The sequence below is a fragment of the Rattus norvegicus genome, chromosome 3, assembly GCF_036323735.1.
Source record: "Rattus norvegicus strain BN/NHsdMcwi chromosome 3, GRCr8, whole genome shotgun sequence".
Classification (NCBI taxonomy): Eukaryota; Metazoa; Chordata; class Mammalia; order Rodentia; family Muridae; genus Rattus; species Rattus norvegicus.
The window spans coordinates 62,774,147-62,846,235 of NC_086021.1; the positions used below are offsets into that span (position 1 = coordinate 62,774,147).

The 72,089-nt window shown below is 39.1% G+C and overlaps 1 long non-coding RNA gene across 2 annotated transcripts; it reads left to right on the forward strand.

Moving 5' to 3' along the window:
- Positions 1-52,842: 52,842 nt before the first annotated feature.
- LOC134486363 (uncharacterized) lies at positions 52,843-55,529 on the forward strand. Of its 2 annotated transcripts, none has more exons than XR_010065190.1 (2): positions 52,843-52,944; positions 55,063-55,529. It is a non-coding gene; the product is annotated as an uncharacterized LOC134486363 (long non-coding RNA). The 2 variants fall into 2 exon arrangements; XR_010065189.1 differs by having other exon boundaries at positions 52,852-53,163.
- Positions 55,530-72,089: the final 16,560 nt, after the last annotated feature.

Consider the following 72,089-nt stretch of genomic DNA (forward strand, 5'->3'; position numbering starts at 1 on the left):
ACAGATGAAGGAATTAAAAATGGAAATAGAAGCAATCAAGAAAGAACACATGGAAACAACCCTGGATATAGAAAACCAAAAGAAGAGACAAGGAGCTGTAGATACAAGCTTCACCAACAGAATACAAGAGATGGAAGAGAGAATCTCAGGAGCAGAAGATTCCATAGAAATCATTGACTCAACTGTCAAAGATAATGTAAAGCGGAAAAAGCTACTGGTCCAAAACATACAGGAAATCCAGGACTCAATGAGAAGATCAAACCTAAGGATAATAGGTATAGAAGAGAGTGAAGACTCCCAGCTCAAAGGACCAGTAAATATCTTCAACAAAATCATAGAAGAAAACTTCCCTAACCTAAAAAAAGAGATACCCATAGGCATACAAGAAGCCTACAGAACTCCAAATAGATTGGACCAGAAAAGAAACACCTCCCGTCACATAATTGTCAAAACACCAAACGCACAAAATAAAGAAAGAATATTAAAAGCAGTAAGGGAAAAAGGTCAAGTAACATATAAAGGGAGACCTATCAGAATCACACCAGACTTCTCGCCAGAAACTATGAAGGCCAGAAGATCCTGGACTGATGTCATACAGACCCTAAGAGAACACAAATGCCAGCCCAGGTTACTGTATCCAGCAAAACTCTCAATTAACATTGATGGAGAAACCAAGATATTCCATGACAAAACCAAATTTACACAATATCTTTCTACAAATCCAGCACTACAAAGGATAATAAATGGTAAAGCCCAACATAAGGAGGCAAGCTATACCCTAGAAGAAGCAAGAAACTAATCGTCTTGGCAACAAAACAAAGAGAATGAAAGCACACAAACATAACCTCACATCCAAATATGAATATAAAGGGAAACAATAATCACTATTCCTTAATATCTCTCAATATCAATGGCCTCAACTCCCCAATAAAAAGACATAGATTAACAAACTGGATACGCAACGAGGACCCTGCATTCTGCTGCCTACAGGAAACACACCTCAGAGACAAAGACAGACACTACCTCAGAGTGAAAGGCTGGAAAACAACTTTCCAAGCAAATGGTCAGAAGAAGCAAGCTGGAGTAGCCATTCTAATATCAAATAAAATCAATTTCCAACTAAAAGTCATCAAAAAAGATAAGGAAGGACACTTCATATTCATCAAAGGAAAAATCCACCAAGATGAACTCTCAATCCTAAATATCTATGCCCCAAATACAAGGGCACCTACATACGTAAAAGAAACCTTACTAAAGCTCAAAACACACATTACACCTCACACAATAGTAGTGGGAGATTTCAACACCCCACTCTCATCAATGGACAGATCATGGAAACAGAAATTAAACAGTGATGTCGACAGACTAAGAGAAGTCATGAGCCAAATGGACTTAACGGATATTTATAGAACATTCTATCCTAAAGCAAAAGGATATACCTTCTTCTCAGCTCCTCATGGTACTTTCTCCAAAATTGACCATATAATTGGTCAAAAAACGGGCCTCAACAGGTACAGAAAGATAGAAATAATCCCATGCGTGCTATCGGACCACCACGGCCTAAAACTGGTCTTCAATAACAATAAGGGAAGAATGCCCACATATACGTGGAAATTGAACAATGCTCTACTCAATGATAACCTGGTCAAGGAAGAAATAAAGAAAGAAATTAAAAACTTTTTAGAATTTAATGAAAATGAAGATACAACATACTCAAACTTATGGGACACAATGAAAGCTGTGCTAAGAGGAAAACTCATAGCGCTGAGTGCCTGCAGAAAGAAACAGGAAAGAGCATATGTCAGCAGCTTGACAGCACACCTAAAAGCTCTAGAACAAAAAGAAGCAAATACACCCAGGAGGAGTAGAAGGCAGGAAATAATCAAACTCAGAGCTGAAATCAACCAAGTAGAAACAAAAAGGACCATAGAAAGAATCAACAGGACCAAAAGTTGGTTCTTTGAGAAAATCAACAAGATAGATAAACCCTTAGCCAGACTAACGAGAGGACACAGAGAGTGCGTCCAAATTAACAAAATCAGAAATGAAAAGGGAGACATAACTACAGATTCAGAGGAAATTCAAAAAATCATCAGATCTTACTATAAAAACCTATATTCAACAAAATTTGAAAATCTTCAGGAAATGGACAATTTCCTAGACAGATACCAGGTATCGAAGTTAAATCAGGAACAGATAAACCAGTTAAACAACCCCATAACTCCTAAGGAAATAGAAGCAGTCATTAAAGGTCTCCCAACCAAAAAGAGCCCAGGTCCAGATGGGTTTAGTGCAGAATTCTATCAAACCTTCATAGAAGACCTCATACCAATATTATCCAAACTATTCCACAAAATTGAAACAGATGGAGCCCTACCGAATTCCTTCTACGAATCTACAATTACTCTTATACCTAAACCACACAAAGACACAACAAAGAAAGAGAACTTCAGACCAATTTCCCTTATGAATATCGACGCAAAAATACTCAATAAAATTCTGGCAAACCGAATTCAAGAGCACATCAAAACAATCATCCACCATGATCAAGTAGGCTTCATCCCAGGCATGCAGGGATGGTTTAATATACGGAAAACCATCAACGTGATCCATCATATAAACAAACTGAAAGAACAGAACCACATGATCATTTCATTAGATGCTGAGAAAGCATTTGACAAAATTCAACACCCCTTCATGATAAAAGTCCTGGAAAGAATAGGAATTCAAGGCCCATACCTAAACATAGTAAAAGCCATATACAGCAAACCAGTTGCTAACATTAAACTAAATGGAGAGAAACTTGAAGCAATCCCACTAAAATCAGGGACTAGACAAGGCTGCCCACTCTCTCCCTACTTATTCAATATAGTTCTTGAAGTTCTAGCCAGAGCAATCAGACAACAAAAGGAGATCAAAGGGATACAGATCGGAAAAGAAGAGGTCAAAATATCACTATTTGCAGATGACATGATAGTATATTTAAGTGATCCCAAAAGTTCCACCAGAGAACTACTAAAGCTGATAAACAACTTCAGCAAAGTGGCTGGGTATAAAATTAACTCAAATAAATCAGTTGCCTTCCTCTATACAAAAGAGAAACAAGCCGAGAAAGAAATTAGGGAAACGACACCCTTCATAATAGACCCAAATAATATAAAGTACCTCGGTGTGACTTTAACCAAGCAAGTAAAAGATCTGTACAATAAGAACTTCAAGACACTGAAGAAAGAAATTGAAGAAGACCTCAGAAGATGGAAAGATCTCCCATGCTCATGGATTGGCAGGATTAATATAGTAAAAATGGCCATTTTACCAAAAGCAATCTACAGATTCAATGCAATCCCCATCAAAATACCAATCCAATTCTTCAAAGAGTTAGACAGAACAATTTGCAAATTCATCTGGAATAACAAAAAACCCAGGATAGCTAAAGCTATCCTCAACAATAAAAGGACTTCAGGGGGAATCACTATCCCTGAACTCAAGCAGTATTACAGAGCAATAGTGATAAAAACTGCATGGTATTGGTACAGAGACAGACAGATAGACCAATGGAATAGAATTGAAGACCCAGAAATGAACCCACACACCTATGGTCACTTGATTTTTGACAAAGGAGCCAAAACCATCCAATGGAAAAAAGATAGCATTTTCAGCAAATGGTGCTGGTTCAACTGGAGGGCAACATGTAGAAGAATGCAGATCGATCCATGCTTATCACCCTGTACAAAGCTTAAGTCCAAGTGGATCAAGGACCTCCACATCAAACCAGACACACTCAAACTAATAGAAGAAAAACTAGGGAAGCATCTGGAACACATGGGCACTGGAAAAAATTTCCTGAACAAAACACCAATGGCTTATGCTCTAAGATCAAGAATTGACAAATGGGATCTCATAAAACTGCAAAGCTTCTGTAAGGCAAAGGACACTGTGGTTAGGACAAAACGGCAACCAACAGATTGGGAAAAGATCTTTACCAACCCTACAACAGATAGAGGCCTTATATCCAAAATATACAAAGAACTCAAGAAGTTAGACCGCAGGGAAACAAATAACCCTATTAAAAAATGGGGTTCAGAGCTAAACAAAGAATTCACAGCTGAGGAATGCCGAATGGCTGAGAAACACCTAAAGAAATGTTCAACATCTTTAGTCATAAGGGAAATGCAAATCAAAACAACCCTGAGATTTCACCTCACACCAGTGCGATTGGCTAAGATCAAAAACTCAGGTGACAGCAGATGCTGGCGAGGTTGTGGAGAAAGAGGAACACTCCTCCATTGTTGGTGGGATTGCAGACTGGTAAAACCATTCTGGAAATCAGTCTGGAGGTTCCTCAGAAAATTGGACATTGAACTGCCTGAGGATCCAGCTATACCTCTCTTGGGCATATACCCAAAAGATGCCTCAACGTATAAAAGAGACATGTGCTCCACTATGTTCATCGCAGCCTTATTTATAATAGCCAGAAAATGGAAAGAACCCAGATGCCCTTCAACAGAGGAATGGATACAGAAAATGTGGTACATCTACACAATGGAATACTACTCAGCTATCAAAAACAACGAGTTTATGAAATTCGTAGGCAAATGGTTGGAACTGGAAAATATCATCCTGAGTGAACTAACCCAATCACAGAAAGACATACATGGTATGCACTCATTGATAAGTGGCTATTAGCCCAAATGCTTGAATTACCCTAGATCCCTAGAACAAACGAAACTCAAGACGGATGATCAAAATGTGAATGCTTCACTCCTTCTTTAAATGAGGAAAAAGAATACCCTTGGCAGGGAAGGGAGAGGCAAAGATTAAAACAGAGACTGAAGGAACACCCATTCAGAGCCTGTCCCACATTTGGCCCATACATATACAGCCACCCAATTGGACTAGATGGATGAAGCAAAGAAGTGCAGACCGACAGGAGCCGGATGTAGATCGCTCCTGAGAGACACAGCCAGAATACAGCAAATACAGAGGCGAATGCCAGCAGCAAACCACTGAACTGAGAATAGGTCCCCTATTGAAGGAATCAGAGAAAGAACTGGAAGAGCTTGAAGGGGCTCGAGACCCCAAAAGTACAACAATGCCAAGCAACCAGAGCTTCCAGGGACTAAGCCACTACCTAAAGACTATACATGGACTGACCCTGGACTCTGACCCCATAGGCAGCAATGAATATCCTAGTAAGAGCACCAGTGGAAGGGGAAGCCCTGGGTCCTGCTAAGACTGAACCCCCAGTGAACTAGTCTATGGGGGGAGGGCGGCAATGGTGGGAGGGTTGGGAGGGGAACACCCATAAGGAAGGGGAGGGGGGAGGGGGATGTTTGCCCGGAAACCGGGAAAGGGAATAACACTCGAAATGTATATAAGAAATACTCAAGTTAATAAAAAAAAAAAAAAAAGAACTTCTGGGGCAATCACCATCCCTGACCTCAGGCTGTATTACAGAGCAATCGTGCTCTGCATGGTATTGGTACAGAGACAGGCAGGTAGATCAACGGAATAGAATTGAAGACCCAGAAATGAACCCACACAACTATAGTCACTTGGTCTTTGACAAAGAAGCTAAAATTATCCAATAGAAAAAGGACAGCATTTTCAACAAATAGTGCTAGTTGAACTGGTGATCACTATGTAGAAGAATGCAAATTGACCCATTCTTATCTCCTTGTACAAAGTTCAAATTCAAGTGGATCAAAGACCTCTGTATAAACCAGATACACTGAAACTAATAGAAGAGAAATTGTGGAAGAGTTTTGAACACATAGGCACAGGGGAAATTTTCCTGAACGGAACACCAATGGTTTATGTTCTAAGATCAAGAATCAACAAATGGGACCTCATAAAATTGCAAAGCTTCTGTAAGGCAAAAATGGCATTGTCATTAGGATAAAAGGGCAGCCAACAGATGGGGAAAAGGACTTTACCTATCCTACAACCAACAGAGGGCTAATATTTAATATATACAAGAACTCAAGAAGTTTGTCTCCAGACCATCAAATAACACTATCAAAAAATGGGGTATAGAACTGAACAAAGAATTCTCAACTGAGGAATACCAAATGGCTGAGAAGCAACTAAAGAAGTGTTGAACATCCTTCGTCATCAGGAAATGCAAATCAAAACAACCCTGTGATTCCACCGATACCAGTCACAATGGCTAAGATCAAAAACTCAGGTGTCAGTAGATGCTGGTGAGGATGTTGAGAAAGAGGAACACTCCTCCATTGTTTGTGGGATTCCAAGCTGGTACAACCATTCTGGAAATCAGTCTGGTGGTTCCTCAGACAATTGGACATTGAACTACCTGAGGACCCAGCTATACCTCTCTTGGGCATATACCCAAAAGATTCTCCAACATATAACAAAGACACATGCTCCACTATGTTCATAGCAGCCTTATTTATAATAGCCAGAAGCTGGAAAGAACCCAGATGTCCTTCAACAGAGGAATGGATTCAGAAAATGTGGTACATCTACACAATGGAATATTACTCAGTTTTAAAAACAATGAGTACATAAAATTCTTTGACAAAATTATGAAACTAGAAAATATCATCCTGGCCGAGGTACCCCAGTCACAAAAAAACACCCATATTATATACTCACTGATATGTAAATATTAACCCAAAAACTTAGAATATCTAAGAAAAAATTCACAGACAATATTAAGCTCAAAAAGATGGAAGACCAAATATGGATGCTGCATTTCATCTTAGAAGGGAGAACAAAATACTCATGGGAGGAAATACAGGGACAAAGAGTGAGCAGGCATCTAAAAGAGGTCATCCAGAGACTGCCCCACCTGGGATCCACTCCATATGCAGCCACCAAACCCAGTAACTATTGCTGATGCCAAGAAGTACTTGCTGACAGGAGCCAGATATGGGTGTCTCCTGAGAGGCTCTGCCAGAGCCATACTGATACAGATGAGGATGCTTGCAGCTAACCACTGGACTGAGCAAGGGGACCCCAATAGAGGAGTTAGAGAAAAGACTAAAGGAACTGAAGGAGGTTGCATCCCCATAGGAAGAACAACAATATTAACAAACCAGATCCCACCAGAGCTCCTAGGGACTAAACCACCAAGTAATGAGTACACATGCAAGGACCCATGACTCCAACCACATATGTAGCAGAGGATGGCATTGTCCAGCATCAATAGGAGGAAAAACCCTTGGTTCTGTGAAGGCTGTTTTCCCATTGATGTGGGAGTTGGTGAGTAAGAGTGGGAGTATCTTGATAGAAGCAGAGTAGGGGAAGGGGTTATGGGAGAGGGGATAAAGGGGATGACATTTGTAACATAAATACATAAAATATCCAAGAAAAATAAAATTGAAAGAATACCACTAGTTGTGATAAAGGTTTACAACAACAAACTGTCTACCCCTCAAAGAAATTTTTTTTAAAAAAACGATGAAGTAGGTTCAAGTATCTTTCTGTTTACATTTATTTATATTTTGGGAGGGCAGTCATGTGTCATAGTATGGGTGTGTGTGTGTGTGTGTGTGTGTGTGTGTGTGTGTGTGTGTGTGTGTGTGTGTGCGCGCGCACTCATAGGGTATTTGCAAGAGTCAATTCTCTTCTACCATGTGGATTTCTGGGATCAAACATAGGTTATCAGATTTGACAGCAGGTACCTTTGCGCACTGAATCATATCTCTTCTAGAAGAAGTTCAAGAATGCATTTAAAATCAACATGAGTAACTACGGGTAGCTTGTTTTTATGAGTATACACCAAGTACTCGTGTCTATCACAGCCATAAATGTCTTTGATCAGTAACAAGCCGTGAGCACTAAAGAGTATGCACTGTACCTGTACCTTTGGGTACACAAACCGTGATAAAAGCTGTTAAGGAGTGAACACATGAATGAGTCACTGCTCTGATGGCTCAAAGGAAGGATGGAATAGATTGAATATTATCAAATTTATATTTCATAGTGTCCGTTCTTATGTGAAGGTTCCTGTCCCTGGGAAGTACTTGTTATACATACCAGAATCTGGCCCTACTCAATATGTAATGAATAAAAATATTCTGGGATTCATACTAAGATTGGGAATATTTTGAATATAATATTGTATTAACTATTTGAGAATTTTGTACAATATACCTAGAACATATTTACCCCCAAGTCGTCTCAGATCCAGTGTCATCACCCTTACGTCCTACCCACCCATCATCTTCCAGTTTTCTTTTTCATTTTGGGGATTTTATCCAATCATATTTGTAATATCTAACTATTCTGGGCAGTAGGGCCTACACTGGGGTGTGGTTGACCACTAGGGATCACATCATTAAAACAAAACAAAAACAAAAACAAACTACAACAGCAAAACAACTCCTTTTCCCAGCAGCTGTCAAATGCCAGTAACGGCTCAGCTACAGAGTGGGATTTTATGACTTCCCCCTCACTCCATGCTGAGACTTTGTCCGGACTGAGCTTGTATATGTCTTGTGCATGCTACCATAACCACTGTGAGTTCTTATCTACAACTGCCCTATTATCTCCAGTAAACACATTTTCCATGAAGTTATCCACCTCTTTTGGCTCATACAGTCTTACCATCCCATATTATACAAAGATCGCCGAGTCTTGGATGGAAATGTGTGAGGTACGTGTTCTTTTTAAGTTGAGCATACCACAATCCCTTATTCTCTGTGCGATAACCAGTTTTGGCTCTGTCAATTGTCATCTCTAGCAAGAAAAGCTTCTCTGATGAGGGCTGAGATATCCAGTGATATTTATACGCGATTAAGAGTCATTTCAATACTATGCCCATTTAGCAGAATAATAGTTTTAGGTCCCCCAACTAGGTCCTAAGACCTATGCAGCCACGGGTTATTAACCCCATTAACCATGATAAGTATGGGTTTCATCTCATAGAGGGTGCCACAGAGCCAATTAGAAAGTGGTCGACTGCTTCCATAACATTTGTGACACATACCAGTGGGCACATCAGGTCAGTAGTTGTTATTCACAGCTGGGTGAAATTAATAATTACTTTTCTCCTCCATTTGTTGCACAGGACCTTCCAACACTATAAAAGCGAGCCAACAGGAATGGAAATTCCAGATCAGGACTGTATTGATTTCCTCATGTTGTACGATAAAACCTGTGTGGTGTTTTCACTAATAGGGCCTGACAACCAATTTCTAGAGAGTCAACCTAAAAACACTGGTAACCGATTGTAAGGCTTGGGGGTTCCATGGACCACGTTGACTAGCTATTCAGCAACAGCCATTCCAAAACTTTCTTTTTGCTACCATGTAGCATCTAGTCAGCTTATTGTTCTCTTATTATAGAATAATGCCATTCAAATTGTGTGTGGTGTGTGCTTGTGTGTGTGTGTGTGTGAGAGAGAGAGAGAGAGAGAGAGAGAGAGAGAGAGAGAGAGAGAGAGAGAGAGAGAAGCAGGCAGGCAGGCACACAGACAGAGAAACAGAGAGAGAGAGAGAGATTAGGAAGTTTCTACAGTACTAGGTTTCCATGTGGCTTTTTAAAAATGGTATTTAATATCAGCTATCTCTCCCTATATTTGTTCTACCCTGTCCTTCCATCTCCCACATCATGTAATTGCTCTTTACTGTTCCATTTATTACTCTTTACTCTTTTATATCTATGTATCTGTACATCTGTATTCTATTTCCCCTGCCTTGGATGATCATTTAGTAGAATTGCAGCTGAAATACACATATGTAAAGACGCAAAGCTAACATCTGCACATGAGAGAAAATCATGAGGAATCTCTACACTGATTTTCAGAGTGGTTACACCAGTTGGTGCTCTCCCTAGCAACAAAGGAGTACATAGGCTAACAAATTGAATCAGAAACTAGGATCCATCTCTTTGCTTTCTCCAAGAAACAGACTTCAATAATACCATCAGTACCATCGATTATAGACATCATCTTAGTGGAAAAAGCATAAGAGCTATTCCAAGCAAGTGTGAGAAATGAACTATCAGGCATAGCTATTTTAATATCTCACACACAGTCCAAAACTAAACTAACCATATAAAATGGATGAGAGGGGTTCTTATTAATTTAAAAAAATCCACAAAGAGAACATTATAATTCTAAACATTTACATATCAAACACAGAACGCTAAAATTCATAAAAGAAACACTAATAGATCTAAAGTACCAGATTGACAGAGTGACCACATCACAAGAATAGTGTATCATTTCAACACCCTGTTCTTACCACTAGATATGTCATCCAAACAAAAACTAACTATAAAACCTCTAGTGCTAAATAATATCAGAAATCAAATGGCTCTAACAGACATATGGAAAATATTCCACCCAAGCTCTAAAAAGCATACCATTTTGCAGGAGATCATGGACCTTTTACGATATCGACCACATATTAGGGCACAAAGCAAATTTCAACAAATTTAAGAAAATTGAAGTAATACCTCGCATTCTGATCACAAAGAATAAATGTAGAGGAGCTGGAGAGAGAGAGAGAGAGAGAGAGAGAGAGAGAGAGAGAGAGAGAGAGAGAGGGCTCAGTGGTTAAGAGAACTGACTGCTCTTCCAGAGGTCCCGATACCCTCTTCTGATATGTCTGAAGAGAGCAATAGTATACTCATATACAATAAATAAATAAATAAATAAATAAATAAATAAATAAATAAATCTTTAAAAATAAAAAAGAATTAATATAGATATCAACAACATAAATGACAGAAAGTATAGAAACTTCTGAAAGTTAAACAACTCACTACCGAATGAAAATTGGTCAGATGAGAAATAAAGAAAATTTAAAAATATCTTGAAATGATTGAGAATGAAAACACACTCTGCCCCTATATATGAAGCACAGTGAGAAAGCAGTCCTAAGATGAACGTTTGGAGTCCTAAGTTCCTCCGTAAAGAAACTACACAGATCTCATGTTAATAACTTACTGCTGCACCCAAGGCTTGAGGGAAAAAAACATAGAAGTTGGCAATACAAGAGTAGACCAGGAGAGATAATCAATATTAATAATCCTACCTTATCTTCTTACCCAAATTCATGTTCTCTAGCTGTCCATCTGTCTCTGTTCCAGTGGGTGTAAGCCAACTACTCCTGAGTGTGCTGACACATCAGGTGCTACACTGTTAATGAAAACGCATTTTCCCTTTTCTGAAGGCGACTAGGAGTGGAACTTCTTGCCAACTTTTCTTCTGCCATCTGGGATTCTTTTGGGGCTTGAGCCTGCATAGGCCCTGTACATACTGTCATAAGATACCACATTCTTGAAACACAGAGCATGTTCTGCTCTGGAGGTTTCTCCCCCATGGGCTGACTCTCATAATGATAGAGGACTATATATCTAGCAATGGGTGAGAAAACCTATCATCAATCTCACTCAGATGTGAGCTATGCGACAATCACTGCACACCTGGCAAGATGTGTCCACGGTGCGATAACTCCATAAATGTTACTGGAGTAACCAACCACATGTCTGGATGTAAGGCATATTCCATGAAGTGGAACCCATACCTTACACTGTGGTAAATCTATGACGCAGAGCATATCAAAATCACAGACAAGTCATCTCTATACATCTTTAAAATGACATTGTCTGTAAGCTTCCACATCAGGGCCTTTGGGGGTAGGGATTAGGGTGGGATCAAAAGGATGACTCTAACTAGGAAGTAATTTGAAAAAAAGTATTTGGTGTGATCAGAACTTACCAAAGGTCAGTGTAATAAGAGGTCGCTAAAACAGAAACATTGATTTATTTCTTTAAAACATTACTTGTCTTTTAGAGCCAGATTCTCCATAAGTAGCTCATAAAACAGACAAATCTGAGATTTGATAATATAAACACCTCCTTAAATAAAAACCGAGCAGCGAGGCCCTGCACTCAAAAGTGTAGAAAGCTGAGAGATGACAGTGAAGTCTTATCAGCAAATCCCAAGTGAACGAAGCAAAGTAGGTCCTGGGGTGCAAGATAGTAAGTAATTAGAAGATAACTGAAAGACCTGGGTGTGTGTTAGCTAGGAAAGTCCTTACTGTTAAAAAATTAAACCGTTTTTCCTTCTCAGTCCTGCTTCTGAATTTTCTCAGATACTAATCAAACATAAACATCCTTTTAAAAATATAATTTACAATCTTGATAATAAATTTACCTATCAAAAGCTTTTGGAGGCAAAAACAGTTCTCTGAGAAGCTATTAAAATTTTGATTCATGGCTCCATATATTGCCAATTTTATTACTTTATGAAATTCATAGGCAAATGGATGGAACTAGAAAATATCATCCTGAGTGTGGTAACCCAATCACAGAAAAACACACATGGTATGCACTCACCGATAAGTGGATAATAGCCCAAATGCTCGAATTACCCTAGATGCACAGAACACATGAAACTCAAGAAGGATGACCAAAATGCAAATGCTTCACTCCTTCTTTAAAAGGGGGACAAGAATACCCTTGAGAGGGAATAGGGAGGCAAAGTTTAGAACAGAGGCAGAAGGAACACCCATTCAGAGCCTGCCCCACATGTGGCCTATACATATACAGCCACCAAACTAGACAAGATGGATGAAGCAAAGAAATGCAGGCTGACAGGAACCAGATGTAGACCGCTCCTGAGAGACAGAGCCAGAATACAGCAAATACATAGGCAAATGTCATCATTAAACCACAGAACTGAGAATGGGACCCTAATTGAAGGAATCTTAGAAAGGACTGGAAGAGCTTGAAGGGGCTCGAGACCCCATATGTACAACAATGCCAAGCAACCAGAGCTTCCAGGGACTAAGCCACTACCTAAAGACTATACATGGACTGACCCTGGACTCTGACCTCATAGGTAGCAATGAATAGCCTAGTAAGAGCACCAGTGTAAGGGGAAGCCCTTGGTCCTCCAAGACTGAATTCCCAGTGAATGGGATTGTTGGGGGGAGGGCGGTAATGGGAGGAGGATGGGGAGGGGAACACCCACATAGAAGGGGAGGGGGAAGGGTTAGGGTTTCAAGGGTTTCCCTTGAAACCGGGAAAGTTAATAACAATTGAAATGTAAATAAGAAATACCCAATTTAATAAAGATGGAGGAAAAAAGTGTTCCTCTTTTATTGACATTAGAAGTCATTCATCTACTGTGGGGCACAATCTTATGTTTATAAGTAGGCTAAGTCTTGAAGATACTCAGATCTTTGAATTCCATTATTAGTTCTTTTTCCTGTGTTCTGTTGTATAGTATTAGGAGAGATAAGGCAAATTCTTCGCATCTGTCTCTTTCTCTCATTAATTTTTTCAGTCTTTCTCTGTATGCTTTGAAGCTTAGGAGTTGTATCAAAGCTTAGAATTGCTTGACCCCATTGGACGACTGCCATAGTTTTATTAAACCCAGGACTTTCCGACGGATGGCAAGTCTTCCAACAATGAGCCACGAGCCAACTCTGGATGGCTGCTCTTACCACTTTAAGATCTGTCTACCTTCCTGCATTGCCTATGTCCTTGCTCCTGCTCTCATGTTTGCTCTCTGTTTCCTCCTGGGTTGGCAAAAATAAAGTGACACTTTGCTGTTTTGATTTATCCTGAAGGTTTTTCTTTTGACTGTTGTGTCATTTGCTCTTCAGAGATTACTTTGACAGTCTCATCCATAAGACAGCACGCACACAGACAATTCTTATGTCTAAAACGCCTGGTCTCCTTTTCTACTTTCATTTAGTTATCTCTAACTTTCTTATGGGACCTGACTTGGCCTACCGAGGTAAAAGAACCTTTTATGGTTATTTTTGTAGTATTTTGTTCTTTCTCTTATGACTATATATTTTAGCTGTATTTCGTACATATGTAAGACTAATGTTTCTTCCTATATGCCTTAGTTTGATGAAGGGAAAGACCAATTGTTTTTTTTCTAATCATTAAATATTTGCAGCATTAATCTGTTAAGTACATTATATTATTTTATCATTATTATATTGTATTATATTATATTATATTATTATATTAGTACAGTCAAATTTTAAGTAAAGTTATACAAATAAAACTTACTGGAAGGCCCAGTTTATCTCATTTATCTTCAAGCACACACCTCACTGAGGGATGAGGACCATATTAGGCCTAACCAGTCCTACCCCATCCAGCCCAGTCCCTTTGTCTGCAGTTTCCAGTAACTGTGGGCTTATTATACAGAACAGTTTACTGAGACAATGCTATCTTTTGCCCACCCACACCAGGGACAAACAGAACTGACCAAGCCCTGATTTATTTCAAATATTTTCCAGATCATTTGATGCAAATTCCTTTTCTACAATATCCCATTGTCATGTTTAAGTGTATGAGGCGAAGAGAAGGGCTCTGACTCATGAATGTTCACTTTCTTCCTGGACTAAGTAGGCAGTTACAGGCAAAAATGTCCAATGATTCAAAGTCCCTGTGAGTGTATTCGAGTTTGTTTTCCCTTTTAGAAACTGTTCTGTATACAACCAGGAAAAATAATGACCTGCAGTGTGTTCTCCTGTCTCTCCAGCCCAGCACCAAAACGTCTAGGACTCCTATGTTTTCAAAATATTCAGACTTTTCAAGATTGCCTCATCTGTTCCTTTATTACATGAAAACAATCCAGTCTTTCGACTCACATACTCTTAGAAATGTTTACAGCAAGCAAATAAGACCAAGCAGAATAAATACCATGGAGTGTAAAGAAAACTTGGTGAAAAAAATGACCACAAGCTGTCATGAGGCTTGAACTGTCCTTGGATCGAATTGAGCAGCACTGTGATTCAGTCCCTGTGATGGGCAGCACATAGCTATAATCTACATAAGCACAGACCAATAGCATATTCTGTCCACTTATGTGAAGACTGGATCTTAGTTTATTTTCAATGCATCAAAGTTTAAAGTCTGTCAAAATAAATGTTTAAGAGAAGAATTCTGATATCAAATTCCTTTAAAACAAACACTTCTGGCTGTTATTCCCTTAAAAATGGTGACTGCCTCTGAATCCTATAGCCGTCCAATATATATATATATATATATATATATATATATATATATATATATATATATATTGCTTACTGTTCTTGGCTGGATAATGATTTTCCCCCAACCCTCATATACAGAAACTTATCTTCTACTGTGGTAGTTTTTAAGGAAAGGATGGATTCCTCATGTATAGAATTAATGTTCTTATTTTGAAAGAATACCTAAAGAGCTTCACTACTTCTCAGGTACATGCTGAAAATGGATGTGGATGAACCAGAAGGGACACCCTTATGACAGCATTTGACTTTACATTATATATATGTATGTATATTCCTACATATATATATGTATATTCCTACATATATATGTATATTCCTACATATATATTCCTGTATTATGACACATGTATGCCATATGTACATACATATATATAACCATACACACAAGTGCAAACTTCATATATATCAAGCTAAAGAATGGTTATAGCACAGGTATTGAACTATCATATTGTTAAATGATTCTGGATCAGTTTTCACATGAAAACATGGCAAAGTGGACCAGAAACAGTAATAATGGCAATAAAATAAAAAGCAGACAGCTAGCACAAAAGTGCATTGAAAGAAATGACAATTCTCCAAAACAAGCAAATCAATAAATCTCCACTAGATAACATAAACAAAAGACAAAAGACTGAAGCCACCTATGTCACAAATCAAGAATGGGATGCCACAGATTGTAGGGACACTAAGGGATCTAAGATAACTCAGAAAAAGTCTTTCGGCAACTTCACCAACATATATGAAATCAAAGGTATCTGTGAAGTAAAAAATGATGAAAACTGATGAGATCAAATAAAATATATATTCAACTTTATAGTAATTAAATAATTTAAATTCATAGTTTAAAATTTTTCTACCAAGAAGGGCCCCAGTGGTCTAAGTGGTAAATAAGTTCCATTATTTAATAACAAATAAATAGAAAAGGTTTGATTATTTCCAACTCAATTTTCAAGGTCAAAAGTCATTATAAGTAGAGGAAGCATAATAAAGATTAATATCTACAAACTCATGTGTATGCAACATCCTAGAGGATTTTCTTATTGAATATAAAAATAGATTATTTCATGACCAAGTAGAGGTCTCTTAAAATTATGATTGTTTCCATTCTAAGTTCAATTTCAAATTTCACTAAATTACTAAATGAATACAACTTCAATTATCTTTTTAAAATCTATTTACTTTTGCTCATTAAACACATGACCTATGGTTAGTTTTACATATCTGTATATTTTTGGTTTTGGACTTTGAAAAACTTTGAATATTTGTATATTTAATTATTATTGTATGTGTATGAATGTTTTGCCTGCCTTTATGTATGTGCACCACGTGTGTGTCAGATGTCTGAAAAGGTCAGAAGAGGGCTTCAGATCCTATAGGACTGGAGTTACACACACACACACACACACACACACACACACACACACACACACATACACGTATATGTAAAACGCTCTGAGTCTACTTGTGTTGTTTGTGTCTATGACTTCAAGAATGACCATGCTGCAATTGATAGCCAATAAGGAGGCTCATCTCCTTCCCCCAGAAGGTATTTGCTGGCTGCAGTTCTTTCTATAAGGATAGGACCCCATGAAATTTTCACTCTTCCAAGTTAACATTTTGATTATCTTAATAAATGAAGAAAAGGGATATTTAAAACTTGAAATATAGTTATGATATTTCTGTAAGTACATGTATGAAATAACCACTGTTAACATAATTCCTTGTGAAAGATCACTTCAGATTAGGCAGACATGAAAACTCAGCCTTCACCACTTCTAGCTTAACATTTTCTTGCAGATCTTGGCCCCAGCATCATTTTAGGCAATTCAAAATTCACACAGAGTATTTATGTTATCTATATAAAACTTCAAGTTACTTATCGTGACTACAGGCCAATAAACTGGAGTTCTAGATACAACAAAAACTATTTAAATATGAAAGAATAAGAATGTGAAACCCTAAATTATTAATAATTTTCTATTATATTTTTCAAATATTTATTTTCCTAAAAAAATCATGAAATGTTTAGGAAAAATTTTTAGAAACAACAAAAATGGCTTGTACAATGAAAACTACAATTTGTCAGAGAAGAAAATTAAAAACCAAGAAACTGTTGGTGGGTTGAAATATCAGTCTTGCTAACATTCCAGCTGAAATGACTCCATAAATAAAGGGTTTTGCTATGCAAACCTGGTGACCTGAGTTTTATCCTCAGAACCTAAATGGGTAAAAGGAGAAAGCCAATTTCTACATGCTGGCTACTGTTCTCCACATGTGCACCGTGGCGTGCACACACACACACACACACACACACACACACAATCTGAGTGCACACACACACAATCTGAATGCACACACACACACACAATCTGAGTGCACACACACACAATCTGAGTGCACATGCACACACACAATCTGAATGACACACACACATACACACACATACATCAAATTAGTATAAACAGTTTTTAAAAACTTTCCAGTTAATCTTAGGCTTTAGATTCCTAAAGCATCACAATTAAAAAATCTGTAATTTCTCTGTAGAATTTGTCATGATTATTTAGAAAAACTTATATAGAAACACAAAGAGCCTTGAGTGTAAGCAGAAGTTCTAGTGGCCTTTGATTACAGCTATGGACTGGAGATCATTATGTTGAGTGGAATGAGCCAGTCCAACGAAGACTCACCTCATCTGCTTGTCACATTTGTGGTATTTAGGGGATAAAATAACAAAAGAGCATGGAGGTAAAACAGGAACTACCAAGAAAGTTGAAAGACATGGGGAGAGAGGAAAGGGGTAACCTGGGAACAAAGGGAGAGTTGATGGAGTGGATGTTATCCAAAGTATGTCATATACACCTGCAGTGATGCTATGTGAAACACCTTCTATTTTATTAAGTATATTATATTATATGAAGTATATTATAAGAAAAGCTGCATACAAGAGTGCAAACGCTTTCTGGATTGCAGTTCAGAATAGACCCTGATACGTACAAAGGACAAGTCATTCTGTCATTTACATCCATGATACCAATAATTGTAATGCACTGTAGGAGTCTGGGCCTGCAGTGTTTCTGCAATTTGCTCTCAGGAAAGAAGGTGTAAATCATGAGACTTCTTTTTCAGCCTTGGAATGATGAAAATAAAGAAGCAAGTTTGAAGTTTATCTGTCAGTATCTCAGCAACTGAAATTTTGGGCAGAAAAGGATTTGACCTAGCGAATGTGCCTTGTGCAGTTCTGGGGGTGTTCCTCAAAAGCTACTATAGGCTCGCAGGAAGTGGTCAAAAGGAAGAATGGAGGTGTATACTCTTGAGGATGACAAACTGGAGGATGTTCCTTGGGGTTTTCACAATCTTTCACAACTGTCCTGGAAGCCACAGATCCCTTGGTGTCTTTTATTGGTGGAGTTCCTGGAGGGGCGGACTGACGGAAGTCGGCATTCTCAGAGCTGGCTCTAAGCAAGAACACTACTGAAGAGCTTCCAGATGCTGTGACAGAGGAAAGAGTAGTCACCCTGCCACTGAGCGATGCAAACTGTAAGACATTTTGTTCAACAAATAAATCATTGAGCACATACACTATGCAAGGCATGACCCTGGGTTGTGAGAGAGGTGTGAATGAATTGGCATCTGTCATCAAGAAAGCGGCAAAGGATAAAATTTGTACCCAAATAATGGGGTTTAGTGAGCAGAAAGCAAGCATTAGAAAGTAAGTAGAGTGTAAAGAAAATAGAAAGGGCGTCTATGACACCTTAAAATTTACATTGGTTAATTAGTTGCCTAGTATTTTAAATGTGTGATCCTTTTTGTTCCTGTATTTGCAAGAGGCATTTGCCCTAAAGTTTAAAAAACAAACCAAACCAAACCAACAAGAACCTGGTCAGTTCAGCAAAGCCCATTGCAAGCTAAATGTTTTCCTTGAGAGTTCAGGCATTGCTGGATATTGAGTTTGCAGACACAGGGTAACATGCTGGAGCTCTCAAATGTCAGAATCTAGATCTTCCTTATGCATACTGAGAAACTTACCTTTGTTATTTCACCCAAAGATAAACATGTCCCAGGGACCTGGACCCAATTGAGCGACAGCTGACATGATAGTTGTTTTAGTGAGCCCTGTCTTCATCAAATAGATAGGAGTATAACAGCTTCAACTCTGAAGAAGTGTGTTATATAGATCCTGAAAATCTTTACTTAGAAATAGATTTTGTCTGCATACACCTTATGTAGAATTGAAGTTTTCAACTGCTGTGTATATAGAATATTTATTGGTTCCTTTCCTTTGCTGTGTTAAAACCCCATCACCATGACAATACATAGATGGAAGGGTTTTGGGGGGAGGGTGTGGAGTGTAGAGTTATAGAAGAATAAGAATTCATCATGGCACCAAGTGCAGGCATAGTGGCAAACACAGAAACTGAGAGCTCAAATATTCAAGGGCAAGCATAGAACATAGAAAGTAGACTCAAAGTTGGGCAGGACTTAAAGTACATAAAGCCCACCCTAGTGACATACTTCTTACAACAGGGCCAGGCCTCCTAAACCTCTTCAACCAGTGCCACTACCTGGTGTTCAAATACAAATACCCGAGCCCATATGGAACAGTCTCAAGAAGACACTACAGAGCAGTCTAAAGGATTGGGGTTTTCTGCACTTTAGTCTTTTTTCATTCATTAATTAATTTATTCACTTCACGTGTTGATGAAGGCTTCCCCTCCCACCTATCCTACCTTTTCCCTCTCCCTCCCTTCACATTTATTTTTGCTGTCATCCATCTGAAGTTTTTGAAACCTTGATTTGTAGACAGATTCTCTTCTATTATAGGTTAGCTTAGTAGATAGCTTACCGTATTCTGATGGTTCTCCCTAGTCACTATTCTAGCTACTGGAATCCGGATGTTAGACATTTGCCTTCTCCATCATTTGGACAAATGGATATAGTAATTGCAGTTAATACCAGCAGTTAGTAGTAATAATAAGAATATATTTTGGGATTATTTGTAATAAAGATCATGAAATGTTTCAATGCTACTCTATATTACTTTACAGAGAGAACACACATTGTTTTGTATTAGTCATACAGATGTGGAAATTTACACTCATTACTCAGAACTGACACCATATTGCAAAATGTTATTTTTATCTCAGCAAAGATTTAAAAACAGTTTCATTCTGATTCTCAGCCTCTTATTCTACTTAGGCTCGTCTTTCATATGCAATGAGGTAGATTGCTATTTTAAGTTACTAACAGTTTGTGATTTTTGTCCTGTTCCCTATTTGCAATGATAATTGGCTAATTAGTGAGTTGATCATTCACAAAAAACACAGCCCTGTAGAGAAGCAGGCTTTGGATATGCAAATGTTCTCATATATCAAAAGAAATTATTTTGAATATTTCCCCCAAACTCAAGTGCCACTGCCTACTTCACTGCTTTCTTCAATACCAAAAGGTCATCAGTGACATTTTTAAAAACACACCATACAATAAACTGTGATTAATCTGTTTTAGGAACCTTGTGCTTTAATGTTTATACACAGTCTCACATTGTGCTACTATCATTTATGCATAGAATCCCATCTCAAGCAAGCATGGAGACTGTTTCATGTTTATATGTGGTCAGGACCACATTAGGTTTAAGAAGACTATACAAGGATATCCTTTAGAAACGTTTATGGTAAAGGCAGCCACTCAAGGAGCACAGATTCAAATTAAACAGGATCCTGTTTTCGTTACCTTTCTATTCCTAGAATGAAATAATTGGAATGCCTAACTTACAAAGAAAAACATTTATTTCAGCTCTCGGCTTTGCAGATTCCTGCCCAGGACTGGTTTTGTTGTTGCTGGCCAGTGGTGAGGTAACCTATCCTGACAGGAGCTTTGGATGAAGCTATTCACTTAGCTCATTGCCAGGAAGCAAAAGAAGAAAGCACAGGAGTGAGGCTCACACAACCCACTTTGTGGACTCCCCAGTTCAACATAGTCCTAAGCATGTGCTTAGTGCTAAGTCCTTTAACTCTTCGGCTTGGCAGGGAAAGTCAACATAAAAAGTATGTTAGACTTTAAATAACACCATTCCTTCCTCTTAGTTCATGATTCAATCACTGGATAAAAATAATAAAGACACCTTGTTCAATTATTTTCTTATAAAGAAATATCTACAGCAAACTGAAAGTTTTTAAATATAGTTATTTTACATATAATTCCTCTGGTTTAATTCCCTTGCATTAACTTTTATACATGGGCGTCTATTCATCTTAACGTATTATCAAATTATTTTAAGACCAATATATCATTTATTATATGATTACATTTTTGCAAACATTATTTAATTTGATCTTTACATAAATCTCATTAAATATTGACAGCAATTCTACAGATGAAGAAAAGGAAGCATAGAATATTTGAATAATTTATTAAAGTCATATAGATAACTAGTGACCGAGGTAGGAATTGAGCCTGTGTTTGCTCAATTTGTAAGTTTATGTTTTTAATCACTGTTATAATGAAACACTGGCGTGCATACCTCCTGGATTGGAAAACAAAAATAATATATGTAACAGTACTGCTTTTGACAATGTACTTTCCTTTCATAAGCTAAAACATTTTTCAGGTTTTATTTCAGTGAGTCAAGATCAATGTATCATTGATTTTTAGAGCCCAAGTCTATAATGTCTTTTAGCTTTTTCATCTTCTGTGGAAATGGAGTCTCTATTCAGATATTAAAGAATCATTACACAAATGACAACCCAATCATCTACACACAACAGCATTTTGAACATTTCCAATCAAAGTGGGCAGTCTCACCCAACATTTCCTTCATAGTCATGACGATGATGGGCCAATCTCTCTCTCTCTCTCTCTCTCTCTCTCTCTCTCTCTCTCTCTCTCTCTCTCTCAGAGCTTGCACAGAGATAAAAAATAAACAACAACAACAACAACAACAACAACAAGAACAACAAAATCCCCAACATGCATTTAATATCCTGATCAGGGACACCTAACTATACATCAGAGACTACATGGTGACTAGGGAGTAGCAGAGAGGCCATGTAACTAACCAATACTTACTGGTGAACCTACTGAAAACATTCACAAATCCCTGCTCTAGAACGTATCTTAATCATGATACGTGCCCTAGTGTGCCTGCTGTTGCTGTGAAATATGCCATGCCCACAATAGTTTGCAAGGGAAGGAAAGGATTCATTTCATCTTATAGTTCATCATCAAGAGAAAACCAAGGTAGGGACCTGGAACAAAAACTGAGGAAGAATGTGGCTTACTGGCTTGCTTCCCCTTTTCCACAGGGAGCAGACCTGGCTGCCTAGGGATGGCATTTCTCACAGTGGACTGGGACCCCTTACATCAGTTAGGAGTTAAGAAGATGCTTCACGGACATAGCCTCAGGCCAGCTTGATGGAAGCAATTCCCTAAGGGATGCTCACACTTCATTGGTGACTCTGGTTTGCTACGAGTTGACAAAAACTACTGAGCATAGTAACTATCTGTTGTTGGGAGTTCAGACTATGCAGAAAACAGAGTAAGGAGAGCAAAGCTAACAAGAACGGAAGTCCACACGCACTCTCCCCGTCACATAAAATTCTCTTGCTGAAATTTTCTTGTCTTTCTAGTCAGCACAGCCAGTTTATTCCCTTGCCATGCTGGTCACTAGAACTATCAACTTGAACAAATCTACTCCCTGAGGACAACCTACTCGTGCATGAAATGTAAAGGACAGTGTTATGTGGCAGTCTCTGGGAAGTGGTAGCCCCTTTAGAAATGATGCTAGAATGTTGATGGAGAATGAAGTCCTCTTCCCTACTGTTGTCCTTCTTCCCTACGAGACTGTTTCTGTTTCTTCTGCCATCCTTCCTTCTCCATCATCTCTTTCCCCATGTCTCTGTTACAGTGAGCATAGAGATCTTGGCCCAACCGCCTTCTAAGCTTCCCTGATGAACTTTCATATTTTCATCCCAGATTATCCTTTCTAACCAAGTCTACAGAAAACACCAGTGAATCTGGTTTGTCCCACATCCTTGTATCACACCCAATTCCTCTTTTAAATTCATTTGCAAGTAGCATTTTCTGGCTACTGCCATCCACCAGTTTATCAGCTATAGAATGCAAGGTCCTATCTACCACAATTATAGGTGAGACACTTTTGTCACTTCACCAAGGTGACACTCTTTTTGTTTTTGACAGCCGAGACAACATATTACATATTTTGCTTCATGCGCAGCACCTGGTACATGGAAGCTATTCACCGAACACTTGAATTGAAACTCGACGTGCTGAGCCATGAGGAAAGCTGCTCCAACAGAAGTACTTACTAATTCAAAAGGTCAGGGAAGCACTTGAGCTGGTTTTGCTGATACCAGGCCTCCTGTCCTTTCTGCATGTGGGAAATTCGCACTTATTGTGCATGTGTGGCTGCCTTGCCACCACCCAGAAGTACAGGTGCAGACATTAGCATCGAGCAGATTTGCACAGGCAAGAACTCTTCCATTTGTCATGAAAGCCAGGATTCCAAGGAAGGAGGTGATAAGTTGAAAAATTAGGGGGAAATATGTTTTAAGAAGAATCTGGCACACCCCTTCCCCACCTCCACATTAATGAAAGGAAAGGGGGTGGGGGAAGGAAATGTTACGCTGTACATTGGCAGGAAAATTGTGCATGTCCTGTGAGCAGATGAACATGGGACTGTGAACAGGAAGCTGATTATTCCAACACATTATATTTCTCACTGGAAATATCATCCTGGAGGAAAAGTCCAACATCTCTGCTTTTGGAGCACCTACTCCTCCAGCTGTCTATACAGTCTTGGCTGGAAGAGAAGAACGAAGGTCATTTAAAAGGACGATCGACAGGATTTGCTACATGAGGATATTCAGTCCAGCTCTGACCCTTCCACCAATTTCTAGAAAATGCCTCTTTTTTTTCCCCTTTACCTTTTCTTCGATGCTAGTTGGAGCAGTGGATTTTTATTCGCATCTATGGCCGAACATCCCTTCTTCCTGTAACAACCTGCCCTCCACTTCTAGCCATATTGATTGTCCCAAAGTTACAAAGAAGTAGGAGCAGAAGCAGCTTAGGCTAAGAAAAGCATTTTTTTTCTTTTTTTGGGGGGGGTGAACTTGGAGAGAGAGAGGACTCTGTGTGTAACACAAAAATTGAGGGTTATCTGCATCAAAATTTCCATGTATTAGACTGTAGAAAATGAAGCTGGAATTTGAAGGATCAATGATTAAGAAAAGAATTACATAAGAAGGAGATGAAGGCAAAGGGAGATGTGATTTTACAACTCATGTTTACAAAATGATTTCTGAGGGATATTTGTTCCCACTATTTCCCTCAGGAGAGGGCACCATAACAGCTCTTTTCTGTCTCTCAAAGAGACTGCGATTTTTTTTTCTATTAAACACAATCAGATGTAAGCATTTCAGTATCAGATTATACCAGCATTAGCTGCCTGCGTTAGCATCAGTCTGAGAATGACTCAGGTAGCCCTCACCTCTCTACATGAAGCAGTTTCCTATTGGCCAGAGCCTAAAAACACAATCCCCATTAGCATTAGATGCAACCCTGAAAGGATTATTGGCTCTGAGCCACTAAGAAGTAAAAAGTCAAAGGTAATAGGTGCAAAGGTTTTTCAAGCAACAACATTTAATAAATCACAGAGGCAAAAAATAATAATAATCCAAACCCCCCCCCCAAAAAAACAAAAAAGCAAAAACACCCCCAAACCCAAACCAAAACCAAAAATCATGCAGTAACAACAGCCACCTTCATCAATCAGGACAACAATTTTATTTTTTAAATTCCACTACAGTAGCTCAAAAAAATATAAGGTTTGTGTTTAAGGCTCTGCTGTGCTGAAGTCTGCCCAGTTCCCACATGGAGGGTGATATTTTTGAAACAGGAAGGACACAGGTGTGCTTCATTTGAAACAGAATTCATTAACAGGCTCTATGATTTTTATTCTGCTCCCACCATGTCGAGATGGACTGATAAGCTCCCACACTTCAGGCAGAGAGGGAGGCACTTCCACAAGCGTTTTAAAATGAAAAGGCTGCAGAGGTAGGACCACACACAATACACTCCTTGCCTGCTGGTTTATTCAGGAGGACAAGGGTAACAATGATCTTGTCTTAATTTCAGTGCATTTTCAATGTGACAGAGCACTGAATCCAGTCGCTAACCCCATTAAACTTCTTGCCAAGGGCTGGACCCTATTTTTCTTTGGAAAATACGTGCCAGAGCAATAAGATAATTTGTAGTGCTGGGTTTCTAATATACAATAATTCTGACCATTTAAAACAGTTTTTGTAGGAAATATTTTATAGTTAGAGAAATAGTTTTTGACATTTTGTGGGGGGGGGCGAAGAACAATGGGCCGTTTACAGGTCTACACAGCAGATTAATGAATCTAATTGAGTCTGTAGGGAAATGTTTCAGTTTAACTACTGGAACTAATTTATACATTCACTACATCGTAATAAGTCAATTTAAGTTTCTGGAAATAAAACTGGATATCCTGGGTATAGATTTGAACTATAAATTTCTGCAAGAAAGGAGTCTGTGTGTTCATTATACATTGTAAAATTACCATATGGACCTGTCAACACTTCTTAGCACAGCTTTGTAATAATGTCATTTAGTTTAACATTGTAATGTGCCAACTGAATTAATGTGTATGACACAAAGTATGCCTCCCTCCCAACCTCTGCTTCTGGGGAACTGTGCAACTTTTAAAGATTTTTTTTCTCAAGGCAAGAGCCTCCTGCATTTGCATAGGAACTTCAAGAGGAAGACTGAGTGTAACCACATTTACCAAGAGCCTCTGAGAACCAAGCTCTGGGGCTTTGATGCCGAGACCTTGCAGACAGATGAGCTCTGTAGAAACAGAAATAAATCTTTACCTGAGAAACCTCACTTCGCACCCAGCACGAATCAGCGTGGAATGAAAAATAAGGTTCTCTAATGATTTTTAACCATGCGAAACTCTGAAGATGAAGAGGTAAGAGCGCATTCTGTACATATCAACACTTACTGTTCCTATAGAGCTCAAGAGACTTCCTTCAGTCTGAGGATTTGTTTTAGTACAGAAGGTAGCATATTCTACCTATATGTCCTTCAACTGTAACTTAACATAGTCAGATTAAATCGTCTAGCAAAATGGGAACCGAGGGGGGGGGGAATCACTAACGTTTACCTAGGTAAAGTCATTAACATGTACAATTTTATTCTCATAACACATTTTATAAATGAGGAAACTGAGTTGTATACTGAATTACATACATGGCCAAACATGGACTTGAACATAAATGTCTAATGCCAAGGCCAAGTTCTTCATCTATATATTGCACGATCTACCTAAAATAATGCTAACAGATAAAGCTCTCATGTTCCCAGATATGCAAATGATTTGACTCAGTCTAGCCTCACAGCAACCATGGAGGATAGTTGTTATTATTATACTAATCCTATGGATATAGACACTGAGAGTTATAATGTATAGCAGCTGAAAATGGCTCTGGTAAGTGGGAGACCCTGGCTTTCAATGAAGTCAAACCAATGAGTATGGACCAAGACCATGGAGTAATCAAGTCTCCTCAAGGTGTATCCTAGTAACAGAACAGGTGTTAGCTACCTCAAGAGTCTTGCATCTATGAAACTCTATCCCTGGGAAATGACTTTTACAAATTCATGTTCCCTTAGAAGCAATGCACTATGATACAGGTATTTATAAACAGACTAGCAGAGAAGAGCTTCTATGGTGACCATCTGTGAAGAGCTAGCTGTTGTCAGGCAGAGTTAAATGTCACAGGAGGAACTTGTTATTAAGTCTTTAAGAGATAAGAATTTCAGGAAAGACTGGAGCACTCTACAGAAAGTTACAGGTATGGAGTAAATGTGGGAAGTCACAAATACATAAGAAGTACTGTGTACGAGGACAAAGGGTTTTCCTGAAGAGAAGGGAACCTCTGGTTCACACATGGCATCTATGCTAGCATGACCCACATAAACACCAGACATGATACCTTTAACTATATGTAGGCACTCACATGCCAAAACTAGTGTATGGCAATCAGGAGACCAGTTCATGGCATTGGTTCTCCTTCCGCCTTTATCGTTTATATGGGCTAGAGGTTTGAACTCAGTCAAGCAAACCCACTACCACTGAGCTACTGTCCCACCTTAGCCTCCTCATGTAAAGCTTGGGTATTGCCTGGTTTGACTTATGACTCAGCTCAGACAACTTGACCTTGCTCTCACTTTGATAATCAGTGGTTTGAGACTACTTTCCTCATTTCTCTCTCTCTCTCTCTCTCTCTCTCTCATCTCTCTCTCATCTATCTCTATCTGTGTGCAGGGGAAGTAGGGAGGAGGATGGAGAGAGAGAGAGTGGGAGGAAGAGAGAAGGAGAGAGGGATTCAGTCTATGTCATGGCGCATGTGTGTAACTTAGAGACCAAGTTTGGGTGTTGATCCTTTCTACCTTGTCTGAGACAGAATCTGTTGTTTACTACAGTCTACGGTAGACTAGCTTGCTGGTGAACTTCGGGTGTTCTTCTGTTTATACCTCCTATCTCAGAGTCGGAAGGCTGAGGTTACAGATACATGTGACTGCTCCAGTTCCATGTGGCTTCCGGCCATACAAACTCAGGTCCTCACTCTTGCACAGCAAGCACATTGGCCACTGAGTCACTTTTCCCAGGCTCTCACTAGTTCTGTCGCCTAACGTCGTATGTGTAGCCTCTACAACCTAAATCATACTATGAAAACCAATGCCGTGAAAGGAATCATCTCAGGCCTTGAGAAGCTAGTCCAGAGGCCTCCAAGTCTTATGTGTGTGGTACTAATTTAAAGTCTTTGATCAGCACCCTTAAATATGACTGTTGGGAAAACTGAAAGAAAAATAAATAAATCAGCTATGCTCCCAGTCCCACCTCTATCCAAGCCCTTTAGATCAGCCCAGCTTCCTTGTCAGATTTTATAACACACTCGTTTAGCACTGGTAGACGTCTGTTTCCTTATGATATAAAGAGATGGAGCATACACATTATAACTACTAGTGTCCAAAATTGGGGAGTGTTTCACAGGACAAAACTTCTCATTACAAAAACCCTGTAATTAGGCAACCATTTTGGTCAAAAGCTTTAATTGATACCTTCCGTTCATGGTAGAGACTATAAAGAAATTCCACTGACTGTGTGGCGTAGGAATATTGGACAATGACATTTAATGTGTCTCAAGTGACAGAGAGAGAAATATGATTGTTTGGGAAGCCATCTTTTATGCCCCAAGCAAAGGAAGGACACATAGCACTCTACACTTGTAAGTAGTCACATGGCAAAGCCCGTCAGTCAAATGAGTTCAGTATATTATCTCACAGCATCCTCCTATACTCACACAGAAACTGCACCCAAAGTTACCTGAACACAGAAAACAATAGCTGAGTGAACACTGTGTAATTCTCTTTGCTTGGCTACTGGTCCATCTTCTGGTGGGTATCTTACTGGCTGTGAAAGTAAGAAAAGCAAGAAAAGGTTAGAACCTAACCTTTGAAACAAAAGTAAGTATAAACCCCAACAAAAATAAGGTATCCCCAACATTTATGCTGAAAAATCACATAAGTGTTAATAAGTTCTGAGTAACTGAAAGTCAGTAGATCAAAACACTCACCTAGGGGATGCATGTTAAGGTTTGGTTTTCTATTTTGTAAGGACTCTGACCAGCTCCAGTGTGGCAAAAATGTCTCTGACAGGCCTTCCCCTTCTCACCCATTCCTCTTGCCTCACCAAAAACCCTTAGATTAGATTCTTAAAGCTAGTCCCCAAGGTCTATTTCCTTATTTAGCCAATTCTTCCTCCTGAAGCTGACTACCAAGGTCCAGCTATCAAAGTATTAAATTCCAGTCATCAAAAGCTCCCTTAGGCTCAGACAATTAACATGCCCAATTAAAGTTAAACACCTCATCCTTTTACCTTCATAAACCCCATTTACCTATGGGCTATGTCTGTCTCCACTCTATCCAGAGGCAGTTCTTTGTGTCTCTCCTCTCCCCAGGACAAATACTCCATTTCCTTCTCTCTTGTTCAGTCCCATTTTCCCTCATCTTTACCTCCTGTCCTTGCCTCTTATTCTTTGCCCTTTGTCTCTCTGGGGCAAGTACATTAGAAAACTTATCTAGGACATACATGTTAAGGTTTGGGTTTTTTGTTTGTTTGTTTTTGTTTTTGATTTTTTTTTAGCTGTGTTCATTTTTTTTCTTTTCTTGTAGTAGATATTTTCTTTATTTGTATTTCAAATGTTATCCCCTTTCTTGGTTTCCCCTCTGGCCCAATTTCCACTCCGGGAAATGCCCCATCCCATCCCCCCACACCCTGCCTCCACAAGGGTACTTCCCCATCTACCAACCCACTCTCTCCCGCCTCCCCACTCTGGGCATTCCCCTACACTGGGCCATCAAGCCTGCACAGGACCAAGGTCCTCTCCTCCCATTGATGCCAGACAAGGTCCATCCTCTGCTACATAAGGGGCTGGAGCCATGGGTCACACCATGTGTACTCTTTGGTTGCTGGATTAGTCCCTGGGAGCTCTGGGGGTTCTGGTTGGTGGATATTGTTGTTCTTCCTATGGTGTTCCAAACCCCCTCAGCTACCTCAGTCCTTTCTCTAATTCCTCCATTGGGTACTCCGTTCTCAGCCCAATGGTTGGCTATGAGCATCTGCCTCTGTATACATCTTGCTCTGGCAGAGCCTCTCAGGAGACAGCTATATCGGGCTCCTGTCAGCATGCACTTCTTGGCATCCCCAATAGTGACTGGGTTTGGTCACTACATGTGGAATAAATGCCCATGTGTGGCAATTTCTGGATGGCATTTTCTCCAGTCTCTGCTCCACACTTTGTCTCTGTATTTCCTCCTGTGAGTATTTTGTTGCCCCTTCTAAGAAGTACTGAAGCATCCACACTTTTGTATTTCTTTTTGAGCTTCATATGATCTGTAAATTGTAGCTTTGGTATTCTGAGCTTTGGAGCTAATATGCACTTGTCAGTAAGTACATATCATGTTTGTTTGTTTACAATTGGATTACATCACTCAGGATGATATTTTCTAGTTCCATCCATTTGCCTATGAATTTCATGAAGTCATTGTTTTTAATAGCTGAGTAGTACTCCATTGTGTAGATGTACCACATTTTCAGGAACATTTGACTTCTTTCCACCTTCTGGTTATTATAAATAAGGCTGCTATGAACATAGTGGAGCATGTTATATATTGGAGCATCTTTTGGGTATGCCCAGGAATGGTATAGCTGGGTCCTCAGGTTGTACTATGTCTAATTTCCTGAGGGAGTTCCAGACTGATTTCCAGAGTGGTTATAGCAGCTTGCAATCCCACCAACAATGGAGGAGTGTTCCTCTTTCTCCACATCCTCACCAGCATCTGCTGTCACTTTGATCTTAGCCATTCTGACTGCTGTGAGGTGGGATCTCACTGTTACGTTGATCAGTGCAGGATATTGGCCCTAATGTCTCTCCCTTCAAGGCACTGGCACAGTGTTGGACCTTGAATACCTTGGGAAATGGAGTAGAGAATAATTATCTTACAAATTTAGGCAGAGCAGAGGTAGAGAATCATACCATGATGTTTTGACCTTGAACTTCTTGAGAGCACTATAAAATATATGAATGTTTTGGGATATTGTAACTTAATTATTTTATTAGTTTCATAAGTGAGAAATTATAGTATTACACTACTCTTATAAATTTGTATTCAGATTTCAGCAGTTATGCAAAAGTGCGCATATGCACTCTGTCTTCTGATGATGGTAACATGTGTACAGAAGGACTGTTCTCCTTTGGTTATAATTTTACACTTTCCCATTGAATTTCTGTTTCTGCACCCCCCTACCTCCAACATGTGTCTAGCTTTTTCATTGAGATGAAATGCAATGTTAAACCGTCCTTTCCAAACCCTAAAAAGAAAAGCATGCATGTTAAATTTGGTTTTCTATGTAAACACGGCTCTGACAGGCCTCGCTCTTCTTCCCATTCCCTATGCCTTGCTAAAAACCACCAGATTACATTCGTTCTCCAGAAGATGAGGCAAAACATGGCTTTAAAATACTTAGCATTTTATGCTGTTGCTCTTCTTCAATGTCCTTTACATATATTAGCTAATTAATTAATTAGTTCCTGATTACAAGGGGGTAGAAGTTCAAAGCAAAATTTGCAAATGTCTCTATATCATTATAAAGAAAAGCTTGCTTATATCAGAGAAGATTATTTTTCTTCTTGAGTAATATGTACTATCATAAAAATGTTATAAATGCCCTTTTCTGGAACTAGGTATAATAATCATTAAAAATGAAGAATAGTTGTAATAATACTTGTACAAATACAATAATATAAGGTGAGTACGTATTTGTTAGATTCTGTTGTTTGATACCAGAAGCTGTGTATATTTGCGTTATAAGACCTAACACAATTCCCGAAATGGAAATGGAAAGCACAATTTTATAGGTAGTGCTACCTAATTTGTAAACTCTCTTTCCCACAATGGTAAATAAACTGTGTGGAAGTGCATGAGAGAATCCATAAAAAAAGAAGCAAGGTTTCCAACAGTGTGGTTAATTTTCTGATCACAAAGTTACAACTGTGCGTCATTGAACAGAAAAAAGAGAGAGAGAGAGAAGAAAAAATATTAAATAGGAGCAGAAAATAGATTTAGTCTTTGATGCTATCTCATTCTAAGAAAAATGTAATTCACTGGAAGATTCTCTTAAATTTATTTTCTAGCACACTTACCCTGGAATTATGACAGTCAAATTGACTAAGAGTTTAATTCCTCCTTATCCATTTAATGTCAAACTGCTACATGTTTCAAACTGACCTTTTAATCTTACACATGAGTTCCCAGTTTGAGATAGGCACAAAGCTAGCCTGTCCATGCATATAAAATGATAATTTTGATAGTCAAATTACAGAGTTGGCAATAGATACAAATGGATTGGCATATTTTTGTTAACTTTAGAGATAACATCATGTAGTTGCACACTAGGTGATGATCTTGGAACATACTTCCCATCTGGGCAGGAAACTTTTGCTTATTTTTTTTATGACTGAGGAAAAAAAAATCATACAAAACTCACATAAGCTCACAAAGAAATAAAATAAGATGATTGTAAAATCAACTCAACACTTTGGATTTTTATACTTACTGTAAACTGTGTATATTTTAATTTCTGTCAAAATGCACAACGGAATTCCAATGGTCCTATGTGTCTGTGGATCCTGAGTCCCCAAATAGTTGATGGTGCAAAGAAGTGGAGACATCAAAGGAAAACTGTTCTGGGAGAGGAGATTGGTTCATATTTGGAAATCAGAGTAAGTAGGGACTAAAGGTATTTTTCCCACATATACGAAAATGATGGCCAAAGCCATGATAGTCAATGTAGTAAACCAGGAAGGAGGAAATGTAGGAATCGGGACGAAAATGATGAAGGAAAAGATGGTGTGTTGCTTGGTTGTAAGGACTGTGAGAAAGGTAATAGTGGAAAGTGAATTTGGAAGACCAAACCCTCCAACTCTGATGGGGAAAAGGCCATTGAAAGAGAACTTGAGCTACAAGAAAAACAAGGGAAGTGGTGGGGATGTCTGGGGAAAGGTGAGAGAGCTTGGATTTTTCTGACAGCATTGTACGATTGTTTCTAACAACCTAGTAGTAGTCGAGGATTAGAAAAGGCATGAACAAGAGCGTTTCAGTAATGTCATACCCAAGGCCGTAAGAACTTAAACCTAAGAAAACTGGGACCTACATTCTGACTCATATCACTATGTTGTCCTGGGTTCATCATGTCCCTCATGTTTGTCCTTTCCTATAAACTGAGTTGTTGGGCTGCATGATTTCAAGTATGGCTTCCAATAGGCAATATACACTATTTTCAAGGTGATGTACAGTAGCAGAGAAAGCAACATGGAGCTCTGCGTGCAATCCTACTCTTTTCTGTCACTTTCCTGCTTGTGATCATGAGAAAGTTTTGTATCTTAATCGTAAGCTTGTTTGACTCCAAGGGTAGTATATAGTCCTATAAACTGCTGTGATCTTGGAGAAGAGAAAACGTAATGCGTTTAACTCATTAAGTTATAGTGAATAGGCATTTAATGAACTGAGAGACAGAGAATGCATAGTTAGTTCCATTTAGAAGAAACATTGTCTTATGAATTCTGAGCTGAGGCCTACCACGTAGGACACTGCATAATTGAGGACCCATAAAAAGTGATAAACATCTGCCTCAAGCATAAATCCTGTAAGCATGCTGGGAGAGTATGCCGAAACCATGAGGAAGAGAGCTCACTAGCTCTAACACTCTGAATCTCATTGATGACTTCCGAAGACTTTCACTCTATTTTGAATGATGAGTAACTGTGCAAAACAGGTGTGACAATGGAGTCGAAGACGGGAATGGTTTAATTTTGTACAAATGGTTTTTGGTTCATGTCCTTAGTCGATGATTGACTCTGAGGATAATTTGATTTAGAAATAATTTTTGACTTAGTTCCTGAAAAAGTAAGGTAAGGAAAAGCTTAAAGAACTGATTCTGCTAGTCATTTCAGAACCAAATTCAGAGAGCCTTGCCGGTTAATAACAGGCAGCAAGTGGGCTGTATTTCTTTCTGTCCTCCCTTGTCCTATTGTATGGTTGTCCCTCGCCTATTCTCAAGCTGAGGGAGGTTTCAAATGCTAAGCTACATAGCAAAGAAGGTTTAGACAGCTAATTGTTTCTTTTAGAAGGGAAGATACAAGTCTGTTCTGTTTATCTCATTAGGATTATGATGAATTGCTTAAAAAAATCCTCAACAATAGAAAAAGGAATCTTTCTAAGAGAACACTCGGCATCAGGAAGTCTTCAGTTGCCGAACTGAATGTGGATGACGGGTACTGACTTCTGCTGTTTATGGGCTGCTGAGATGCTGTGAGCGAGTGTCCCTGAAGATACAATCTTGAGTCAAGTGACATTACTACACCCCTGCCTCTCTGAATTACGGAGTAGGCTAATCCTCACAAATGGATGGGATTTTAAAATATGATTTTGGGATTTTTACCAATTGCATAAATCTATGTATATAGAGATGTAGGTTCAGATTTATAGACCCTGAATAAAACAGGAAAGCTGGGGACATTTTCAGCTAGCAATTTTTATGAACATTTTAAATCATTGTTTAGTATGGATTTCTCTCAATAAAAGTAGCCAAAATGAGGGAGTTTGTTGTGCTAAAATATAAAACCAGTCCATTATATTACTAGCTTAATAGCATAGTGCCTTAAATATTTAAATTTGTGCCATGAGTTAAATATGAAATTCCTTGGCTCATGGCACAGAATATGCAGTTCGGACACCAACTGAGTATGTGCAAAAACAAAAACAAAACTTGGACATTACTTAAAATCTTTTTAACAAAATATGCATACGAGAATTACAAAAGTTTTAGCTATTTTATTGTTATAGTAATATCAAAGGTATTATGTGACAAACATTGAAACACTTAGTCTCTTTTGGTTTTATTTTTATTGTCTTAATCTCTGAGAAAGTCTTGCTATATGGTTCAGGATAGCCCCAAATTCATGCCAATTCTCCTGCCTCAGGATCTTGAATGCTGGGATCATAAACATGCAATACTCCACCTGGCATGAAATATTTAATGTTTTAGATCATTTTCATAACTCTTTAATTACTCAGTATAACTGTAATACTTGCTATTCCCTTAGAGTCAAAGAGAATTGCTGTAGAATACACATGCTTAGATTAAAGCCGCAGAACATTTAAGAGCTATATGGAGATTTTATGGGTTGTTAGTATAATTCCAAGCTCAAGTCAGCAGATGAACTTGAGTCAGACTCATAGAAGGCAAGATCTTGTCTCCATTCTACAGTGTGCAAAGGCAGCTTGAACTTTCCCCTTTTGGTTCATGGTCAAACAGCTTACTCTCACAGCACCCTCTATACTTCATAACAGAACAGCTTTTTAAAAAATATGTAGCTTTTTGGGCTTGGTACTATGCTAATATGAATTTCTTTCTCTGTAGAGGGTCATGGTGATTTCTCATATTCCCTCCAACTCAACAAATATGCTAAACACATGAGTGCAGTTCACAGTGCCAGTAGAAGCCTTATCCTTTGAGATGATTCTCTTCACAAATGGAGATAACTTAATTGATTTCAGAATTCTGTAGCTTTATAAATGACCAAAAGACCGCCCCCCTTCACAATTCTTTGTAGTCTGTCTGTGTCTGTTATATTTCCAATGGATGCACAGAATGATTCAAAATGACATTCAAGGCTCTAATTTTGAGGTTTGGACAAAGGTTCTCACCTGAGACATTATTGATCGCACCATCACTGGCGTTCAGAACACCTGGTAGACTATGCCCCCAGACTTGCTTTCAATGCCTGGTGTGTCTTCTGCACGTTTTGGCAGCCCACTCAAATTGCTTTTGCAAAGCAGAGGTGAGAAGTACTGTGTCTCATCACATACACTCAGCCTAGGGCGGTGGGGGAGATCTGAACAAGGTATCATTCATGAAACCCCAATGGAAATATTGAAACAAACCACTCAATTTCATACTCCTAATTTGTTTTTGCTAAAGCAATAACATGACGCTGAGAGACTAAGGATCTCTTCTGAGGTAACACAAACTCTGTTAGCATAGTCATGTCCTTTATACTTCCAAAGGACTTCCAATGGGTGACTGTATTTAAAATAAATGAATTATGTGGTACCCATCTTCATGTCTAAGAAGTGTAGAAACTGAGGCCTGGATAGATTTTTCCAAGTTATGAATGCTCTTTTAAAAGACTGCTATCTTATTCTTGGCTCCTATTTGCAGTCTTAAATCACAAAGTATTATGCCTCACTGACAATTTCTAACCTACCTGGAAGTATTCACAACTAGACACTATTATTGCCTAAAGGAAATGACATTTTTCTTTAAACTCTGGAGTGGCCAACAGCTGATGAAAGTGCTTAGTCATGGCCTCTCTCCTGCATCAGAAACCTCTCTCCTAGTTATCCACGGGAACTTTAGGTGCTCAAATGTCTTCTAGAGTTACCTTATCTCAAGACCCCATTTACTGAATGACATAGAGGTGTGAGTGGTACCATTTTATGTCACTAAGTCCTGAAGAAAAATTGTGTTTACCTGTGTTAAGTGGAACTCTCCCTTCCCTAATGCCTTCCAGAATAACTCAAACTAAAGACTTGATAGGTCTGTCTGGGCCCATACTTACCCACAAACACAGGTAAGTGCCTGTTACCTCGCAATCACCAATGCTTGTGATTCATTTCTGTCCCGGTTATTTTGCTCTCCTACAGCCACAGAGGATATTAATACCCTTCTTCCTCCAAGAAAAGGGCGAGATATGGCTTCTATGCTAGCTTGTGCTTCTAAGAGAGATGTGAAGGAGTGGCATATGTCGTTGTGCTGTGAGGTACATGAAGTCTACAAGTTCTCTAGCAGGATTCTCACATTTGAGCGAACATGTTGCCTAACTTCCTGACCTGGAACTTATACCATTTCAGTTTAAGTAATGGCTCGTCAAGTATTCAACACATTTCTCACTAGGTCCTTGCTTCCCCCCCCCCTTGTCAAAGCAAGAAATGCTACAAATCTGGGTACGCTTTTTAGATTCACTTCTGTTTTACTGCCTCTGTTACATAATGCGATTCATTAATGCTACCAAGAGCTGAGTGTTTGTGTTAGTCCATTTTTTTTTGTGGACTCGGAGACAAATCATTCACAATTTCTATAAAATAACACTGGATGACATTAAGTTAGAGAAGGTGCAGATAAGAAAATTAACATTATGAAGCAACACCCTATTTTTCCTTCTTTATCCTATTCCTGGGGCATTTCCGTATGAAACTCTAATAGCAACTAATGATCCTAAAAATACCATTATGATTCAAACAATTCTGGAACTCTGACAAGAATTCGTAGTAGCTGTCAAAGCCCAGAATAAAACAAATCTGCTGGTGATTTCATTAAAAAAAATAATGTGAGTTTTTTTTAAATCATTTCTTCTCTTAAAAGTCATATTATATCAAACCACTGTACACACTCAGGCTCGGGGGATGAGTTTCCAGGCCTCTCGCATGTTCTAAAGATCTTTTAACGTCTCTCCCAGCGATATTACACAACTTGGAGAGTATGCAAAGAATCAGTTAACTGTCTCTTCACCATCGCCTCTGGGGCAGTACATTATCAGAGCTAATAACACCGAGACTAAAGAGGCATGAAATACTAGATGCAAAAGTTGTTTTACCTATGCAGAAATCTTGCTTGTGTTTTCAAAATCTGGAGTTTTTCTTTAGAACGTAATTTCATGCTCTGGTTTTTCTTTCTTGATGTTCAATAATAATAATAATAATAATAATAATAATAATAATAAAAGATCATTTAAAGGATTTAAAACCTCTGAATACCTGAACCTACAGTCAATTTAGTGGTTATAACGAATGCAAAGTTCAAGTGAAAATTACTACGTAAAGAAGCTGCAGAGTTCCTGGTTTTGCCATTCGTCCATTAGGGTAGCTGATCTTCAGGTTATAATAAAGGTTTGTTAAATGAGATAAGCCTCCAGTTAATAGGTTAGAACTCATATTATTGTCATGGTTATTGATTTTCTTCTTCATTTCGTGTTAGAAACAAATTATACGTGCTCAAAATCCCCATTTTTTAAAATTTCAGGGTGACGCGTATATAACTAAACATATTTCTGTGTAAATGCAACAGCACCCTCTGGAGGTCTGGAACATGAGGAACTTTCATAAATCAATGTCCTCTTTTGTTAACACCACAGATTTTTGTTGACTTGGACATTTAATATTTTGTATCCTGATAATTACATTTGTTTCTTAAAATGATTAAGCGTGTTTAATGCGTATCGGACATTTATTATGATTTGTGTGTGGTGTCTCTGATAATGCTTAGTGTTACCACTCAACCCACAGCTCAGCTGATCTTGGTGATGTTTCTAACTTTCCAATTTTCTATCCTGTCAAAATATTTTTCAGAAAAAGAAACGACAACTTTCATTTCCAAAAAGTCATTAATATGTGGTTATATGTAGGCAACGGAGAACTATTTTTGCCTCCTTTGAAGACTAGATGGAAACAGTGACTTTCATTCTTCCTTCCTGGTCAACAGACGCAGCTGTGGTTTTGAAGCTAAGTTAACGGAGATGAGAGAATATGGAAAGGATCAGAGGTCAAACACATCGGGAAAAATACCCATGAGTCACGGGAACACATTCAAGAACCAAAGTGACTCCTATTATGCTGTAGTAACGTAAATAAATGCTCCCACAGTCCATGGACTCCCTGTTACAGTTCCTCAAAACAAAGGTCTTTTTGAAGTTCAGAGAGATGCAAACAAAGTTGTCCACCCACTATAAAGAAGGGAACGAACATATGACTAATGCTGGGACCGTGGAAATATGCCATTCTTCTTTGAGTAAAGTCCAGAGGATCTTCTCCCAGATGAATTTTCAAGGGGTTGCATCTCAGATTAGTTACGGGCCTAGGAAATAACGCCTAGTGAAGCCCGAGCCTCAGACAAGATGGCCTCTCGGAGGACTAGCTACCATTGGCTGTTGTCAGCAAAGACTGACAACCACATTGCCAGTTTTACACTGAAGTTCTAAATTTGTCAAACAACTCCGTGCAGAGATTAAAGGTAAGAACATGAAACCTACAAAACCAAATGGGATTACAGTCCTGCTTTCCAACTACTTGAATGTGAGCACGTATGTTATTATATACACAGCCATATTAAAACTTGTAGGAGAATACTGAGGCCCAAATGACTAATAGGCAAATGAAGAGAGATGAGCGAAAACGATTTTGTTCTCTGCTTGCCGTCTTGCACTTTCTTCGATTTCTGATTCCTCACTTTAGCCATAAAATAATCTAGAGAAAGGAGCCCAGAACTCTGCCTGCAAACAAAACCGGAAGCTTTAGCTACATTCATTGTTATAGGAACTGAGGATTTTTCAGGCAAAGCATTTGGTTTTAAATCACTTTAGGTAATTTAATTTCCATAAACGGCTAAGAAGGTTTAATTCTGAGGTCTCTGTAAAACATTTGGAGGTATCTAGCACCCAGAAACAAAGACTAATGTCAACGTAATTTTAATTGCTTAACAGATCTTGCCTAGCATCTGTGAGGACTAAGTACTGGTTACCAGGTAAACATTGAGTGAGTCACTTCCTCTTCTAAGATGCTTATAAAGCAGAAATCTGCTCCTCCCTCTCCTCATCTCCCTCTTTATCACACTCTTCCTCGCCCTTTATCTCCATCTCCCCCCCTCCTCCTCCTCCTCCTCCTCCTCCTCCTCCTCCTCCTCCTCCTCCTCCTCCTCCTCCTCCGCAGCACCACCACCACCACCACCGCCGCCATGCCTCTGCTGCCACCATTTTGCAGAAACACGAGACAGATAAAATAGCTTTCTCAGCGTCACACAGCTAGTGAGTGCTGGAGTGATAATGCAAACCCAAGCAATCTAGATTAAAAACTTTGTAGTTAGCCACCGAACAGCTCTGTCACTGTGGGCTTACTTCTGTTACCACTGTCATTGGACAAACTTCACTTCATATTGAATTTCGAAATTTGTCAAATAAACCTATATACCATTAAAATGGTTGTGACAATTTTGCCTATGTAAGTGCAAAAAAGCATGATTTGAAAATTTCCATAAAAACCAAAAGTTGTCAAAAATGATGACTTTGACCACCATATGAATATATGTCTTGGAGTTTCTCAGATTGTTGTTAATATGTGTCTATTTGTATTCACTCTCCCTTCCCTTGGTGGCCATAGCTTCTGGAATAATCATCCTCTCAGTTTCTTGATTTACAGTAGAACGGGAAATTAAGTGAGACACACACACACACACACACATACACACACACACATTCACATACATTCACATGCACACATGCACCCATACACACAAACACACACACACACACACACACACACACATTCACACGCACACATGCGTACACAGACAGGTCACTGACCATTCCAGGATCCTTCACACTAGCTTTTCTATTTTGGATAAGCTCCACACAGCACATAAATCTTAGTGCTAAGATTTTCCCATCACAATCCTTCTCCAGAAAGTCTAGAGAAAGCTTGCAAATGCAGAACATCCCATCTTTTAAAATACTGGGCTCATGGCTAGTAACATGTATGTTCTCAGCTTACAGAAGAAAATCAGGAAATATTGAGTGGTCTTGATGGGTCACAGTAGTTCTCTATGGAAAATCTAGCTGCTCAGCTGAGTGCTAATGCTCAGAGGAGATATCTCGCTACATTTCTCTGACTTAAAGCTTCTCAGGCCTCAGTGTGCACCAAAATTACCTGGAGACTCATCCCACACATCTAGATTGGAACACAGGAACTGGAGTGCCAGATGATTCTGATGCAGTTACCCAAGGATGTACTTTGAAAACCACTTACAGGGAAGTTGTAAGGGATGAACCAGAGTTTCTTAGGATTTGCTTTAAACCTACATTCCTGATGTCTCTCCAGATACACAGAACCCATATATCTATGGAAATGGCTGAGCTTGCCCCTCTGATGCTAGTGAAGGTTTCTGCATATTTCTCACCTTGCTCTGTTCTGTAATTGTGGTTTAAGGCTCTGTGGATGAAACCATAGGAATCCAGGAAATACTTCAAGGCCCTTTTGATGTTTTAAATTCCCTTAAAGCCTCTTCCTAAAGCTCCTTGTGTTATCTGTTCACACATTTATTTAGGTACTTATTTATGCATCTGTGTATTTACTGTTGGGCTGTCTCTGAGTGTTCTCTTACCATCTTTTTAACATTGAAGACAATGGTGTGTGTCAGGAAGGAGGGGTGATTTGTGGGGGTTGGTATTTCATTCTGGAGAATCAATACTAGGGCTTCTCTAAGCCTTGTAGGCAGTTCTCTTTATTTTGACACCACCTTCTACCCAGTTCCGTGCTTCCTTGCTCTGACAAATGGAGGGCTATTGAGAAATATCTCTGCACCTATGTGCAGCCACAAGTGATTTTAAGGAAATTTACTCTTTAGACCAGAGGACAAAAGAGGAATGAGGCATCCTGGCCTTTCATTATTACCTAGCGAGAGCTCCATAGAGATGGTCCTGAAAACAATAAATTGACAGGTAGAGCCGTCAGTTACTCATAACTGATTTTCTGCCAGCCTTCCCTTTCTGCTCAACCATGAGCATGAAGCAAAGGGTTGATTTATTCTCTTTGGGGTTCATAATGAGCACGTGGGCTGAATTGAATGTTCTATTTACTCCCAGTTACACTCTGATGTCAGGGTTGCCGTTGGACCAAGAAAAATGTTTCTAGTGTTATTATTAATATCTGTTAAGAAACTAGGGTCTGGACCGTGACCACAAAATTCATAATATTAAATTTATAGTCTGTCAAACAACTGAAAGTCAAAAACTAGAAACAAGAAAGTACCTGTGAAAACAAAGATAGAGCAAAGAAACAGAGCGTGCTGTTCTGACAGGTGCCACTGCATGCTTTGTAAAGATATATTGGTTGTACTAAACCACCTTTAGGCTGAAGATCAGTTAATGATAAAAAATATTAATGACTCAAAATGCTAGCACTCGCCATCTCTCCTGATCAAAAGTGATGATTAGATAGGGATAGAGTTGAACTTGACTGCTCATTGGCTATCCCCTTTTAAAATTAGTGACTATTAATACAAGATGGGCAGCCTTGAAACCATAAATACTCAACAGCAAAAATGGACCCAGCCGGTTGTGTTTATAAATTCATGCACAGATACATGTAACAATAATAGGAAAATGATCTCATTAATTTGAGAGTAGGGATACATGGTGAGACTGGAGGAGAAAGAGAAGGAAGTAATATGATTCTATTTAAATTAAAAATGTAAAAAAAATATAAAAGCGAACATGTTTAAAACACTCCTCATCTTTATCTTTCTAAACAGACAAAAATAGAGATATTTGAAAGGTAAGCCAATATACACAAGAACAACACTGCACTATCCCATGCAAAATATTTTATAATTCTCAAAAGTATCACCTATTAGTGGTTATCAGTTTATGCAACGTTTATTGAATACTTTCTATGAGCTAGGCATTGGGGATGCAAAATGGTGGGGTGGGTTGTTAGACAGACAGGAGAGAATCGTTTCAAGATTTGTTTATTTTCATTCTGTGTCTATGAGCTTTCCGTCTATGTGTATGTCTGGGCTCCCTGTGTGTGTAGTGCCTGCCGAGACCAAAAGAGACCTAGGTCCTCTGGGTCTCTGCAGCTCCTAGAAGAGAAATTTTCACACTGGCAATAGCACTTTCACTGATATTGGCAATCAATTGAATCAGCTAGATTGCTTTCGTAAAGAAGAGGGATGGGATGAAACACAGTAAAGCACACTGAAGATAGTAAGTGAACTTCTGGTGTCACGTGGGTTACAGTGCAGTTTGTTTTGATGTGAACATGAGTACATGGATGTGGCTTCTGCATCACCCCTTAAAGACACATTTCACTCTAATGATTATTGTCTCAGGACAGCTTAAAAAGAATCCACCGGAGATGTGCAATCAAATGGAGACCCAGGACAATTCCGGACAAGCACCCTTACAGGCGATGAAAAGTCCCCAATATTAACACCAACTCGAGAATTTGAATGTCTACTTTTGGGGCTCTTAAATTAGTTAGAAAATGATGGATAGAAAGGTCAAGGGGAGGGGCCTGAAGAGGATGTAGGAGACAGAAGGAATCGTTTGTGTAGCATTGTGAACATTGTGTATAGGGCAGTGAGAAATCCTCTGCAGGTGAAGCAGGGGCTTATGAGACAATTAGAGTGAATGGCACATGAGAAGCTTTGGGAGTGATGTGTGCAACAGGCTGGCTCTTGACAGGAATGACAGCCACAATCCGGTTTTTGCTGCTGTGCTCCTCTCTTTTCATCTGAATGGTATTTATATCCTGGAAAGCAGTGCCTGTGAGGACCGAGGTTCTACATGGCATGGGCTATTTATTTTTTAAAGGGAAGAACTAGCATATTGGTCATATTGTCAAAATAGTAAGAAAGTTTCGCTCCTTAATTTTGTCACACCAAGACAAATGTGCTTATAACCCTCGTCTCCTTATCTTCCTGTAATGAGAAAGTGTCTTTAGGACACATTCTAGACCTTCATCTAAATGCCAGAGTCATTTTCTCCTCCAGGGGAGTGCATCTAGTTATTTGAATATTAAAAATGCAAACACCAGCAAGTGAACTTGGATTTCCAGGCTTGTGGCCTGAACACCTGTCTAGCTGCTTAGGATTGACTTCCAATGTATTTTTTCCACATACCAGTATTGATAACTGGAATGGTTTTAATGAAAATGACCCATTTATAGAAAGTGGCACTATTAGAAGGTATGGCCTTGTTGGAATAGGTGTGGTATTGTTGGAGGAAGTTTGTCACTGGGGGCTGGTGGGCCTTGAGGTTTCAGAATCTCGACCCAGGCCCAATGGCACACTTTCTTTTTCTGCTACCTGCCGATACAGATGTAGATCTCCCAGGTCCTTTCTAGCATCATGTCTGCCTGCATGACACCTTGCCAATGGAATTTTACCAACATCTGAATTTTAAGCCTGCTCCAGTTAAATGTTTTCTCTTATAAGAGTCTCTGTGATCATGGTGTCTCTTCACAGCAATAAAACCCTAAGACAATCACCATACTTGGGGGTGGGGGTGGTTCTGCTCTCTTAAAACCTTGAATGTACTATGGCTAAATAGTGCCCCATGTGCTATGATATGAAAAACTCCATAATTCAGCAATGCGGGATTCTTTGCTTCTTGGCAGAAAGAGCTTTACGATAACTCCATTCTGTGTGGATTCAGGGATGCAGTGCTGAGAAAGCAAACGGCCTTGACCGAGAGCATGGAGGCTGAGTGTAGGTTTTACTCCTTCTCCGGGTGACAGGTGGATGGCGATTCTTCCTTCTTATCTGGAATTTACTCACCCATAAAAAACAAAACAGAACAAAAACCACTTCGCTAATAAATAGTTAATAAAATAAATAAGTGCTCTAATAAACCCTTTCAGTCCCCGTAGCCTTTAAATTTATGCAAAGTTAATAAAATGAGGCAGAAGGTAGAGAGAAGTTTAAAAGCCCCGCCATTCTGAAAATTGAGTGCATCTGAACAGAAGAGAAAGAAGAAGGTCTCAAGCAAGACAATTCACACGCTATCCTCAGCCTCCCGGGTGGACTGGACAAGCAAAGGCAGTTACTAGGCTCTCTGTTCTAAAACAGTTGCTTGTACTTGGTGCTGAGAACAGCGGAAGGCTTTCTTTGGCCCACTTAAGGTGCAGGTTTTCATTTCACACAAGTGTCCTAAGAATGTCTCCGAACACTTAAGTGTGTACTCTACTGCACATAGATGGGAAACGCGGACCATGCAAAGACTTCTCTCTATTTTCCATATGTAGAATTTCTTAACTTTTGAAAATCACTAGGTTCTGTAAATAAACATGGTCTTTCTGACAGTTCATAGCGTTTTTTTCCATAACGAAAGTCTATACTCCACATGTGATAATACACTGCAATCGTATTTGTCAAGAGTCTCCTAAGGAGTATATCTACTCTGATTGAAATATAAAACTAAGTTCCCTATTGAAACATTATGAATCTTGAAGTGTTTATTCCTTTTATAACTTTTAAGTTGTGGAAAAATCTATGTAAAATAGAAGTTAGCAAGTAAATCAAGAAACCATCAGGGAACTGTGTGTATGGAAGAATTCTTGGTGAGCTCTGTAGGAGTCCTCCCATCTGAGGAGAGCTGTAGCTGGAGGGGCACTAAATCGTCCTGTGCCAATTATTTTTCAGGAATTTAGTGACAGAATCCAAAAACTGGTTGTTTGGAGGGGGGGTCTCCTCATCCTTTATTAATTCACGTGACTAATACCACTGCGAATTTAAAGCAACTGGGATCATTTTATCAGTTAACCTTCCTTGCTTTGCTCCAGGGAGAAGAACATTCTCTTGTTTGATAGATGAGGCTGTCTGTCTCAAGTAACCTGACAGAGGACACCCAAATGGGAGGAACTGACTTTAAATGGCCTTCTGTGGTTATATTTATATCAATGTGCTACTTATTATTATTGGCTTCCTAATCAAATAGTAGATGTTATAAGCAGTGCATACAAATTCAACATGTGCTATTCTTGTTTATATGTTGAGAATATATGTTTATATATTATTTATGTGTGTACTATTCTGTGGTTATTTGGTATAAGTTTCATATGTAGAATCCTAAGTATAGTTGTTTAAAGGTTTTTTTTTTAACTGATAATCATTACTTTACCAATGCTGTACAGTAGTTTGATTATTTGAATAACACCCATTGCTAGTTGGTATAGCTTTAGACAAAGACTTCCAAAGTATTCTCAGACCTGGGCCTATGGCCACCCAGACCCAGAATTGTTCCTAACTATCTACCACTCTCTGGCCTCTGAAAAGTGCTCTTTCTGTCTTGTGAAGTATAATTCAATGTCAAAGTGGCTTATGTAATATTTAGAATGGTATTACATGAAATTAATCTTAACATGAAAAATCTTTTGATTACAGAGTACACCCTGTCAGTGATTGATTGACTAACTCATTTATTCATGCACTAATGCTGCCGTTTACTTCCATTTATATTCTCGAGCTTTAACAGAAAGTTTCTATTTGTGCCATGTTAATAGGTGGATTGTGTGGTTATCATTGCTTTTCAACCTTTTTTTTTAATCAGACTCTCTGTAAACAACAACTTCCTTTCTTTCTTAACGCCTCTCTTTCAAAAAGCACTTTCTTCACAGAGAGTCTAACTTTAGGCATAACAAAGGCCATGGTTGACCATCCATAAGGAATTCTACTCTTTCCCCATTCTCCATCTCTGCTCTCATCTCATTGTCATGTAAAGGCAAAAGTCCATCTTTTCCTTAAGCCTTCTTAAGATTTCTTAAGCTGAGGACTGAACCCAGGGCATTGTGCTTCTTAGGCAAGTGCCCTCCCACTGAGCTAAATACCCAACCCATCTTAAGCCTTTTCCATGAACCTTTATGATGGGAAGAGAAGGAGAGTTCTCACAGATCTGATTAAGAAATGGGTGGGCAATGAGGAAAGACAGCAAGATGTACCAATAGAATCGTTTTCCAGAGATGCATTCTGGGTATTTGGGATTTCCTTACACATTGGCTTATGGATTTCACCAGTGTTGGGGGCTGTTTTTGTGTACTGTACATTCGAATGCTGACTTTCGTCCACAGAGATGGTCGCAGTTCAGATTTCAGTATTGTCATTATTATAAAGCATTTCCCTGCAGTACTTTGTAAACAGTGCTCTTCATCATCTTCTATTGGTTAAATAAAAAGCCGAGCAGACTACAGCTGGGCAGGAGAAGGAAACACAGGACTTTCAAGACCAGAGAGAGAGAGAGAGAGAGAGAGAGAGAGAGAGAGAGAGAGAGAGAGACTGACACAGGTGGGGCCTGGGTAGTCAACCATCTCTGGGGACAATGAAGAAGGAGGTAACACAGTGAGAGTGAGAAGTAGAGTAGGCCAGCACAGTTGGGTTAGAATAGGTCAGAATCTATAGTGGTATATTATGCCTGAAGCTTTTAATAAATATAAAGGTCTCTGTGCTATTATTTAGAGCAAAGGCAGGCATAGAAATCTGTACTTACACACAACAGAATGAACAAAACACGGCCTCAAAAGGCCTAATAGTAAATAATATCCAAGTTATTTTTAATTCCTATTTATACTTCCCCTATCCCTGTTATGTAATTAGCACAATCAGTCATCATTAATATGTGAAATTAAGTTACTTTGGTCATGAATGCAGAAACCAAGAATCCCAAAAAGAAGTACTGTAAATGTTGAGCAGGTTTTTAATCTTGCTTCTTACATGCGGGACCCACTTGTTCAACCATTAATACATAATCAACTGATATTTTGTTATTATTTGCTAAGTTTTTTAAAACACAAAACTTAAGGGCCCTACCACAAATATAATATTCACATACTAAACTATGTCAGACACATGCACCGTATACGATAAGTACGTGCCCAGAAGCCAACAATATGCAGATGACTGTGAATTGCCTACTGCTGTCACCACTTGTCAGTATGTCACCAAAACAGTGACTGTCTGAGAACATCAATCTCTCTGATGAATAAATTGGAGGATTGTGGAATTAGAAGAAGGTATATTTCTAATAGTAATAGTCATAACCAACTTATAAAATATACAATAACATGACAGAGTCTCTGCCTCCTGCTTCAAGAGAAAGCAAAGGGAATTCAAGAAAGTATGGCTGATAGGGAGGTAAAGTTTAGAACAGAGGCTGAAGGAACACCCATTCAGAGCCTGCCCCACATGTAGCCCATATATATACAGCCACCCAATTAGACAAGATGGATGAAGCAAAGAAGTGCAGGCTGACAGGAACCGGATGTAGATCTCTCCTGAGAGACACATCCAGAATACAGCAAATACATAGGCTAATGCCAGCAGCAAACCACTGAACTGAGAACAGGACCCCCGTTGAAGGATTCAGAGAAAGAACTGGAAGAGCTTGAAGGGGCTCGAGACCCCATATGAACAACAATGCCAAGCAACCAGAGCTTCCAGAGACTAAGCCACTACCTAAAGACTATACATGGACTGACCGTGGACTCTAACCTCATAGGTATCAATGAATAGCCTAGTAAGGGCATCAGTGGAAGGGGAAGCCCTTGGTCCTGCCAAGACTGGACCCGCAGTGAATGGGATTGTTGGGGGGAGGGCGGTAATGGAAGGAGGTTGGGGAGGGGAACACCCACATAGAAGGGAAGGGGGAGGGGTTTAGGGGGATGTTGGCCCAGAAACTGGGAAAGGGAATAACAATTGAAATGTAAATAAGAAATACCCAAGTTAAGATGGAGGAAATAAAAAAGAAAGTATGGCTGAGGCTCCAATTACGATTACTGTTAAGAATCACTTAATGTAAAGCTAAAACTTTAAAGAAGTCTCATTTATCTTCTCTACCACATTTTTATTCACCAGGCTTGAAAACTGAGAGGAAAGTCTGGGTGAAGCTCACTTGTGGAAAGTTTTTAGTTAGTTTTAGCTTCTAGCCTATCATTGTTTTTTACTTCTTCATTAACTTTTACTTAACTTTGGACATTTTTTTCTCTGTTTATGCTTATTATACGATTTGCTTGGGCCAGTTCTTTCCCTCATCTATACAAGAATTTATGACAGACTCTAAATAGAAAGCCTCAAATCTCAAGAGCTATGTGTAAGTGTAGACAACTGGAGTATGTGGCATCACACGTATGTTATGGGTATAAAAGCATGTAACTGTCTTCCTTTGTTACCATAAAGCCCATGAAGATTTATCCTTTCTACTGGGTCTTTTACAAGTTTACCGTCGGTCCTAAGTGAGCCTTCAGCTCTAGGAAAGAAAATGGGGTGTATGCCAATTTAGTAAATAATTTCCAGCCCTACATTCATTTGAGAGACATTTGTTTTTCAAATTTTAAGATTGCTGCTTTCTCAATAAACAAAATGCTTGATCTGGTTTCTTTGTTAATCAGCCACATTTTAGAGGATGTGTCTGGGCCAACATTGTGGATTGTGGTAGCAGTACAAAAATATCATTTTGCTTAAATTGAAAAATCCTGAGAAAATATTAGTCTTGTAATGCTGCAGTGGGCTTCCTTGGTGGAATTCGATATTAGGATTATTCTGTCATAAAACAGTTAGAAATATGTCAATAAAGTACCCTGGAGAAGACAGGGAATAAAGCAAAAGAAAATAGTTATTGTACTAATATTAATGATTTGGCCTTGACTTTTGAAATTGTTCATGGATTATGAATGCATTGGTGATGTTATAGCTTCACATGCTCTTTGGGTAATAATTAGATTATCTTGGGAATGAGTTTGCTTTGTATCACCTTCATCCTGTGAGGGCTCAGAAATACCCCACCAACCATGCTTTGGGATCTTCTGTATTCCTGAACCTTTGCTTGTACACCAGCTTCGGATATTCTTGAATTATGACAGTTTTGAGTTAAGAGTAAAATTACTGCAGGAGTGGTTTTACAACCTTTGCTCATTTTTTAAAAGTTTCTCATCATTTTATTTGGTAGAAGATGTGGACTAATCTAGTCAGCTTGAGGATTTCATTGTAAGGAATAACAGATTTAGATACAATTTATTTGCACAATACTGTATATCTTGTTAGGCTAGTGTTTCATAGCTATTTTGGAAGTCTATCTTTTGTTCCATTAATTTTCAGCCAGTGTTATGTAGTGGTTGTGTTTTAGGGTGTATAAAAAAGAAAAGTTCAGAGTTTCTCTTTGACATAACCAAGATGTAAGTGTGTGACAGGGTGCCTTGAGGAACCAAATGTTTTAGTCTTCTTTGTTGGCCTTGGGCATTGTTTTTACTTCCTTATGCTTACATCTGTATAAGATGCTAACTTCTCCCAAACCATTAAACATTGTAACAGTAGGACACACACACACACACACCGAGAGAGAGAGACAGAGACAGAGACATGGAAAGAGACAGAGACAGAGAGAAAGCACCTTTCCTACTTTCCCAGTCTCTCACTGCTGCCTCCTATTGGTCAAGCCCAACATGACATCTACAAGATAAGTAGTTTAACTGTAATATCTTAACTTCACGTGCACTGTGAGCCAAGCATTGAAAAGTGATAGATGGACTGTCGAGCAGGAGCCTCGGGGAACCTATGTCAGCACCTCTGAAAAGACAAAGACTGCCCGGATGCACTGCTGGGTTTCATCAGAATTAGCAAGCACAAAGGAACAACTTAGTCCTAGAAAACCAAACGAACGAACGAAACCATACTTTCTAGGTAGCAAGGAAGGTTTCTTACTGTAATGCAACTGTGCTGTGAAATAAAGCAAATGTGTGGTTCCATGGTGACGGAACAGAGCTCTGGAAGTTTCTAACCTCATCAGCTGAGCAGTAGTCCACAGTCGAGGAATAGTGAGTTCATGTCATCCGAGGTTAATAACATTTCCAGTGACATTCAAGGACACTATAAAGGAGCTGCCATTCATATTCCAAGCTAGAAGATTCCAACTGTGTAGATCCTCTCTCTTTATGCATGTGTGTGTGTGTGTGTGTGTGTGTGTGTGTGTGTGTGTGTTTGTGTGTGCAACATAAGGTTTTTAATTTTGGGAGTGTCCCTGTTGGTTGTCATATTGGGGTCCACTTCTGTCTTAGTTTAAGCTTCCATTGCTGTGAAGAGACACTATGACCAAGGCAACACTTATAAAGGACAACATTTAATTGGGGCTGGCTTACAGGTTGAAAGGTTTAGCCCATTATCATCAAGATAGGAAACATGGCAGTGTCCAGGCAGACTTGGTGCTGGAGTGGAAGCTGAAAGTTAGACATCTTGATTAGTAGGCTTCCAGGAGAAGACTGGCATCCTCAAACAGCTAGGAGGAAGCTCTCAAAGCCCACCCCAACAGTGACACACTTTCTTCAACAAGGCAAGCCTCTCTTTCCTGTGCTGTTCTCCTAAGAGTTGGGTGTATCCTATCTCTGACTCATTCTGCCAAATCTTTCTCTGATTCAACATTTTGTCTGCACCTCAATTAGAAGACATGTTCAAAGATAGCTGCTCCCTTCTACAAACTAATTTTGCCTTGAAGGTGTGTACTAAACGTATATTCTAGCCAGAGAGATTTAAGGTGTGTGGCCTGTCTCTCTTCCAGCCTGATCACACAGACACAGATCTTTGGATGTGATCCCTTGCCAGAGCAGCCATATTGCTGGATTAAAATTCCTCTCATAAAGTGCCTTAAGTTTTAATTTTTGGGTATCTTGGGATGTGAGGTCTCTACCCACAGCCAGAAGATTACAGTCTTTACCCCAATCATGTCTCAGCAGAATGTGTATTAAGTCCACTGTAGCATAGCAAATGTACTTGAATACAGCAATAATTTTAAAATTTGTCGTCTTTTATCCTAGACTACTTACTAGGTATATTTTTATAAAAATAATACTCAAAACAGGGCTGCTCTTAAAGGCAGTTTCAACCAAAATCACTAAAACAGAAAACCTTGAATAAGAGCGAAATGAAGTTCTATACATGTAGGCAGCTTGGGGGCCTATAGGCTAAAGGAAGCATTGTTCTTCATTAGAAAGGACTCACTAGGGTGACTTCAGGACAGATATTAAGCATTGCTTATGTTTAAAACAAATTAGCTGACATTTTAATTTATTTATCTCTGTATCATGGGGATTTATTTGGTGTGGGAAACTCCTGTCCAGGTCAGTTGATGAAGATGGAGAAATTCCAACTGTTGAAAGAAAATTAATAATGCTATAAAGATTTCCTATTCAGCACAGACATCCTCACTTTGGAAGTGTCTCCTGTCTCTAAGAAAATGTCCTGTTCCCCAAACCTCACTCCTTCATGTAACCAAAGGATGAAAGATTAAAGATTGCTGCCTGTTGCACTTAAGGCCCTCACCGACCTAGTAACTGACCGACTGCTATATTGCGGCGTTTGCCTCAGAGGGTAAATGTGGTAAGAGAGCAACCGTTACACTACGCTTCCTCGCACATTTCTGAACACGCAGAAGGTGTGCCAAAAGTTATGTAAGGCTTCCTCTGGCTCCGTAAAAATAAAGCCTGCATCCTTAGCTCTCAACACATAGAGATGATCCTGTTAATCAACACCTTCCGCCGGCGTGTACACCATTCCTTCATTTTTATGCGAACCCTTTCTGCACCCAGGCAGGCGCACTGTCTGCTTTGTATTCATCATCAAGAAATCCAATAACTTGGCTGTGTACCTACACGTGGTTAGGGTTTGACCCACTGTGTACTTGAATGCAAATTTCAAATATGTGAGGGTTGAGTCTATCAGTCCTACCAGCGACTGGAATGTCATGCACCCCTGCAAAGGCATGTGATTTGGGGGGAGGGGGGAGAAGTCAAAAAATATAAAATAAAATAAAGAGCAATTCAGTGTGGGGTGCCCACATTTGTCTGCAGGGGTGGGGGTGGGGGGTAGGGGCAGAGATTTGTGTACTGATGCCCAGTAAAATGGATCTGGAAACAATTCAGGACTTAAACAATGAAAAAGTTGAGTTTAATGTCAGAATCAAAGAAACGCACAGCCTGTGTTTACCGGCCTATTTTTCACAGTGTTTGCCTACAGAAGTGGCCTTCGCAGTTGAGCACGGAAGTCAGGAAACAGCTAGACTCTGGGGACGAAACAAGAAGTCATCCATAAAAAATGGCAGTGCTGCAGCTCTTCCCTCGCCACCCCTACCCCCACCCCTGCCTGCCCTGTGGACAGTGATGGCCGTCTGCAGAGACAGCTCTTAATCAAAGAGCCCCTTTTGGATCCTCACATGTTGAGAAGATTAGGCCTATTTTTAGTTTTCAGGGAACAGAACTGCTAACACAGAAGGTCACGACCAGCCGCTCTATGGCAATGATGGTTTACATTCCCTTAAGAGGGAGAAAGCGGAACATAAGAAAGGCCGGGGTAGGTTTAAAACTGCCTGCTGCCTCACGGTCATACGAACAGAAGAAAGACTTGGAGAAAATATTATAATTACTCAGATACTGCTGGCCAATTTATGCTCCTGTCTATGTGTCTTTGATTCCTAGGGCATTTATTAATTTACTTATTTATATAAGAATAGGGATTTAGAAGAAAATGAAAACTACATCGTACACAAAGGAAGAAGGGCCACTGGTGGAGTGCGATGACGCAAAGACTCGAAAATGACGTCATGAGCTCATTCTGAACACTAGGAAGGGGGAACGTTAGAAAAATACCAAGCAAAGAGAAACTGATTTGACATGTATTTCATAAATGGAGGAGAAGGTGGGTAAAGGAAAAGAAAGGAAGAAGAGAAGAAGGGGGAGAGAGGAAAAGGGAAGGGGAGGGAGATGAAATATAATTTGTCATTTCACAGAAAATGGGAAGTAGGCTGGGTGGGACATGGGTATTTTGTGTTTGGAAGTGACGTGGAAACTGCACTGTGGCTGAATAATACACGATCACCCTGAGATCAAAGGGATATGCAGCCCTTTCCACATTCAGGTAAGTCAAGAGTTTTCTTTCACGGGCAAAGCCTTCTAGGCTAAAACAAAGTCCCACCGAACAAGCATTCAAGCCAGAGTCTTGAATTAGAGTGGAGCCGACTTAGAGCGAATCTGGGAGAGCTGAGTGAATTTGTTCTCCAGTCAGCTCACTTCGTTTCACGCCTGAATTCCAAAGCTGTGGGAATGTACTACTGCAAACCTGGAAATCTGATTGCAAAAGATAGAGGTTAATTTGATTTCCAAGTTACTACCATAGGCATTTCAAGTCCGTGAATGCAGCCTAAGAGCTAAGCAGAGCAAATTCTACCCAAAGAGAAGTAGTTATAAATTAAGGCATCTGGACCATGAGCCTACAGGTATACTTGCTAAATTTTATTTTTTTATCAGCCGTAGTTTTACTCTATCACAAAGTCTATTTTTGCAAACGGCTCATACAGTTCTGATGTTTCTCGGCAACCTCGTGAACACAAAGTGTTAATGATGCTTTCAGTGCTGTCTAAATTGAACCTAGAGGGGATGCTGATTGGGTGGAGTAAAAGTCCTTTCAAATTATTGTCCTTATTGCTCTGTGGAGCCTCGCAGACATGCCCATGACATTATACGAGCATTTATGGGAAAGCGATTATGTCAACTATTTGCCCAAATGTGGGACTAAAGGGAATGTATGAAGTGATCCCCGTGAAGAGCTTGGAACAAGGCACAACTACAGAGAGCCCAATCCTAGTTTAATTAACCCATACTGTTTGAATTAAATAAAAACCACTCTCAGCATTATTTCCTGACTTATCCTAGGGGTGAGCTAAATGTTTACGTGTGTTGTAAAAGATCATATTCTCCTTGCTAGCTTTTTCTTTCACCTGAGAATTCCCATCAGCATTGAAATTAGAAACATATTTTGTGGTTTCTTAAAAATTTCACTGACTTCAGCATGTTAAAAAGAATACCCAGAAGGCAGGTTTGTTTTTCTTCTATACTACATCCCAACTCTTTCTTCCCCTCCTTCTTCATAGGAAAAACAAAATCTTCTAACTGTAAACTGGTCTCCTGCTTGGTTTAATTTTCTTTGCCAAAACAGTGACCATTGTCAAAAGCCTGCATCTCCATAGCAACTGTTTCCGTGGCCAGAGACAAAGGTCTGCCTATAACACAATGCCACGAGAGTGCCTGAGTTTGTAGATCCATGTTTAAAACCACAGTTCAAGGGTCTAATGTAGATTTTATATTATTTCTGCCTGTCTGCCGCAGCTGGTAGGCCTTCCTTCCAAAATGATATTTTTTCAAATGAAGGAGCAGAAAACAGCTTTACATTTTTGTTATCCCTTGGAGCACAAAATAAAAAATGTGTGTGCTGCCACTACCTGATTCAATCAAGTGGCGAGCATTGGATACCCACGGGCTAGCACCGCTGCACAGGCTGACTGGTATTTTAATTAATAATGTGCTACACCTTCTCAGAAGCTAGGCCGCTGGCAATCTGATTTGCTTTGTTCATTATTTGCTGTAAACAATTTTCAAACAACATGTGGGCAGCTCTATTTCTGAGTATCTCCTGCTAATTCATAACATTAGCAAAAATACAGGGTTTTTTTCCCCTCTCTCTTTGCTGAAAAAAGAGGACCTAATTAAACTTGAAGCCTCGTCAATGAAAATTTGCAGATGTGAATATTTCCTAAGAATAAGGACTAAAAGTAAACATAAAATTCCACATCTACATATGTGTATATATTTACATATGTAGCATAAATGTTTATATTGATGCACATGGATTCAGAAGGCTCAGTAAAGTACATATACACGGTGAGGCATGGCTGTCTGCTAGAAACTTGGTGGTATACCATGGGCTAATGCATGGCTGCTGCTTTGTGTGTTATCAAATACCGAATTCTTTCCTCCCCAGATGTATGTGTCTGAATATGGAAGAGTTAACCAAGATGAATGATGTTATCCAGGTACCACTCTGCCCCTAAAGAAACAGTGTCTCTCTAAGAGGAATCACACAGGGAAAGTTCATTTGCTTGCTCCCTCCTTGCTTCCTGACAGGAAGTCAGCTGTCAGCCAGCCAGCCAGGAAGACAACCCTCCTCCCGACCTGGCTACACTTGTACCCTCACCTTGCTTTCCACTCTCCAAAACTGTGAGAAATTTCACGATGACATCCTAAACTGAAAATTACACAGAGAAGAAAGAAAGTGTATTTATACAGCCTTGTATGGTAACAAGCCACTTTGAAAAGTATTGGATGTGTCTTATCCTTACAAAATGGGCAAGAACTGCTGCCTCTGTGTTTAAAATGAGATGCTCATAAAGAACACACAGATTACCACGAGCAGTACCGTACCAGATAATAAACCACACATGACAGAAAGAACAGCCTAAATCTTTACCTTCCATATCATGAAACTAAATAGTAATAGTAATAGAGAACTGTTCTCTATAGATTGATGTGAAAAATTGAAGTTTTAAATAATTTTCTCCTCATTTGGACAAAAGTAAATCGGGCTCCCGTTCTATGGACAGCATCTATTCACCAAAGTGTGTTGTAGGAGTTCAATAAAATGTTTTAGTGTAAAAAAAGTTTCAGTCCTAGGACACAGGGACTATAGCCAAAGCTGAGAGGAATGTGAACTTTTAGTGGTTTAACAAATTTTAAGGAGCACATATTTTGTTTCAATTTTATTTTGTGTTGATCATACAGTGGCGAAATAATGACATGAATACCACCTTTAAGGAGCCTATATTTTCTTATATTAGTTCCACTAAGCCAGTGTCAATATGCACCAAGGACTTACCCATAGCAACTGCTGGGTATATAAGTATCTAGATACACAAAACAAACATGACCCAGTGGCAACCTATAAAGAAAAAAAATACATGGATAAAGTATTTAAATGGAATATGCCCATAGAACTATGCCCTAAATATAATGGTGACATAGTCCAGAGATGACAAACTCTTCTGTATCAATGTGTACAAGGTAAACTGAGGAATGAGGCCATAAAAATTCAGGTTTACACATTTTCAGCTTCGTGTTTGCTGGGGCAGAAGCATCATGCATAATAGTGAGTATAATATGATGCATATTACAATGAAGAACAGTGAGGCTGGACATACAATTGGAGACTAAATCCCAAAGAGTTTACAGTGCCACACAAAAGAAATTTACTTTGTTCTGTCAGGAACCACAGTGAATTAAGGAACTGGACCCAGAGGTGACATCTACATGGATGTAGAAGACACAGTAGAGAATAAGGCACTGGGAACCATGGATAATTAGAACAGTGATGGTAAAATAAGTAAGGACCTAAATGAAGGCAGTTAAGACGAAAGCTTTCACCAATGCGACCGTTCCGAACGTGCTCACAGCTTGACCTCTTTGGTTGATGAAGAAGACATCAAAGTCAGGGAATGAGTGGCTTTTCCAATGGCTCACAGTGCCGGGGCTACAGCTTGGATCTCTCCAGCCCACTTCCCATAAGACCAAAATGCCTCACTTTCATCTGTATCCCATTTCACACAACGACAGAACTATAAAGCACCCGCGTTCCCATAGAACCCCCTCTCTGTGTCTTTTTATGGACTCCCACTCAAGCCTGATGACTTGCCGATCATTTAATCAAGTCAAAACAACTTAGGTGGAGAATCAAAGGATGCCCACGCAGCTGAAAGCTGCTTATGATTTCCTGGCACTGTGGGTCTTAAAACAACCCTTCAGCTACTGAGCTCAGCTTTGTAAAGCTGCTCTGTATGCAGCCAATCATGTGATGCCATCCAGACGACCAAGGCCGGAGGAAGAATGCTTCCTAAGGGCATCAGTAGCCTAAGTAGTCTGTTCCTTATGTTGCAGTTGGTGGAAAACAAACTCTTTGGAGTCCAGGGGTGTACCTTCCTTTGAGGCAAATAGCAGTCTTGGAAAATGACATATTTTAAATAGTTGAAGCGGTTTCCTGACATGAGCTTAGTCTCTGTTACATGCGAGGTTCCTAACGAAGCTCTTAGCAAAGGTTTAGTCTTAGACCCTTCATCCTAATTCTCATGGGGTCTCCACAGAGCAAAGCAGTGCGTCAGATACTCCCGTATTAGTGCCATGAAAGATCCAAACAGTAACTTGCCTCGAGCAGTTGCTCAGTCTCTCTGCTGGAGTTAAGATGGTTGTGAGCTCCAATTTACTGTGAATAAGCTGGCATTTCCAATTCTTGACAAACACCAACCTTTGGCATATAGGAATCAAAAGTTAGGATTCCTCCAAAACTTCTGGAATACCACACTCAAAAAATATGTTTTATTCTCATTTTTTCATGATGCTTTATAGGGTAGTAGTAACCATAGTAACAAGTTACCTTCCCCACCCCCTGTCATTGAGTTATGTTGAACTATTTAGTACTTGGCCTTCTCCAAAAACCTGACAATTCGCAAACATTTTATTTTGATTTGAGACATGTTTGAACATATTTATGTTTCCTTAATATTTTCAGCACTCTTCATTTTCTTTGTTGGTGTGAGGAATACAATCCTTTCATAAAAAAAAAAAAAAACCCATAGGTTGATCTCCATTTATAAATACCTCTAACTTATGTATTCAAAGCCAGGAAAATCCCAGTGAATAGAGTGCAGTATTTGAAAGAAATGTTGCCTCCTAGCAAGCGTTCATCCAGGGCATTGCATGTTACCCAGAACCAAATGTGGAAACTGTCAATTTAGAATTTTATTTTGCACCCAAATTTGTTTTATCTATCTATCTATCTATCTATCTATCTATCTATCTATCTATCTATCTATCTACTTATCTATTTATCAATCACGGGATTCATTTTAAGCATTCCATGCACATGAACTTATCAATATTTATTTCATTGGCAAGAATGATGAACCAGTAGCCCAGACAGGAGCACAAGTGTGCATTCATAACCCGGCAACCCTGTTACTAAGCAAAGCTTACTCGTCAGATCCTTTTCAGTCCTCTCCCACTTGTTCCCACCTGTTTTCCAGTCTCAGGACACATGCCCCCTGGATCCTGGAGTCTGCACTGCCTGCAACTTAATGGAAATTGTCCCAGCAATGTTTTGTTCTGGTTGTTTACTTAGGAAGCTCTTAAAATTCTTAAAATTACAATATTTCAATATTTTCCCTGTTTTAATTTTTTTCAGGATTCAGGATAGAAAAACAATATGCAATTTTCCCCATAAAAAACTCTCTCTCTCTCTCTCTCTCTCTCTCTCTCATACACACACACACATACACACACACACACACACACACACACACACACACACACACACACACATACACCTGCCATCCCAGCCACCCCAGCTCAAATCCTGGGCTTGTGAAAGCTGGAGAACTGGGAGCCCTCAGATTTCATTCACATAACAAACTCCTAATTTCAATTAAAAAAATAACTTTATATCAAGAATGCCACAGACAACTGACTAGGTAAAAATTACTTCAAAACATGTTTGCTCTTCATTATTTACCCTGAGATCAAAAGAGTAAACAGATATTCATGACACTTATTTACTTTGAAGTCTGGGGGTATAAGATGAATTCTACAAGTCACTACTCTGGTGGCATTATAACCAATACCTATTGTATTCTCAACCTCTCAGAAAATATTCTTAACGTTCTTCAAAACATGGGGGGCAACAGAGTAATTGTAGAGGATTTTCACTGCTTTAAATAAAAAAAATGTTTAACCTTTAAAAAAATGGTATAAGCCCAGCATTGTATCTGTTCCCAGGCACTTATTTTTAGCACTGTTTCTTTTATTCTTGGGCTTTTCTCATGGATCTTGCTAGGATGTTGGAGACTGAAGGCCCAGAGTGAACCTTGACAATGTTGTGACATCTAGCTTATGGAGAAGCGGGAACACCCCTATAGGGATCCTTGCTCTCTGATTAATTACAAAGCATTCATTACAGGCTCAGAAACATTCAGCACCTCCACATGTGGAAACTTAATTTATTAGTCCGAGGGGCAGGGGTTAAGAAATATCAGAAAGAGAGGAGGGAGAGAAGAAGAGAAAAGACACATAAGATCTCATCTGTAGCAGAATAGAAACAAGTTGTGGTAAAGTCCAGCCAGCCTCACAGTGCTAATACTGACTGCTGTAAGTCCGCGCATCTTAGAAACGTGTGTGGCATCCCTCACACAATTAAAGAAATCAATATTAATGGCTCAGTACGGTGTATTCTTTTCAATGTGCCTGTACCAGCACCACTTGACTGTTGACTATTTAAATTCTCTTAAAAATTAAATTAAATGGAATCAGAGAATAAAATTCTGAAGAAAATATGTTTACAATACATACTTATTCCAACCTTTTGCTTAAGGAAATGGTACCTCAATTTCTGAGCTGTGGAAACATATTTGATGGGATCTCTTGCTTCTAGGCGTGGCCATATTTGAATCTGGATATAAACTAGACCTCTATGGGAAACAGAGGTTTCAACCTAAGGTATCGGTAGAGCAGATCCCTGCTCTCTCTTCTTCCCTTGGTTGCCAGACCCTCTGTGGCCTCCTAGGAGGTCCTGTGCGCTCCTTTTAATCCTGTCGTGTGGAACTTGTTTGGGAGTCAAGCTCAAGTAGGGGAGAACATAACGCCAGTCTGGCTCCTTGAATCATCACTTATAGTAAAACTGTACCGAAAAAACCAGCAAAACTTCCACGAGAAAACCTATTTGGAACTATGGGATCAAGGTGTAGATTCCCAGCATATAGGCACCACTACGCACTGGTTATTTTGTTATTAGAGGAGTTAATGACACTTTAATTATTTTGTTGGTTATTGTCGTGTAAACTGTATTTGAACCCAAGTGTTCAGAAACCACAAGCCACTTGAAAGGCCACTGTGAATTTTTTTTACTAAAACAAATGCACCACTCCTGTACTTTCGAATTGTCATTTCTAATGATTAACTTGGAGGGTCAAGATTAATCATTGCTCACTACTATGTCTCTAGGACCTTCTAAGTTTTATTTTCATAATTCTAAGTCACAGATGATTTTTTTTCTTTTATCAATGACAGCTGGGTAGAAGCAGTAGGGTGAAGACGATTAACACCAGGACTCTGACTTTTTGAGCTTTAATTATTTTACTCTGAATTTAGCTTGGATGCTTCTATACATGTAGAAGGAGTCCGATGCTCTTAGATGTGAACTCAGAAGCAGAGAAGAACCAATGAGATGCCTGCTCTCCAAAAGGATAAGAGAGAGGGTGAATGAGGTCAACCCCTACCATAAGCATGCATGGAAATATTATGCTGAAACTTGTGATCTTACATAATTAATACAGGATAATAAAGACACTCTAAAATTAAAAAAAGAAATGAACACAAAAACCTGGATTTTGAGTTCAAATACATGAGTAGGATGAAGATTTTTAAAATAAGAGCCGGTCACTTCGAAGTTTTAGCTAGCGTGTAGGAAGGACAACCAGGAATGTGTTGTCACTGTTGCTGACACCTAAGTTGAACACCGTTCTAGAGAGGGACATACTAAGTTACTGAACCTCGAAGTACGATGTACGAACCCATATTAAGTTTGCCATCTCCTGTCCTTATTAAGGGTTTTGTTTAGAAAGTTAGAGAAATGCAGTAAAAATTGTTTTTTTTTTCCCCTTCCCAAAAGAATATCAGGAAATCTCATGCACTATAATACATTTGCATTCCTAAACAAATGAAAGTCAGATAAACAATTTAAAAATGATTATTCATGCCCTAGGAAGCCATGTTACCCTGGAGTGCCATTAAAAGGTCAATCATTGCCTCAAACTCTGCGGTGTCCACCCTGACCTGGAGGTACCATTCATAATGACCCCGCAGCTGCAGGACTTGAAGACTTAATCATCTGACATACAAGCAGCCCGGGGCATCCATAGCTGGCATTTTCCTTTGTGAGATGTACACAAACAATATGCATTTTAAACAATTCAGAGCACCAGTGCTTAAAATAGACCTGGCACGGCGCACGTCCCCAGGCGCCGCTTCTCACCACCTCAGCTTTCACTCCAAGGCACATGCCAGGAATGTGGGGCTGGCTGCTGCAGCTGGAATCAGAAGCCACACAGATGACTGGCTTCTCTCCCACCCTGCAAGGCGAGCTCATCATGTGCATCATCAGAAACTTAATGGCAGGACGATATAACTCCAGCCCTGTTGGGAGGAAAATTTAGGCCTTGTTCAGTGAAATAAAATTCTGCCGCCATCTCATCTTTCCACTTTCTAATTGAAATTGGAATTGAAGACGTGTGCATAAAATATTTTAACATCATTATTGTTATCTGAAGTGCTGGAGATCGAAGGTGGGCTTCACACATGCTAGGTGACTGCTTTGAACCTTGAGCCACACCCCCAACCCCTGCATAAAATATCATGGTTGCTATTTCCTTTAAGATGTGTCAGTGTGCTTTTAGGGCTACTCTATCTGTGGCTGAGACTCACCCAAGACCTGTGGAGAAACTGAACAATGATAGAAGCAAGGTCTGGAAAGATCTAGAATATGCTGCCTTTCTGCCTTCCTCCCATTCCCCTTCCCTCCTTTTTCCCCTCCCCGTTCCTTTCCTTCCAAGGCAGGGTTTATTATATAGTCTAGTCTGGCTTGCAATTAGGAAATTAGGCTGACCTAAAACTTGGAATTGTCCTGCGGACTCTACATCCTGGATGCTGAGATTTTTAGGCAGAACTACCACACCCTGATACACACTGTGTTTCCAAGGTCAACATGGAGAACAGGGTGGAATGAATGAATATTCTTGGAGGAAGGAATCCTAAGAGCCAATAGAAGCAAATCCTGGCTTATCAGTTGAAAGTCCAACTAAATTTTATTTAGCCATTTATCATGTGTGTTTACGTGTGCATTCAGACATGCCAGAGCGTGCAGGTAGAAGTCACAGGGTGACTTACAAGAGTCCATGATCTACTTCCACTGTATGAGTCCCAGGGATCAAAGTAGATAATCAGGCTTCGTGGTAAGTGCCCTCACCTGCTGAGCCATCTCTCCAGCCCCTGAAGCCTATATTTTAAAATAGAGGACATATTTGGAATATGAAAAGAAACCTAAATTGACAGACCTCTTAGTGTGTTATATCTCAATTTTGGACAGAATGAATGGGGAAAACTAATTTTTCACATATGTCACAGCTGAATGACATGGGACCTATGGTGTCACTCTGCCATCTATGAAGTGAAGAACGGTTTGGTTTTGCATAACTACTATAACTCAAAACTCAGGCCCCATACCTGAGTTCAAAGTCAAGGCTATATATACAAATCAACATTAGCTATAAGGCCACTTGGAAAGAGTCTCTATTAATAGGCAATAATTCAACCATTTTTTATTCAAAAAGCCTTTACTACACTACACGCTGTGCTTGATATGAAGATAGTTTCAGGGTAAAGAATTTCCCAAATACACACACACACACACACACACACATGCACACAGGTTTGTAGAGAAGGCACTGCTACAAAGCATATGAAAACTTTCTCCCTGATGTTATTGGTCACATGTATTAGGGCTCTTTCCTAGCACTATATAATTATTTTCATAATTTATTTCATTCAATGAAGGGTTTAATCTTAATCAAAAGAGAGAAAGAGAAAATAAAACAAGGCTGAGAAAGCTCAGCTCACGAAACATGACATCTCTCTTCTATTTTTTTTTCTATTCGTTGACACCAAGAAAATGAAACCTTTTTCTTGCCGTGTGTTGTGTTTTAATAAACTGTACATTACTTTCATTCAACAGCCCCAGCCCCTGGCTATCCACTTTTCTGTCTATTAGTTTTAAATACACATTGCTTGCAATAACTCTGTAGCCGGGGCTTTGCCTCCAGTTAAGAAATGGTTAGGCCTGCCTTACATTTGCAGTCCCATTGGAAACATTTATTCAATCAAAGGGAAAAATAAATGTGGTCCCTCAGCTTTGTCAAGTATAAACTGTTATTGATCCCCTAAATGAAATTTGTTCATGCTGATCGATCAAACACATTATCTTTTTTTCCAGTCTATTACCAGCAATTGGAAACTCTCAGGCGTCGATAGTCGTTTGACCACACGCAGCTGTAAATTTAGACGATAGCTTTCAAACTGAAATGATCTCTCCTCCATCCATCTTTCTCAAAAGAAATGTTGACATTGAGATGATTTCTCTTTGAACTGATGCTTTAAAAATAATTGAGTAGCATGCTAGAAATATTTGGCATCTTCACCAATGAGCTGTGCAGCAGTGAAAAACTCAAGGCTCTAATGAAACATTAGTGTAGTGACTACAGACCTTTGAGTGCCCCTCCCTCCCTGATCTTCTTACACTAGGGTCACCCCAGTGTCTTCAGGCATCACTAAGACACCAAATAACTGGTTATCCAGCTTTACTCTGTACCTAGTTTTCTTAGCTTTGAGTAGCATCTTATTAACTCATTCAACTGGCTTGCACTTTATGTAGCAAACAAATCTACTGGGACTGTAACAGCTCAATAAACTATTTCTTTTAATTCTATTTCCAAGATGGACTTCGGAGATACTTACAGTTCTATAGGGTTTTCATACACAAGTGCATTATAAAGGCATGATCTAGTAAGTCAGTCTGTCTGTCAGTCAGTCACTCACTCACTCAGTCAGCAACTAACTACTCATTTGTTCTCTTCCTTTAGCCTCAAGACTTTTGTCTTCTATTTCTAACCAGCTCTCTTCAATGCTCTGTCATATCATGTGATCTATTATAGTAAAATCAGCTTCTATTTCCTTGTACACACAGTAAGACAAATCAATAAATTGATTGAATTATGTTGTATTTGCCCGAATACCAGCATCTGACTAGGACCCAGAGTCTAGCCTCATGAATCTGAAAAAATGTGACAAAAAATCTAAACAGTAAACATGTTCTCTGGGTGTAACCACAGATTATTCTAGACACATCCAAGAGTAGATCTAAGTGTTAACTAAAATTTGCCAAACATGATCAAAAAACAGAGGACATTTGTCTGAGGTAACTGTTTTCTTCCTATCTGAGCACTCAGAAAGAGTTCTCTTTTTGTATTGTTTCTTCATAATAAAATATTTATGATGAAACATCAATGATTGGTACATGTGCTGGGTTGGTTCAAACACTAAGGTTTAAGCGTTTCTTTCTAGTCCACAGTTCTACCCTCCACTAAAACAAATCCTCAACCTCTCTGCCCATCTTCTGCCCCTAAATCTGAGGACTCATGTTAGTCTTCAGGAGGAACTGGGTGGTTGGTTGAGTATGTTTTTTAACATAACTTTCACTATTAATAGTCATCATTAGGGACTCACTTTTCACTGCTGTCAATATCTCATATGTTTGCCTTCTGTCTTTGTGATAGGTAATAATTTTCCAACTAAGCTTAGGGAGCAGTGACTCTATTAAAACTAATAAGAGAGGGATTCACAGGTTTTTAAAGATTACTCTGGAAATTATTACTGACAAGTCCATCTCAAATTCCTAAGCAGAAAAGAAACAGTAAGAAGTAAACATGCTTGTCACAAAACAAGGTGGCTCTCTGCTTTGTTCTTCCACAGAATAAAAAGGACATTTTTGGTAGATGCTGTTCTTATCTCCTTATCTTTCATTTTTCATAGGGAAGCGATAAAAATGTCCTTTCAGGTGGGGCAAATATTAAATGCCTTAACTTGCAAAAGCAGACATCAATGATATCTGTTATTAATAACCGTAAGTCTTAATAACAGAGATAAAGAAGATAAACAGTGAGTGGTCAGTCACAGGGTTAAAGGCCAATTTGCAAAAAGGGATTGTTGACTGTAAAAGGCCAGAAGAGGGAGCATGTGAACAAAGTGGGAAGTTCGTGATGAGATTAGAAATAACAAGTCTTAAAGAGCCATGTTCTGCTCTCATTAATCTAATTAGGGTCCCCCGCCCCCTACTCCGTCTTGCATTTTACATAGTCTCAAATGGCACACCCATTGTGTGATTGCTAAAGAAAGATCTTCAAGACGAAAGTAGTCTCTTTCCTGTCTCATTATCTGTTACGACACCAAGATATTGTTCCTTCTACTTACCTGCGAATTCCTGGCAAAACAAACTTCTTGTTATTTCATTGAGATCAATTTCCAACTCAGAAATGCTTTAGAATGAATTCACACAGTATAATGAATTCCTATAATTTAATTATTCCAGCTAATTAGGATAGAAACAATGGATGAGATGTGTGGTTTCATTCTTGAAGTGATGTCATAACACACAATATGCTCGAAATAGAGAATTTTAAGATTAATATTGACAAATAATACTGAGGTTTCCTATAATGTTAAAAAAATACACACCTCAGAAAGTCAAACATAATTCTCATTTCCTCTTCATAGGAGAATCAATATGATTGAAAGAAAGCCCAAATTAGCCAGGGTTGATTTTAATACTGCATTGCTGGAAGTGAGAAGGAAAAAAAAAGAACGCTGGATCTCTCCGTTTATTCAATCTTCTTCTCCCTATATACTTAATATGACCATTTGATTCTGAGTTATGGTTATGTGGATGGGAATCCTTTAAAACAACAGAAAGACAAATGTCTAGAAATCAATCGTCTGCGAAAGCTTGGAGCTCTCTCCACTATACGAAAATGCTGGGGATTCATCGGTTTCACTGAAAACTTAGTTTGAATGATAAACTATTTTAATTTGAATTGTCACTGCACAGACTTTGACTGGTAACAATTTACTATCCAATTGCGCATAAGAAGCTGTGGTTGAGCCCTGTTATGTCTAAATGGTTTTGGCAGAGACACGAAATAGAACAAAGAGAGGACACACGAGTAAGCTGGGCTGTCTTTTCATATGGCTCCGAGAGCACAATTGGATTTTATTTTTGTACCAATAACAAACTGCTTACAAATTTACTTATGACTCGTACAAATCAGTACTGGAGTGGAAATCATTCCAAATGAGTTTCTTTCCAAACTGTTATTCGAGTGTCTACCATGAATTCATCATACTTTAAATTTTTAACAATACTCCTATCTAGTGTTTATTGAACCATGGCTCCGCATCCCCTTTCCACTACACTGTAATCCTACCAGGCATTTTAACTAAGACAGACGTCTCCTTGGTGGTAAAGCCAATGGTGAATCCACAAGTGCTAGGCTCAAACCATTTTCCTCATAACTTAAAACAAGAATAACAGAAACAAATCTTAGATACCCAGTGGCTCTCTGGATGGGAAAAAAAAAACTCGCATGACTGAAAACCCAATTGTGGCTCTTATTAGGTTATTTTGAGATGATAATTTACTGCTAGAATTGTCCATATCTGCTCAGCACTGTCATGGGACATTCAATCCTCTTTTCACATGTGAACTCTCTCACTTGTGTAGACAATGCCGTGGTACAAAGCAAACAAAAGAACCTTCCTTCTGGCCAAAGACACAATAGGTCCTCATAGCTACCTGTTGCTCAGACATCACCAATGATCCTCTGTGCCAGGATGGGCAATATCTTTGAGATTCTGACATGCTATCACGGTCATTTAATTCTGAAGTAGTAGCCTCTAATCCAGAAGCCAGGGCACTGGATGGATATCTTTGCTGCCATTTGGTAGATGTTGCCGTGGCTTGTAGGTTTACCTTCAAAGTAACACGATTGCAATGTTACCAACTCAGTGGCTCAAAAATTTACCAAATTCATTTTTTCACATTGCACATTCTTCACAAGGAAAAATAATAGTCAAATCATAGCAAGATAACTGTGGTCGGGTGAGACCTTAATAAGCTAAGGAAAAAGTAAATTAGAACTCCAACTTGTAGGCAAAAAGAAGTCTTCTTTTTTTTTTTTCCTTCCTTAAATCTAAGAGATGTGTGTTGTCAGGTTTCCCCAACAGGCACACATAGTGGCAAGCACTGTGGGGGAGGAACCAAAAAGGTAGGAACAAAGGAATGCTTCACTGTTTGTGGCAGTGACTTCATAGCTTTTTCTCCGTTTTCTAAAACTGGGGGTCCCATCCTTATATGTGGTCAGGTAACCAAGTGTGACATTTGCATAGCACTTGTCAAGAGGTCTGAGTATGCAGTGATCAAACGCTAATTCAAAATTAAACATAAAATCAATCAAAAGTATTCCTGGGAGCTCTGAAGCATTTTGTATTATGTAACTTCCCTGCAGACTTGGTTCTGAAAAGATAGCATGTGGGAATAGCGCTAGGCAGGCCATCACGCCATGCAATACCAACAAGTGGTGTCTAAAATGTCTTGCCTCAGATTTGAGACTACTGTTATGTGGTGAGCTGCGGGGATTTTAGTGAGCACAGGAAGTTTTCTGTTGTTACAGAAGTATAACGGTTTGATTATGGCCAGTTTCCTTCATCTTCAGCATGTAAAAATATCAAATTGGGGTACCTTTGGATTACATTGATAGAATGTTGGACTTTTAAAACTGCAGTGCAATTGTTGGCTCACGTATCATGAAAAATTGCAAAAATGCATGTGGGGGATTAAGGCAGATCGTCCAACCATTCATGAAATGGCCCTGTACTCGCTTCTGCTATTTTGTACTCTGTGTTTCTGTGAAAGCATATTGACAATGACAAAATGAAAATACCCAGCAGCTTTGAAGACTATTAAAGATGATGCCCTGTATCCCGAATTACCAAATATCCAGCAAGTCTTAATTTATGTAAAAACAAACAGGCACATATATTTCCTTAATGTGTGAATTTACTCTCAATCTTTAGTAAATAGTACAGTTAAATACATTCTAATGATTTCTTTTAAGGTGCTGCCCTCATGTAATAAGTGGTTACTGTCCTCATGACTTGTTTATTAAATGTTTTCTTTGTATGTCTGTTTTATATACCTACATCCTCAACATCCCTAAAACTTTCTCAGGCAAAAGGAGGTAATGAGAAGAATAGCCGAGGGTGTCTTGAATCAATGAACATGGTTCAGTAAATATTACAAACACCTGTAATAAATCAAGCACCCACTTATTCCAATGAGAAATGATTGCAGAAGTGATTGGCTAAGAGAACGTGGTAAGACCAATGGAATCAAGCCATGCCCTGTCCCAAGAGCTGAGTGGATATGTCAGGCCTGGTAGGCTATACTTGTGCTCTGTATGATTTTAGATGATGCTCTAAGGATAGCAGTGGACATCCTGAGCATGGTAGCATCCAGCTGGAGCCAATACCACAGTACTCCATGCAAAACATCAACAGCTTGAGTACATCTCTATTCATTTACTCAGGTCAACATTTAGCTATAATCATTTTATTTGTGCTTATTATTAATTGTAAATGTATTTTGTTTAAATGTTCTGTATGTAAAATTGGAGGAAATAATTTTGTGATGTTTTCCAGAAACTATCATTTCTCACTTCTGAAAATCTTTATTCCTTTTGGAAGACATACATTTTCAGCTCATGTCATTCCCTTTCATCCCACAGAGTTTGGTGTAACATAAAGAGAACAGAACTGCTGGCCAGGAATTCTCCAAATTTCTATTTTTTTCTTATGTTCTAATTGAAAATACTTTTTCATAAGATATATTCTGATCACAGTTTCCCCTCCTTTATTTCCTCCCACATCCTCAACTCCCCAACCTTCCAACACCATGCCCTCTCTGTCTGTCTCTGCCTGTCTCTGTCTCTGTCTCTGTCTCTGTCTCTGTCTCTGTCTCTGTCTCTGTCTGTCTGTCTTTCTCTCTACCTCTCCCGCCCTACCTAGGAAACAAACAGGTACATAAAAAACAGAATATAACAAAGCCAGCAAAAGGAAAAAAATATTCCAGAAACACACATACCCAGGGGAATTACCTTTGTCTATTGGTTTATTATGTAATTCAATTATTTTATCTATTCTGCCATTCAACCATCCTGTTATTGTAGTGCATACTATCAGCACCATCACCATCATCATTTGTTGTTGTTGTTGTTGTTGTTGTTGTTGTTGTTTGAGCTAGGGTTTCTCTGTATAGCCCTGGCTCTTCTGTAGACTAGGCTGGTCTCGAAGTTGGAGATCCACCTGTCTCTGCCTGCCAAGTGCTGGGACTAACGACATTACCACCACTGCCTGGCATGGACTGTATATTACTGAGTTTCTGTATGGCTCTCTTTACACTTTAGAGTGAGGTTTCTCCTGCTTCATGTGAAAACATAGTCTGTTCACTTCGGACTTGTTCATTTTTAAATCCTTCTCTGATAACAAAGGACCTGAGCCACATCTCTGCTGGATCTATCCATTAGTTGTTTAATTTATTCTAGAGTAAGATTGAATACTTTAAATTCAGGAGACCTTAAATTCTGCCTTTGGCACTGCAACTCTTAAGTTGCCATGAGCTTCTTGCTATAACTTCTGTTTTTAGTGGCTTCAGGTGATTCAATAATGTTCTGGTCAGAGAGCAGGGGGTGGTTTAGGTGACGGTGTCCCCATCAAGGCATGCATGTCTCCTTCTGGGAAGGACAGCTGAAATACAGTGAAATACACTTCTACTCTCTTCTATTGATTTGATCTCACCTGATTTTAGCATTTCTCAGTTGGATTCTTGAGTTCCGTGGACATGTTTCTGCACAGACGGTGAGCAGTGTTAGTGTCACTTCTTCTAGTGCTGTTTTTGATTGGTGTCAACTATCAAGCCATCCTTGCATTTCTGATATACATATGCATATGCAGTATGTATATATATATCTATACTGTTGGATTTAATTTGTTAGGATTCTGATAAGAATATCTGTACTTTTACTGATGAGATACACCACTCTGTTATCTTCTTCTTGTGGGATTTATTTGAGTTTTCACATAACCCGATGCTGCCCTTGTAGACTAAGTTGGGCAAGGTGTGCCCCCTTTCTAGTTTTGCAGAAGAGGTTTTGTGATACGTAAAAAAATGTTCGGTAGAATATAGTAATCATGCCATCAGTATTTGGTGTTTTCTACAGGGATGCCATTAACCATATGCATTTTCTTTAACTGACACAGACGTAGGGAGTTTTTAGTGATAACCTAGTAATTTTTAAAATTTTGATCAACCATATTAATATTCTCAAAGGAGAACTGTCATTGATTTTTATCTATTGCTTTTTTGGGTTCTGTTTATTTCTCTCTGATACTCATTAGTTCTGTTTGATTTGAGTTTTGATACAGTCTTCTTCATCTAATAACAATAGTATTAGATCCCAAGGGTACTGAATAAAAACTCTATTTTTTTAATACGTGTGATTAATAAGTAATTTACTGCCATGTTCCACTTAAGCAGCCCCACTCCCACTTTAGTGTATTCTGCCCTTCAAAACATCTTAAAATGTATTTTTATTTTAAATTATGTGTAAGGGTACATGCGTGGGTTTGCGCATGTGGTGCCCTCTGAGGCCAGAAGGGGGCGTCAAACCCCTAAGGTTGAGAAAGCAGCTGTGGGCTCCTTTCTGTAAGTGCTGGGAACAGAACCCCAGTCTCTGTAAGAGCCTCGAGAGTACAAAACCACCAGGCCATCTCCCCAGCCCCAAGATTTAGATTTACTGAGACATGTGCTGTAAGTAGAATAGAGTATATTCTAACTACTGTTCTATACTCATTGGAAAATACTAACCCCATGGTGTGAACAGAACAGTTTTACAAGTATCAGTTGTAGAAGACATAAATTATGACAAGGATGGTAGCTTAATGTCTTTTGATAGTCATCTCTCCATCCACTTAATTTATAAATTATTGAAATGAAGGTATAAGACTATCCAACTGCAATTAACTGTTTCTTATAATTTTATCCTGTATTCCTGCATATATTTTGAGGATCTGCATTTATGTGCAAAATACTGTTTTACTTTTATGATAGATTAATTAATTTCTCATCAAAAATTGACTTTCAAAAAGCTTGCTAGCACTATATTCTTTAAATTCAATTTGTCAGTTATTAATACCAATATTAATTTCTATTATGGAAATAACATTACCACAGCATATGTCTTTCCATACTTTAAATTTTAGCGTAATTTGTCCTTTATGTCAGCAATTTTCTTGAGAATGACATATTTTGTGACGTCATTGAGTAAATATGTATGTCAGAATTTGCTAAATGATATCTTTTCAACATAAAATGTAGAATACTAATTTTACCCTTTAAGTGGAGCTATTTAGAAATGTAAATGAAGTAAAATAGATTTTATAATGTGGAGTACAAACAGGATGCAGAAAAAATATTGTTTGCCATATTTTTCACTTGTTTATAAAGTGTGGGAAGTGTGAAGTGGGAATCTTGCTCCACACCGACATGAGCCAAACAGGAGCCCACGTTCCTCTCATCACCCATTCCTTACCTGTATTCACATCTAGGTCTTCAGTTTATAATATGATGCAAATACACCCCCATTAATGCAAGGTGATGCACATCCAGTTAAGTCATGCTGCCTTCTTCCTATTCTGCTATTAGGTGTGCAAACCCGAGACTGTAGGAAGGAATATGGCTGCCTGGTTTCCCTCAAAGTCTAGTTTAGAAGTGTGCTTGGTACAGGTGGCTCATGAGCTCTGTGGTCAGAGAATCCTCAGGACAGAAGATAACTTCTGACGTTTCTGCAAAGGACAGTTTCCTTCATGTTAGGGCTGAAAGTATATTTTTTTCTAAGGACATCCCATGAACACATGCAAAGCTCTCTCCTTGCTCATCGTATTTCCGTGATTTTGAAAAGCTGTAATTACATCAACAGAGAGCCTCCCACACTCTGACAAGTGGAAAGATACACATTCATTCCAGACAAAATGTGGGTGTTGTCATCTTTTTTTGCTCCCCTTGGATTTTATACTGAGAGAAACTATGAAACACTAATGTAAACAGCCCCAAGTCACTGAATCTCTTGTGTTACAAGCTACCATAGAATTTATAAGGGTGCTACAGAATATTATTTTACTTCGTGATATCTCCTGAGAAGTCAAAAGGTAAAAACTCTAAGCTCTCTAACGTAACTATTCCTCCTCTTGGATAAC